The following is a 72,089-nucleotide window of genomic DNA, read 5'->3' as shown; positions in this document are numbered from 1 at the left end:
TGGATGTAAGTTCTAAGATAAACAAGTATGGAATAGGGAAAAAGTCTCTGAGCACAAATATCAAAGACCATTTTTCTCCCCCAGATAGCTTCTGAGAAAAGAAATATCCCATAGTTCTTAGATAATATTTATTTTAAAAGATGAGAAATACATAGCTGGAAAAGTAGTGATATATGTAATATTTCACAGTAGATAGGAAATGTAAAATTACTCAAAATGTCAAAAAACTTATTTATAAATTATTTACTAATTAATTTATTAACATGTCCATTCTTGGGAAAGAATATATATTAAAGTCAGAGAAATATAATTTAAAACAATAAAGTCACTGAGTACTTATTTGAGAAAAAATTATTTTACTTTTTTATTTAATTATTTTTCAAGTACAGTTTTCTGTCTGTTACTCCCATCCCATCCCACCCCCTGAACTCCCCCCCTCCCTCCCATTTCCACCCTTCTCAGTTGTTTTCCATGTATCCTTTATATATGTTCCTCTAAATCCCTCCCCTATTTCCCCTGAAATTCCCTCCCCTCTCCCCTCTGGTCACTGTCCCCCTGTTCTCTATTTCAGCGTCTTTGCTTATATTTTGCTTGCTTGTTTGTTTTGTTGTTTAGATTCCTGTTAAAGGTGAGATCATATGGTATTTGTCTTTCACTGCCTGACTTATTTCACTCAGCATAATGCTTTCCAGTTCCATCCATGCTGTTGCAAAAGGTAGGAGCTCCTTCTTTCTTTCTGCTGCATAGAATTCCATTGTGTATATGTACCATAGTTTTTTGATCCATTCATTTACTGACAGGCACCTAGGTTGCTTCCGACTCTTGGCTATTGTAAATCGTGCTGCTATGAACATAGGGGTGCATAGGTTCTTTGGGATTGGTGTTTTAGGGTTCTTAGGATACAATCCTAGCAGTGGAATTGCTGGGTCAAAAGGCAGGTTCAATTTTAGTTTTCTGAGAAAATTCCATACTGTTTTCCATAATGGTTGTACCAGTCTGCAATGCCACCAACAGTGGACCAGAGTCCTCTTATCCCCACACCCTGTCCAACATTTGTTGTTTGTTGCATTGTTTATGATGGCCATTCTCACCAGTGTAAAGCGGTATCTCATTGTGGTTTTAATTTGCATCTCTCTGATAGCAAGTGATATTGAGCATCTCTTTATGTGTCTCTGAATCCTCTGTATGTCTTCCTTGGAGAAACATCTTACTTATTTGAGAAAAATTTAATAGAGAGCACTTACACTGAGAAGATATGAAAAAGTTGTAAAATTATGTTAGAATAAATACCATTTTAGCAATCATTATGTGCTAATGTAGCATAAGTAGCATTTTTAGCAATCTCATGTTTGGGATTCAAGGGCTTCAGCAGTTATTAAGTGTTTTTTATTTATTTAAAAGATTTACTGTAAATATATTTGACATTGCCAGTGGGAAGCTTTTGAAGCAAGACACACCATATTTACCTAAAAGAAAAAAGTAACAAAGAAACTTCTAGGACAAAGTAACAAATAAAAAGGGAAATCTTGGGAGACAAGGAAAGAATGTTAAGTCTAATGAAAAAATCCTACTTGATCTGGTAGATCTCTAGATCTCTATTCATTGAATTAGGCTATTTGCTGTCTCCTGGAGAAAGACACTCGGTCTTTGCTGGTATAACTCCCAAACTCACAATTAAGCAGTACCTTCAAAGGCTGTTCCATCACTTCATTAAGCCTAAAACTTCTGGGTCGTGTGATATGTACAAAGATAGTGGATGCTGTAACCATGTGCCCACAGCTGTACCACCACTGCTGTAAAGTTTGATGTGATATTTGTAACATCCTGATTTGGTAGATCAATTACTTTTTAAAGACTCAGTTTTCCTGGCTGAAGTCCTGCAAGCAGAGAAGATAATCTCATATAGAATAGTGACTGAATATGGGTCAATTCCAATCATAATGAATTGGTGATTCTTTCAGGGTGAAAGAGGTCCAGTGTCATCACTACACTTGCCACTAAGTGACTGGTTGGTCTCCATGTTTCTGAAAGGTTGGACATTTAGCATCAGTAACAAGAAGAGTGGTAACCTTGGTGTGAGCCCATGCAGTTGGGCCCACACAAAACCTCCAACTCTACTGCCATGTCTATTGCTTACAACATTTGTTCTAGCTCTGGAGGTGACCAATGATAGGTAATGGCTTCTAGTCAAGCCATTGTAATTGGTTGTTTCATGTTACTACCATATTTAATGTTCTCTGGTGGATATTAATTGTAAATATAAACATCTTTACACTTGATCCTCTGCTTTGGGTCAGCTACATGTCTCTTCTCCAGATCTCCTTTTCCCATCCAGCCTCCTGACTAGTTAAGTCTTTCACAACTTCCTAGCACTCTATGTTATATTCTTACTTCAGGTAATTTCTTTTTTTTAGTATAAACTAGATGATCAGGCACACCATTTAAGGCTATAATAAATGGGTGCATTTGCCTTTACAAGAAGTTCCAAATATCAGGTGGATATTCCATTCCTTCACTACTATCTATCAGAGACTTGAGTGGTACTGCAGTGTAGAGGCAGTCCCTTTAAAGGTTGCACTGATGCATGCACAAGTGAAGCTTGACTTGTTCCCTTTTCCTTTTGCTGGTCACAAGAAACCATCCAGTGAAAATAGGTGTGATCTGAAAGGGAAGTAAAGGTATAAGAGTGATAGGGGACCTGAGACACTGGCTTGTTGAGATTACTTGTGTATCTGGCTCTGCTTGTATCTGATACAAGGTATATTATTTCCATCTTACAAAGAACTTGTGAGGGGCCACGTGACTTTGTTGATCTGACAGAATTTGTGGAATAATGGGCAGTCTGGCTGCCCAGTCACATTTTGTTCCATGGTCAGGTGCTCTGTAACTTTGGTACCTGCCAGGGTAAGCAGAATTTTTCTAAAGTTAATTTTTAGATTGTTTCATGTTACACTAATTGCTACTTCACTAAGGATGCTATTTCTTCTTTTCCAGGTCAACTAGAAGTTACATCAAATGAGCCAGAAAATAATATCTGTGTCCAATATAAATGGGAAGGGAGTTTCTCTGCCTTCTTTGCAGAGAACAAAATATCTTCTTAAGACTGCCAATGTCTCATTCTGCTGGGAGGAAACAAAGGAAAACATTCAGTAAAAAATTTCAGGGAGAAGCTGGTAATGAAAAATATCAGGTGGAAACTTTGTTTCCTACTACTTAAAAAAAGATACTAGAAAAACAGAACTAGGATCACAGCAAGAAATATGAGTGAAGCCAGACCACCTGACAAACACTTCCAGCCCATTCTCCACACTGTTCCATTAAATAGCACATTTAATCACAAACCTTTGGTCATTCTGCCAAGAATCTTAAAAGTGCATAGTTTCTGCAGATCTCAATGAAACTTGGTAAATACTATTATTTAAAACTCAGCAATAAACCTGCTGAATGGTATTTGTTTTATTTAATTAAGGTAAGTTTAACATAAATTATCTTTGAGAATTTTTTAACAGCTCTTCATACCCCTTGAGCTACTTGGAGGTGTGCTAGAGTATCATAAAACCAGGGTCACCAGTTATTTCCAAGTTGAACTTATAGCACAAATGACTCACTGTAACTGCCTCATAAAGTGCTTCCCAGACAAGGTAAAGCTAAAGGAGTTCATCAACACCAAGCCCTTATTGTATGAAATGTTAAAAGCACTTATTTAGGAAAAAGATTGAAACTATGAATCTTAAAATGACAACAAATTTACAACTATCAACAGTTGAATCTAAAAACCAAAACCAGAACCAAACTAAGAATAGAACTAGAACAGAAATAGAATTATAGATATGGAGATCATTTGGAGGGTTATCAGCTGGGAGAGGGAAGGGAGAGTATGGGGGAGAAGGTGCAAGGATTAAGAAGCATAATTGGCCCTGGCTGGTGTAGCTCAGGGGATTGAGCGCCAGCCTGTGAACCGCAGGGTCACAGGTTCCATTCTGAGTCAGGGCACATGCTTGCCTTGTAGGCAAGGTCTCCAGTAGGGGGTGCTTGAGAGGCAACCGCATATCAATGTTTCTCTTTCTTCTCCCTTTCCTTTCTCTAAAAATAAATAAATAAAATCTTTTTTTAAAGGAAGCATAATTGGGTAGGTACAAAATAGACAGGGGATGTTAAGAATAGTATAGGCAATGGAGAAGCTAAAGAACTTACCTGCATAATCCATGGACATGAACTAAGAGGGGAGAATGCTGGAGGGAAAGGGGGCATCAGATGGAGGAGGGCAAAGGGGAAAAAATTGAGACCACTGTAATCAATGAACTGTAAGCATAATCAATAAAATATACTTTAGAAAATAAAAAAGAGCTTATTCCCTGACCAAAAAAAAAGTAAAAAATAAAATTCAGCAATATAGAATAAAATATTCCCAGGCTAGATATAATAAGTAGGAAGAATAATATTGTTTCTTGCAGGATGAGGACTACTTCCTGCAGCAGACAATGCCTCACATGTGGGGTTCTTGCTAAGATGTGAACAACAGGGAAAAGGCCATGAACAGAGTTGGAGATGATGGTCCTCAGGAATGCAATCCTGAAGCCCCACTTCCTCTTCTCAGGCTGGCTCCAGTGAGACCCATGAAGACCCAAGGGTGCACTGGCCCAATGAGAAGCGACTTTAGGGTGGGAACATGGAACTCACATTTCTTAAGTCCCTTGCCTCTCATTTCCTATCACCTGTTTGGGAGATGTTTAGTCCCTTGTATGTGCTTGGAACATACTAAAAGCATAACTATGTGTCCTTACTTTCCCCTAACACGAACACTGTTATTTTGCTAAATGTTTAAAAGAAATCTTGGCCAGCAGAGGGCAGCCCACAGCCTGTGAAAAAACAAAGTGCCAGAGCTTAGGTTAACAGCTCAGTAAGTGGCTACTTGGAGAGAAGATCTAGTGTACACTCCCAGGAGATTCAAAACTCATTCACCCCGTTTCCTCCTTTTACTTCATTATAGAGAGTGATGAAGGGCGGAAGCTGCCGGCAGGAGAAAAGGATCTCACAAAGGTGACCACAAAGAAGAGTTCCTGGAGGGAGGGGAGAGAGATGGGTGAAGGAGAGGTGAATACATTCTTAGAATATATTGCCATGATTTGTCCATAAAAAACTTTTATATGCATTATCTAAATCCATCTTCTTTAATTAAGCTCTTGGCTGAACTATTGTGTGATTGGTAGCCTATGTTCCTTACTACTCCAGAATATGCATTGACTTTGATCTAGAAACAATTGAAGATAGTTCTTCGATATTAACTAAAATTCACACAAAGAACTTTACCTACAAGTGTTGGACCATGAACAAAAGGCATCATTTCCTCTTAAATAGGCCTTGTTGACAGCATAAAAATAACTATGAGGATGATTCTGAGAACATGCAAATAGGCTTTTCTAACTGGATTTTCTTATCTTCCTTTGTTCTTTTTCTTCTTTATGTTCACTGGAAAATTTTCATCATTTGTCATCAGAATTAATGAAAATAGACACCTAAACTGTCATATTCTTTTTAGTTTACCCCTCTGGATTCCAATTAAACACTGGTGCTAAACACTTTATTGTAATTCCAAGTTTCAACTTTCCAAGCTCTCAATAAATTAACTCCAATGGGACTAAATCATAAATCATATTTAGGACATTCTAAAAACTGTGTCAAAATTATTTTCTGAGCCCTGGCAGTTGTAGCTCAGTGGATTGAGCACAGGCTGTGAACCAAAGGGTCACCAGTTTGATTCCCAGTCAAGACACATGCCTGTGTTGCAGGCCAGGTCCCCAGTGGGGGCCACATGAGAGGCAGCCACACATTGATGTTTCTCTCTCTTTCTCCCTCCCTTCCCTTCTCTTTAAAAATAAATAAATAAAATATTAAAAAATTATTTTCTCAAATTGCTATGAATATTTCCATCCAACCACTGAGAACACTGAGATGGAAAAGTTATACAACTTGACAAAGATCAACAAGCTTGTGAGCGGTTGTTCTGGGTTTCAAAACTGAGCAGTATGTTTTCAGAGCCAATTGTCTTAAGCACTATCTTTATTGCCTCTCTTATAATTTTAGATATATATTTCATCTTACCCAAGACAATGTGAAATAAAGGATAATAAAATGAGATTAAACAATGAGAAATATGAGCACATGATTAATACTTCTTTTTAAAGGGAGCAGGTGAGGAATCATGTGACAGTCAGCTAAATATAGGCTCATGTAGTTCCTGACACTGAGAACCCACTTGCCAAAAATAAAAAATAAAAAATTTCAAGGGAAAAAATGACATGTCAATGAATGACTACAAATTGAGACAGGTACTTTAGCTACAGGACAGATTGGTAAAATATATTAACCTGGCTTAACCCTAAAACTATTTGAGTCACCAACGAGTAGTGTAGTAGTAATACAATGCTATAATTGTATTATATACCCATAATGACTAATTCTACAGGACATTTCATACAAATATGATTTATTACACTTCAAAAAAGGGAAAAATGGCTAATATCACAGTAAACGGTGGATATAACAATGAATTATGAGGAAATGCCAGAGCAGAATGTTTCTCTGTTTTGTAATATAAGTGTGAAATCATCAAAGAATGGGAGGGAGAGCAATAGATATTTTCAAAGAATCAACTTGAATGACATTGAGGAAGTAGATAAAGGAAAAATGGTAGGGCAATTTTGGCTATCATTAAGTCTTCTGGAAAGGTGTTTGTGGGAAAATATATTTTCAAATATTAGAATGATTCTAGCTAGATAAAGTAAAATAATATGTCACAAGAATTGCTAGGTGACCTGTGGAAGGCAAATAAGGACAGTTTATTCATCTGTGTTTAGAAGACATTTTGTTAGAACCATCTCAATTTCCAAGGTTATAGATTAAAATTCTTTTAATCTTATTGTTCAAGAGATACAGAGATCCCCATTAATTATGTCCTACAAAAGTATGGTAGCTTAGTGAAAGATATAATGGGTCAATAAAAACAGCTCTGATAAAGCTGGTAAGACTAAACAAGATAGTCTGTGTGAGCAAACATAACAAATAAGATCACATAAACTGGAGATATTGCACTATCAGGCAAATCTATTTTTGAGTAAAAAAATTTAGTCAATGCTTATTAATACTTTAAATATTACAATATTTAGGAGTTCAGCCTTCTGCAAAGACGGTTAATGTCTTTTTTTCTATAAATCTTAAGTATGTGTTAAGGAAAAAGGTGTTTTAGAATTTGTGAAAAGTTAAAATCTGGAGGAATCTATTTCTGATCCTCTTGGTTCTTATGCCATAAATCACTGGGTTAACCATAGGTGGAAAAAGGAGGTAGATGTTAGCCACAAAGATGTGAATGTGAGGAGCCACATGGTGTCCAAACCTGTGAGTAAGGAAGGAGGAAAATGCTGGGGTACAGGCCACTGAGATTACACACACATGGGATCCACAGGTGCCCAAGGTCTTGAGCCGAGCAGCCTTGGATGGAAGATGGAAGACAGTGTAAAGGATGGCAATGTAGGAACATAGGGTTAATATAAAATCTAAGCCTCCAGTAAGGAAGGTAGCAGTTAGACTGTATATTCTGTAGATCCTTGTCTCTGCACAAGCAAGCTTGATCAGAGCCATAAATTCACAGTACGTGTGAGGGATGATATTAGTTCTGCAGTAGGGAAGCCATCGAAGCATGAAGGGTTGAGGACTGAAAAGCAAAGCCCCACAGAAGACAACAGTCAGCCCCAAGTTCTTGATGACTGTATGTGTCAGGATAGTAGAATGTCTCAGAGGAATGCAGATGGCTACATAACGGTCAAAGGCCATGGCCAAGATAAACCCTGAGGCCATGCTGCAGAGCGAATGAATGAGAAATACTTGTACAAGGAAAACTTCAAAATAGATCTCCCTATCATGGAACCCAAAAATGCTGAGGATTTTGGGCATAGCAGTAGTGGAGATTATCAAATCAGCCACAGGGAGCATACAGAGGAAGAAATACATGGGCTCGTGCAGGTTGGAATCTGTTCTAATAATAAATAGAATAGATAAATTTCCCAGGACAGCACTTAGGTAGACAAGAAAGAAGGGCATTGATAGACAAGTGTGGAAGGCTTCCATCCCAGGAATACCAAGGAGAAGAAAGGTACTGGGATGTAAACTGGTACTATTTGTTAATAACATGATGAAAACTTCTGGCTGCATTCAGTTGTGGGATAATAAAAATTCTTTCATATCCCTTTGTCCATTTAATTATACCTTTATTTATTAACTTATATGAAATAGTTGATAATATATTGTACCTTAAGGAATAAAAGATAAATAGGGCCCCATATCTCACTTTAGAAATGAACTTTTCTAGTAAGGGAGAAACTGGTGCAAACCAATGATTAAATTTTCATGGGATTAATATAGTGAAGTTATATATGAATAAGTAGTTTTATTACCCATTAGATACGGTTATTTATTCCACTTGTATGAATCAGAGGATTCATAGGTAAGATGCATTCTGAACCTTAAAAATAAAGAGAAAATTGCAAGTTAAATAAGGTTAGAGGAAAACTCTAACCTTAACTTTATCAGCATGATTTAAAATTCCTTTGTCCAGAACTGTTTATGAAATATATTAAAATGGCAATGACATTGTAGAAAGAAGAGAATGGAAGATTGTTTTCTAAATTTCACTTGACTGCCCACTACAACACACTAATTGGCATGCACTGATAAATAATTTTAATTACATGTATTCTAGACTCTTTTTCCAAGAAATAAGAGCTGTAAGAGCGACAGCAAAAGGTTCCAAACCTGGACACGCTTTGCATCTGTCTCCTCAGACTAAGCAGAAATTATGTCACCCTCATCTTGCTGTTAACTATTTTGAAACCAGGCAATAATCACCCTCTTTTAGTTAACATCCCATTCCTTCTCTAAACATCTTTTCTTCTCTACAGCCTTCCATCCAACAAATTTAGACTCCAAAGTTTGAGGGTTACCAAATTTAGCAATATATAACTAAACTGTGCCATGCTCACTGGCCCCACTGTTAACCCTGAGAACAGTTTACAACCAGAGGTATAAACACAATGACAGTGGCACATTGTACTTTTGGAGATGTATAAAACAAAACAAGAAAAAATAGATGAAAATGCAGAAAGCCTTCAAAAATAAAAAAACAGCAGATTCTATCACTATTATTTTTTCACTTACAGTGAACATTCAATGTCATAGTTGTTTCATGTGTACAGCATAGTGGTTAGACATTTATATAATTTACAAAGTGATCCCTCATAAGTCTACTTCCTACTGGCATTTTATATAATTATTACAATATTATAAATTATATTCCCTATGCTTACTTTAATGCGACCAAAGTGGTGATTGCACAGAAAAGCCTGTCTCTGTTAGGAAATATACAGAAGGCACACATCTTCTCAGAAGGTGTTCCTCAACACCTACTCAGGTCAGAGAATTTAAAAGAATTAATAGTCATAAAGCCTAGATGATGGCATGGGAGAAAAAACATATCACCCAATTTTGGAATTCACAACCACTAAGCACAAGGAAAAAAATTCTCATTTGAAAATAAATAAAAGACAAAAAAATCTAAAATTATCTGGTAATGAAATAGGGTGGTAATGAAATAGGTAATGAAATATATATGGTGACACAAGAGAAGCTTTACAGTTGTGAAGATGTGAGAAGCAGAGTTTATTTTTGTATTATTATTGATTAATTATTGTATTATTTTCTATATGAGCAACTGTAAACCTACTTTTGCCACATCCCGTGTAGTTCAAGATTTATTTTGAATATTTTTACTTCAACAAATAAAATAGAAGTTTAGAAACTAGATATTAATATGTAAATGGTAAATGAAGCACACCCATGATTGTGCAATTAAATTTGCTTTTAGAACAACTCTTCAATTTAAATCAAGTTCAAAGCAACATTATAGAATATGAGAACATATGGCTTGTATATGGCATAATTCCAATTCTGAACTTTGTAGTAACTTCATAGGCTGCAGTGCTTTTATTATATGGGTGATAAAAATAAAATAAAGAAACTTTGAATTGAGAATTCTAAAATAACGCCAACAATAATTCCTAAAAAAATTAGGAGAAAGAAAATGATGAAGAAAACAGAAAAAAGTTGTATTGAGTAGAACAGTAAAAAGATAGAGAATATCTCGTTTAAAAGAGGACCAAACCTGATGAAATTTTACCAGTTTTAACAAAAACAATAAAGAAAAATTATGCAATTTTAGAAATGCAAAACAGGAAATGGTGTATTTACTGTAAAGTTTCACATACATTTCATATTATGGAATTACTTGGCCTCTACAGTAAGCCTATTAACTCCTCTGCCAGGAGGATATTCTGTTTTCCAAAGACTTTCCACATTAATAAAACCCTAGACTCACCATTTTGGGGGTCTTCACTTTCTTCTCCAGAATGAGTAACTAAGGCTTGAATTAGAAATTCTGATGTCCTTAGATTTTTGCCATAGGTTGTAGTAAAATGCAGGACTCAAACAGCCTGAATCCTATTTGGGATGCCCTCATTTAGTCTATTTCTTCAGAAGCCACGTGGACAGGATACTTGCTTGGAATTTCTTCCTCTTTGTTCCATTGCCATTACAGGCACGGATTTTTCTTCAGTCTATCACAAAGCTCCAGCTTTTCTCTTCAGCATCAGTAGTAGATACTTCAGAAATAAGGTGAGCAGATAGCACCTCTGAGCATGTAGAATTGGAAAAGAGAGTGAACTCACATGATTCCTCCCCTCCCAGGTGCTTCTTTGTGTCTCACAGCCTAGAGTTCCTTCCTCTCAGCTCCTCAATAAATGTGTTAAGTAACCTGGCCTATCTGTACATGTAAAAACCGCTGCTGTGCACGCCCTTTGCCCTAGGGCTTGACTAAATGGGGTGGGGGGCAAGGGGCTGTTACTTTTTGTATCTCCTCTTTTCACTGGCATTAGTTATCATAGGAAACCTCAACTCTATGACATGACTTTCCTAGAAACAAGATCAGATGGGAAGACTGTAAAGCTACTGGGGAAAAGGGAAATCCTAAAGCAAATTAAAATATGGTGGATAAATTCAGCCCAGACTTCCGCCAAGATGGAGGCATAGGTGGAAACACTGTGCCTTCTCCCACAACCAAGTGTGAATACAACAAAGGTTTGGAGAAACAAAAGGACACAAGACACAATCAAAGGACAGAAAATTGAATTATATGGAAGTCCGACCACATCTAATGGTTCAACGGGGACGGTAAGAGGGGCGGAGCCAGCAGCGAGCAGAGTCGGGCAGGACACGTCCCCTGACCCAGACACGCAGGCAGCCCGGAACCAGTTGGGGTGCAGGGCAGACTGACCGTGGTTGCACATTTGCACACAGTGAGACGGACCACGCAGGCCCCAGGGGGCGAACCCAGTGGTGGAGGACTGACGGCGGTGGCACACTTGCGTGCAATGGAACGAAACACAAGGGCCTGGTGACGGTGGTGGCTGGGACACTGGTGGGGGCCACGGCAGCAGGCGGCAGACGGGAAGCCATTGTCCCTTTTTGACCCCGCCCCCACATACAGTGTCACAACCCAGCGACTTAGTTGCCCTGTTCTAGTGAACACTTTAGGGCTCTGATCCTACTACAGAACAGGCACGAGCAGCCCAAAAGATGGTGTAAGAAGAACTCAAAGTCCCAGAGCCAATAACTCTAAGCGACCGAGAAATTGCCAGCCTCTCAGAAGCACAATTCAAGACACTATTTATCAGGATGCTCACAGAACTGGTAGATTATAGTCACAAATTAGAGGAACATAGTCACAAATTAGAGGAACATATGAAGGCTAAACTAATTGAAATGAAGGGAGATGCACAGGAAACCAATAGTGATGGAAAGGAAACTGGGACTCAAATCAATGGAATGGTCCAGAAGGAAGAACAAAACATCCCACCAGAAAGGAATGAAGAAATGAGAATTCAAAAAAATGAGGAGAGGCTTAGGAACCTCCAGGACATCTTTAAACGTTCCAACATCCGGATTATAGGGGTACCAGAAGGGGGAAAGAAACAGCCACAAGTGGAAAACATATTTGAACAAATAATAAAGGAGAACTTCCCCAGTCTGGCAAAGGAAATAGACTTCCAGGAAATCCAGGAAGCTCAGAGAGTGCCAAAGAAGTTGGACCCAAGAAGGAACACACCAAGGCACATCATAATTACATTAGCCAAGACCAAAATGAAGGAGAGAATCCTAGAAGCATCAAGGGATAAGGGGACAGTCACCTACAAAGGAGTACCTATCAGACTGTCAGTGGATTTCTCAAAAGAGACCTTACAGGCAAGAAGGGGCTGGAAAGAAGTATTCCAAGTCATGAAATCCAAAGACCTACAGCCAAGATTGCTTTATCCAGCAAAACTTTCATTTAGAATGGAAGGACAGATAAAGTGCTTCTCAGATAAGGTCAAGTTCAAGGAGTTCATCATCACCAAGCCCTTATTATATGAAAAGCTAAAGGGACTTATATAAGAAAAAGAAGATGAAAAATATGAACAGTGAAAGGACAGCAAACACACAGTTATTAACAACCACACCTAAAATAAAAGCAAACCAAGAGGACAGCTAGATCAGGAGTGGAACCATAGAAATGAAGAACACATGGAGGGTTAGAAACAGGGGGGTGGGAGGGAGAGAAGGCGGGAGAAGGCACAGAAAATAGCATAGTTGGTAGGTAGAAAATAGATAGGGGGGAGGGCAAGAATAGTGGGGGAAATATAGAATCCAAAGAACTTGAGACACGTGGTTATAAACTAAGGGGGGGGAGAATGGTGGGGGAGGGAGTGTGGGGGTGGAGGGGAATGAAGGAGGGGAATAGAACAACTGTAATGGTATAAGCAATAAAATATATTAAAAAAATAAATAAATAAAAAATAAATAAAATAAAATATGGTGGCTCAAGAAATATCACAAATGATTCAGACCCTGAATTGAAAGAAATAAGTAAAATGATGTTATAAAAATGACTTTATGTTTCTTTTTTAAAACTGATAATCTCCCCCCATCATTTCCTCACCCTCTACTATCCTAGAGCACTCATTTTTGCACTTCCATTGTCATTTTGTTTTCTTTTTTTCTTTTTTAAAGATTTTATTTATTTATCTTTAGAGAGGAAAGGAAGGAGAGAAGGAGAGAAACATCAATGTATGGTTGCCTCTCGTGAGTCCCCTGCTGTGAACTGGTCTGCAACCCAGACATGTGCCCTAACTGGGAATCGAACCGTGATTGTGTGGTTCGTAGGCCCAGTGAGCTACACCAGCTAGGGCGCCATTTTGTTTTCTGATCCCTTTGGCCTTAACGACGTACCCAGGGCCTTCCACTCTGTAACATTAGTGTGAAGGGAGATGCTGAGGTGATTGCATTATTTTTCACCTTACCTGTCTTGCATCATCAGAAGCTCCTGGCCTGTTTCTTATTGTAGTTCAATGCTTTTTCAGATAACCTCAATGACATAAATAGTTCTAGAACAACAGCCTCTCAGGAACCAAGAAAAAAAGTGGTTCAGGTGTGTATGGAGCCCTGTGAAGTTTTTTCCCAGGGGAGCCCAGTATCTGCCAGAGCAGAGACTCTTGAGCAGAAGGTAGTACCAAGTCCTCAGAATTATTCTCTGACATTTTTATTAAGGATCAAAAAGGAGGGGAAAAACAGATAATTTCTTCTCAAAAATCTGTGTCACATAAAATAAAGAACTCCTTTAACTGGGGACATACTTAATTTGTAGATATGCTACTTACATGAAATTATTTCAAATTTATAACCACATTGACTTTACATAATGATTTTTAAAAAGGTTTTATTTATGTATTTATTTATTTTTAGAGAGAGGGGGAGGGAAGGAGAAAGAGAGGGAAAGAAACATCAATGTGTGGTTATCTCCTGCATGGTTCCCACCGGGGACCTGGCCCAAAACTCAGGCGTGTGCCCCTACTGGGAATTGAACTGGTGATCCTGCAGTTTGCAGGCCTGTGCTCAATCCACTGAGCTACACCAGCCGGGCTACAGAGTGATTTTTGACTTAGTCGAATATACATAATTCCTAATTTTCTATGAGAAAATATAATGCAACAGAGACCTTTTCTTTAATGCTATAGTTTTCATAATTTTAATTTAATGTTTTTTAAATATATCACTTATTTTATGTCCTATAATTCTCTTAATCATTCTTCAGTTTTTGGATATGTGTGCTATTTTCAGTGCTCCAGGGATTAGGAGAAACATGAAGACCAATTCTTTACGCAAATGTGATAGGAACATAATAGAGTTAGAAAAAATCTCACAAAGCTATTCACATTTATGGCTCTGAATATCATCCTACAAAAAGTCTTTATGATCTCGTATTATACCACCATGCAGATGGAATTTTTTCACAAGCCTGCATTTACTCATTAAATTAACTTTTTCTATTAACTAGGTAATAGGTAATATCCTTGGAAATGTCACAAAGTGTACAAGTTCTGTAACAGGGATATTTGTTGTAGTGGGAGAAATCAATAATAAGCACATTTAAAAATAATATTTTAGTGATGTGGACCTAGACCTGCGGGGTCTGTGTGTTGTGGCTGTGATGAACAAATTCACACAGACTACAGAAGTGCTGTTGGAAAAAGGGATGGCACGGCCACTCTCTGAGTGAGAGAGAGGGCCCTGACCTCAACAGAGAGGGCCTCTCTCAACTCCAACAGGCTTTTATTGCTTTTCTGGGTACTTTACATAGAGGATGGCCCTCATTTACTATGCACAGGTTCACTGTAGGTGACTACCTTTTACAGATAACAAGGGAAAGAATGTTGCTAATTACTTCAAAGAGAATGATGTTGCAGATTAAGGGGGAAATGGATGAACTGGTTATATTGCATATCTGGGAGGTTTAGCGAGACTTTAGGAAGTTAAAGATATGCAGTAAACATTTTCTCCCTCAATTCAGGGTGAGGGAGTTTTAGCAAAAGCAAGCCTCATAGCAGCCTAGATACAATGCGGGCCCAATTCCCCACGGAAAAACCTATCTGTGGGAGTGGGTCTTGTGTGCTGACCTCGCCCTCTGTCAGTTTTCCAAACTAGGGGCTGGGTTACATTCCCCATGCCACGTGGAACGGTTCCCTAGATTGTAGGATATACAAAAGTCCTTTGTTGGAAACTAAGAGGTTGATGTGACAGAGACTGACTAAAGGTAAGAAGAACTTAGAAAAAAGGTCAGGAAGACCTCTGTGAGGAGACAACATGTGAATTGAGACCTGAAAGAAAAAAACTAAACCAGCCATTCGAAGAAATGAGAAAGAGTCATACAAGCAAAAAAAAAATGATGACAGAACATGATGAAAAGGGCATCTTCTATTCTGGGAGAATATTCTTCCTAAGTATTGAGGAGAAGAAAAGCAGAAAATATGTGGAGCAAAGTAAGCAAAGAAAAAAGAGTGGCCCTTGAGAAAGTTAAAGAAAGGCACAGGCCAGGTTATTTAAGACCTTACAAATCAATGAAAAAAAAAAAGCTATAGCTTTATAGCTTCCAATATTTGTATTGTTCTTAATAAAAAGTAATATGTTTTCACATATCTTATTCTAGCTACTGTAAGGACAGTGCCTCACACAGCTAGTTACCTGTCAGAATAAGCACTAAGCACTGTGCTTGGTGTAAAAGGCACTTATCTATTAATTTTGTATTTTGTTGTATTTTTTCATTACCATTTATCCTTCCTACATCCTCTTCCACCTACAACCCTGTCCTACAATCATCACACTGTTGCCCATGTCCATGAGTTCTTTCTCTGTTTCTCCATTTTTGAAGGTATTAATGGTAAAGAAATAACTGAACAATATTGAAATGAATCACTAAGTAAAGAATGACTAGTTGAGTGTATATATATATATATATATATATATATATATATATATATATATTTAATCTTGGGAGAAAATATTTTACCTGCCATGAGCCCACATTTCATATACTAAAAGAGACTTTACTGGCTTAGGATTATGATTTCAAACTTTAGGCATATGCAGTACATCTAGAATTTCCAAAAGCCTATTTCTTGTCTCTGGGTGTAATTCAAGTATGTTTGTTCTCACCTCTTTATCCTATGTTTTTATTCTACTTCTAATTACCCATCTCTTTTAGCACACTCACATTGATGAAAAAGGTATCAACTAAAAATAAATTAAAATTTGTGACTATTAAAGTAGATAACATTTACTGAATAAATGAGTAATATTAAATTGATAGGAAAAAGAACTTTTGGAGGACAATATGAACATTACCATCAATTACTTGTATGTTGTACGTGTAACATTTAACTACTTACAAACATCTTTAAATAAAACCTTCAAATACAAAATATATATTTTAATGAATGGATATTGAATACACCACTGCTAGTGCTTTTGTTACAAAAAAATGAAAGTTTTATTGATTTTCTTGCTAACAAAAATATATTGAAGCTACTGCATCCTAGGTTTTACATTTCATTTACCAGTACAACTATTTAAATGGCTACCTACATAAATAACCCAACTTTTGAGTTTATAATTTTTATCTACTATGTTAGCTCCTAATATTTATTATTAGAATTACATTAAATACATAAAATATATTTTATCAAAACCATTTAAAAATAATATTCTCAATATTAAGATAATTCTTTCCAGCAAAATACAGTTGATGAGAGGTTAGTAATTAAATCTAGAAATGAATGAACAAGTGAATGAATGAATAAATGATTGGCAAGGTCATATTATGAACTGAGAACAGAGGCATAAGTTTATTTTTGGATCTTTATTGAAGGCTAGAGTCTAGTCTTCTGGCAAGCAGGTAGTGTTCCTAAAACAAGAAGCCCTCTTGTTCCTGCCTACAATTAAAATATGATTGACACATCTGTCTCGTTTGAATATGGGTTTATAAATTAGAAGTTGCTTTTACTCATATTACCTTGTTTGATAAAGTTGTACTTGGTTTCTTTCTTTCTTTCTTTCTTTCTTTCTTTCTTTCTTTCTTTCTTTCTTTCTTTCTTTTTTTTTACCTTCTGAATGTATTCTCTGCCTTCTGGGGAATCTGTAAGATATATGGAAGCTTAAATAATAACTCATTTTTATATTTCAATCTCCTATCATTAAGCAAAATGCAATGCAATTGTTTTCATAATGTCAGCTATCATCTTTTGGATTATGGATTGATCATCTTTATGCTGCAGAAGACCCTTTGTGGCCAAAACATGATGGCAATTAAAAAAAAGTAACTGAGATGGTCACTATCCCCTTCACCAACTGTTTGCCATTTTCTTTTTTTTTAAAATTTTATTTATTTATCCTTAGAAAGGAAGAGAAGGAGAGAAGGAGAGAAATATCAATGTATGGTTGCCTCTCGTGAGTCTCCACCTGGGAACTGACCTGCAAACCAGGCATGCTCCCTGACTGGGAATCGAACCACAATGGTGTGGTTCACAGGCCCGCGCTCAATCCACTGAGCTACACAAGCCAGGGCTGTTTGCCATTTTCTTTTATACAAAGCATTGTTGCAGAATACTTCCATATCACATTTGATCATTCTGTCATTCAATCTAATAACTGAAACAAGAAAATTCTTTAAAAAGTACCACACAGATGACAGCCTTATTACACAAAGAATCTAGAAACAGCAATATGCATTTATAGCAACAATATAAGTATTTTCAAGGCATTCAATCCAATTAATTCAACCACTACATTATGTATATATTTACATCATATTCACATCTGATGCCAGGAAAGTAATTTAGTCCTATTATGAATCAAAAGGAGTAAAGGGATTACATTGCAAGAATTATGCAGATAGGTTTATAGGTGATAAAGTGTATGCCAGGTGCTATGAAATGCAATTAGCAATAATGTTTGGTGTGGGAAGAGCTAAATCAGTAAAATTGAATGTGCTTATGTAAAAGAGTCAAATGAATCCAGTGAACATAATCCTGACCATTTGCCACGACTTCCTCTCTTGAGAGTTTCTCAGATAGAATTTCATGCTCATTTAATCAGTACATTAAGGGACATAACCGATTGATCCAGGTTTAGCAACCTGACCCAATATGAGGTAAATACATATTTCTTGTCCCATGATCATTGCAGCTGGTGCAGAGTAATACCACCAGATCCATTCTGGAAGTCCATGCTTTCCTGCTATTGAGGCCCCACAGCAGTTTGGCTTTAGTTCTTCCTGAGTTATAGACACTCACATTATCTCTGGACATCAAAACATAACGTAGAACCTGATTTTTTGTTTGCTTAATCTAACCAAAGTAAATTTGTATAGTGTGCAACAAAAAGAATCTTTATTACACTAAGATATTACAGGAGATATTTTCTGGAACTTAGAAAATAACTTCTAAGAAGAAATAAAAATATATGCTTTAACTATATATCATATATAATATATAAAAACAAGTCAGGAAGTTTGTTATGCAAAATCATGAGCATTTATTATTTATTAGTTAAGGCTTTTATCTAGTAAAAATATTTATTAATTTTTTTGTATATTCTGGATCCTCTGGTTGTAATGATGAGTTTCAGATCAGAACCAATCCTGAACTTATCAAATTGACATTTGTCCTGCATCAAATTGACACAGAAGAGGGATTATGTTTTATTAAAATAGATAGTCAAATTCCCTATGAGGTTACAGTGACACTCCACTGCTGTAGTACTTCCATGTGCTGAGACATTTCTTCATGGAACTTAGGCAGTTCCTTTAGTTTCCTGTTTACTAGTGCAAGGAAGATGGCACGTGGAAATATGGATAGTTGAAGCTCTATTCAGAAGTTAGGTATTCTGGTGAATGGTCTGTCCAAATTAATTCAGGTGACATTTAAACCTGGTCTTCCATCCTAGACCCTCCTGTTCCTTGTTGCTTTGTAACCACTGATCATTTTGAATAATTACAGAGTTCTAGTAGTTTCATCCTTATCTGTTTTGTCTTTATCCCATAAACAATGGGGTTCATGGTAGGTGGCACCAGCAAGTAGAGGTTTGCCAAGAGAATAAGGGTGTGCCTGGGCACGTGGTTTCCAAAGCGATGGGTAAAAAAGGAAAAGAAAGCCAAAGTGTAGAATATCAAGATGACACATATATGAGCTCCACATGTTCCGAAGGCCTTTGTTCGGGCTTCCCTAGACGGTAGTCTAAAGACTGTCCTCAGGATTACCCAGTAGGACAGGGATATGAGAACAAAATCCAGCCCTGTAGTGAGGAGAGCTGCAGTGAGCCCATAAATACTGTTAAGGGCAAAGCTATTGCAGGCCAGCTTGGCAATGCCCATGTTCTCACAGTAGGTATGGTGGATGATGTTGCTCCGGCAAAAGTGCAGACGGAGAATGAGGAGGACACCAGGGGTGACTACAGCCACACTTCGAACCGTCAGAGCCAGGGCCACCTTGCTCATGAGAGAGCCTGTAAATAAGGTTGCATAATGGAGTGGTGCACAGATCGCCACATAACGATCAAACGCCATGGCCAGTAGAACAGCAGACTCAGAGAGGAACAGAGCGTGAACAAAAAACATCTGTGTGAGACACGCATGAAACGTCGATGGGGAAGGGCCCTGCCAGAAGATAAGAAGCATTTTGGGCACTGTGACGGTACAAAGAAGAACATCATTGAGTGCCAGCATGGCCAGGAAGAAATACATGGGTTCATGGAGGCTCCTGTCCCAGGCCACCACTGCCATAACTAGGCCATTGCCTGTCACAGCCAAAAGGTACATGAAGCTGAAAGGAATGGAGATCCAGATTTGGAAGTCTTCTAATCCTGGGACTCCAGTCAGTAGAAAGGCAATGAGGGGAGTGGATGTATAGTTGGATGTTGTCACAGAGAGGTAGCCAAAGTCTGTTACATGGAAAACAGAGAGAAAAGAATATAAGTAATGCTAGAAAATGAGTATTTCCTCATCCTATTCAAGACCTAACCATTAATTTTGGCATGATGAAACAGGGGAATAAAATGATTTGAGAAAAAATTACTACATAACTAAATGATTACAGGCAAACCATTTTTCTTTTTGGAGATGTCTTGTTCTCCTTGAAAAAATGTCAGAAAAATTGAGAGTTAAATCTTTTATTTTTGTAAAGCTAATTGCTGTGTCCACGTAATTTATGTATATGAGTTTCAAACTTTTAACAGTACTATGTATATTCAAGTAGTTTTTGCCTTTCTAACTTGATAATACATTCTCAAATCCCAAACATAACTTTTTCTCTTTTCATAAAACTGGATAGAGTTAATATTGTATTCTTTGATGGACAGATTTATTGGGAGGAAACAGGTTGGTTGGTAGACTGATATATAACTGGCGCCAGCATGATGGCTCCAGTTCATGTTTCCCTTCCTAAGGGTGTAAAATATGTTTGTGTGCCCTAATTTGTATACAGTAAAGAAAAAGTTTTATTCATCTGTCTTTCATTTGAACTCTTGAAGATAATGGTTGAATTAATGTGTAATTTAAACTGTTATGCAAAAGTTATATTATTCATACCTTAATAAGCATTGACTCTCAAAGATCATGAAATGGAATCAAACAAGACAAAAAATCAGAGTATGGAACATTTTCATTCAGAACAAGAAAGTCACTGAAGAATGTTAAGGCTCATAATTATTCAATAGTTATCAGTGAGAGAGCCTTCTACAGAGTACAGTGACTATAATTTTTATATTCATCAAAAAAAGGATGAGGTCAACTTATAGCAACTTTTAAAAATCTTTATTGTATTTTTCATTACCATTTAGTCTTCTTACACTCCCCTCCCTACATTTAAAGAAAATACAGTAATTCTCACTTTTATATGTCAAAAACTATAAGATGAGAGGAGCTTACCTTAAAAAATGCCTGAAATACAAAATTAATTTTCACCAGTTATAAAACACTAATTTAATTAGTCAAGTTTGTAATCAAATGCTGTACTTTTGGCAAAGGCATCGTGTATGTTTATGAAGACTTTCTGACTACAAATCTTAAGAAGTTTCAAAGTTATATTATATAGTAAATGTGTTCATCTAAAAAGGGGTTCCAAAATCTGGAATCTGCATGGCTCTAATTTTCATGTAGAATTGATACACTATCAAGTAGATGGAAAACTACACTGCATTCAAGATCTCTATCATTTCTTGAATTAACTGAAATCCTTTTCAAATATCCCAGACCTTAGTGAGAAAGTAGGACCCATTATCACATTATCAACAAAAAATTTATTCTATTTCCTACCATGCTGTCCTCCCTCACCCCCCTCTCTTTCTCTATCTCTGACAATGCAGATAAAGAAAAAATAAAAACAAAAAATTCTCATCAAAAGACAAACATACAGAAGACATGACACGTATTTCAAAGAAACTCCAAGAGAAAAATTCCTTGAATGGTTATTTTGTTAACAAAATGGAGTATAACTAGCCTTGTAAGATTTAGCTTTTGCTTCATTTTCAATGTCTGTCTTTGCTGTGTAACCACCACACAGAAAATTCAGCATATTTAAATAGGAGACATATCATATATCAGCACAAGAATGGACAATATAGCAGTAATGGTTTAAATAATAATTACAAATATTTATCAAAGTTTACAAGGCTAAACAATTTCCTAAAACCTGTTCTAACCACTCGACATGGATTATCCAATCTGATTGATGGTCACCACTACTATATGAAGTAGCCATTGTTAGTGCCCCAATTTTACACAGAAGGGAACTCAGTCACTGAAGGACTTTCCCTAGGTCGCATCACTAGTAAATACATAAAGCTTGTTCTAAAATCCAGAGACCTTAATTGCAGAACCCACAGTTTTAACTACTAAAGTATTCTAATTTACCTTTTAGATGCATGGTTTTTCTAAATCCTTGGAAACATAAATAAGCAGATATTGGATTTCCCTTAGGTCTGAAGTCTTAGGTCTTATGAGCTAGATAATCATGTCTAGCTTATAAGAATTCAGAGAAGATATATATATGTGTGTGTGTGTGTGTGCATATATATTTGTATACATAAATACATATATATATAGTCATCTGTGTTGTACATCAATATTTATAAAAACAACTCAAGGAATACCTCTGGGCCAAGAAGTCTTTTGGGTATTTTACATGCTGAATAATTGCTTTAGCATCTGAGACCTGCAGTCAGTATTTGGATTAATTGACTAGACTTAACTTTTATAATTACAGTTCATGTATATGGACACACTACTGTGACTAGGAGAAGAGTATATAAGCTATGGTTATAAATCCTGCTTTTTGGTGGAGATTATACATGATAAGATTAAGGAAAAAATACAAACCCATTATTAGTTAAAAGAAATTTGCAGATGTATATTTACTTGAGGAGAAAACAAAAATTGACTCTAACTGTATAGCCAGAGAAGTGAGGCAAGTTTATTGCCAAGGTTAGATAATATTCATTAAAGTAAGAAGATTCCTTTAGTGGAAAGAAATAATTATGATGCTATTCAGTATTTGGAGATATAAATCAATGCTAGCTGTCTTCATATATAATTTTATTTTCAAAATTAATTATACTTTTATTCTTGAACTCTGAAATTTCATGCCCTCTTAGTTCAGAGTAATCTAGCAAATCACCTATTTTAATTTACCAATCTGCATTCATCATGGAATTCTTCTGTTGACACCCATAACCTCCATCACCAGTGTTGGGAAATTTAATATAAGGCAGAAAGCACTAAATAATATAAAACTGTGCTTCCTATTTCACTTATGAACATTCAAGATAGGGTTCTTGAAAATGGTATTCTTTTAGATTTTTCCTACATGACAAAATACAAGTTTTAGCCTCATCTTTGTAAGTAGGTCTCAAAAGTTGGTGTCTAATCATAAACATCCAAGTTGCTCCAAAACAAAATCACTTTCTCAATTGGTTTTCTTTAATGTTTATATGAGTTTTGTAGTTTTTTTGGCATAGTTTATGGCTTTTATTCTTTTTTGTCTACTTTGTGGTTTATGTCTCAAATAATTTGTGACCATTCATTTACATCTTTATTCTTTCAATGCATATTTTGTAGGTCACATGCATTACTTTGTTCTTGTTAGTATAAATACATCAGTGAAAAGAGTAGACATGTTCCTTGTCTTAAGTAAAAAAATACTATCCAGTGGAAAAATTATTTTTTCCAGATAAGGGATTGAGTTCTAAAAAAAAGTTTTGGAATGATATTAAATATGAGAAAGATAAATGAAAAACTAAACATAACAATTTCATAAAACATCCTTCTGTTTTTCAGAGGATCTGCACTCAAGGTGGAGTAGGCTGGCAATAGATTGTTTAGAAACACAAACCAGGTAATGTCTAGTGAGTCAAAGTTACCAAAAGTAGTTTCCCAGAATACACAGAAATAATATGGCTATTTTCTTCTATCACTTTATGAGGCATAAACAAATCTTACTTTTGTACTATTATCCATAATATTTTTCTCTTTAAACTAGGGTTGTAATCTATATGACTAACAAGAAATTTTATGCAATTAATGTCTTGGTTCTGTGGACGGTATCTTATTAGCTACATAGACATTTTTTATTATACTACTAATTCTAGAACACATGAACAAGAGTTTTGCTTTTTTAAAATATGTTAACCTATTTTTTTACTATATCTGTGTTTTATGGTTGGGAGGAGGGTAGTTTGATTTTATAAGAAAGAAAAAAGAGAGAAAGAAAGAAAAGAGAAAAAAAGGAAAGGAAAGGAAAGGAAAATAAATAAAAGAAAAGAAGGCCAGTCTTGGCTGGTGTGGCTCAGTTGGTTGCAGTGTTGTCCCATAAATCAGCCAAAAGGTCACGGGGTTCGATTTCTGGTCAGGGAATCACATCTCTCTCTCTCTCTCTCTCTCTCTCCCCCTCTCTCTCCCTCTCTCTCCCACCCTACTCCTGCTCTCTCTCTAAAATCAATAAGAATGTCCTCGGATGAAGATTTAAAAAGCCATAAAGTTATGTATAGTAATGCTGAGTAAGGTTGATACTGCCCTGACTATATTACATTAATTTAGGAACACTGCATTATGAAGGGGCACTTCAAATAAACGTAATTACCTTCTAAAGGTGGGCCCCTTGTAGTACAACCTTCCCAAGCTAGGTGAACATTCTAGGAACCCATCTAAGTCAATGTATCAACTGGCATTGTTGTTAGAGGCTGAATTCGGCTTCAGTTTTTTTAAGAACCTTTCAATGTCATTGCCCATTTCATGATGGGTAAGGTATGAGTGTACCTGCCCACCGCTATGCTGAGTGTTCAGCATTTTTTGACAAAAAATGTCATGACAAAAAATGTCACGTCTCACCCTCCTTATTCACCAGATCTAGGTTTGAGAGACTATTTTTTTGTTTTGTTTTGTTTTCCCAGGATGAAAAAAGCCCTCAAGGGGAAACACTTTGTTGATGTGGAAGAGGTAAAACAAAAAACAGCAGAAGCAGTAAAAGGCATCAAAATTGAAAAGTTCAAAACTGTTTTGAGCAGTGGGAAAAACATCTCGGTAGGTGTATTGCATCATATGGAGAGTACTTTGAAAGTGACTGAAGTTTAAGCAAGTAAGAATAAATACACATTTTCTGTAAATAAATTTCAGGTTTTTTGAGTCTACCTAATCCTTCAAAAATTTAAATACTATGTCGATGGACTGAAAATGCAAATACCTGAACTGATGCAGTTAATAATAATGGTGACAGTGTTGATGATGATTATGATAATCATAGTGACAATACTGATTATGTTATGTTGGCCAACAAAATCCTTGACAAGAGTTTAATTTCTGTTTCCTTCTTTCTGTGTCTGTATTATAACATAAGGCAGGAACATATGTGCTGCTGCACATGGAAAATGCTGACTATTGCACTCAAGAAAGGAAGGAGGAAAACTTAGAGAATGAATAGTAATTGTTGCAGTGACTGACTGCATGTAATCAGGAAATGCCCAAAGAAGAAAATTCCTTAAAAATGTTAAGCAACTTTATATATTATTAGATAAATAAGTAATTAGAGTGGGCATTAGCCCCTGCATTAATAAAATAATCAATATTAACTGCAGTACTTAGAAGCATTAAAAGTAAAGTGGTCACGGGAGATACTGTCTTGGAAGAAATTTCAAATATAAAATGGGTCACTTAAAAAAATTTAGTCAAATAAACCTGCATTTTTAAAATGCCTTACATATCATTTGATTAGAAAAGTGTAATAATCATCCTCACATTACTTCCTGACTTACAGTCTTCACTAATTGATATACTTTACAAATTGTATCAATTGCCTAATAGTTACAAAATTTAAAAGTTTCCTACTGAGCCCTGGCTGGTGTGGCTCAGTGGAATGAGTGCGGGCCTGCGAACGACACGATCGTGGTTCGATTCCCGGTCAGGGCACATGCCTGGGTTGCGGGCCAGTTCCCAGCAGGGGACTCCTGAGAGGCAACCATACATTGATGTTTCTTTCCCTCTCTTCTTAAAATAAAAAAAAAATAAATTAAATTTAAAAAAAAGTTTCCTACTGAGAAGTCCAAGATGGCACTGTTACTATATCTATGAATTAGATAAGACACAGACTAGCGAATATTTTTATTGGACTAATTAGTACTTTTAAAAATGACTTTTCTGTTTGAGGGTCTTGGAGTATTCAGGCTAACATGCAAATTATGTGTGTTCTGGATATCTGGATAACTATCTCTGCAGAGGGAAGCATGCCATCCATACTTCACTGTTTTTGGGTACATCTGAACATGGACTCCTCTGATGTTGTCCAATCCAGTTCAGTATATGAGTACAAGTAGGAGATCATTGGGAGAAAGATGACAATTCTCAGGGGAGATTTTTACTTTTTGTTATGTGACTATTAGGAAATGGTTATTTGGCAGGAATATTTATCTTTGGGATGTATGTAAATATAGTGATGCAACAGCCCTGGCTGGTGTAGCTCAGTGGATTGAGCACGGGCCTGCGAACCAGAGGATCGCAGTTCGATTCCCAGTCAGGGCACATGCCTGGGTTGCAGGCCAGTTCCCGGCCAGGGGACACACGATACATTGTGTGTCCTCGGCAGAGGCAACCATACACTGATATTTCTCTCCCTCTCTCCTTCCCTTCCCCTCTAAAGATAAATAAATAAAATATTTAAAAAATATACTGATGTAACAATAATAAACACCAACAAAAGAAAATACAAATAAAAACAGAGATGGAGAAGGAGGGAGGAAGAGAGTCAGAGAGAGACAGACAGAAAGAGAAAATAACGGAAAGAGAGGGAGGGAGAGTAAAAAGGAAGGAAGGAAGGAAGGAAGGAAGAAAAGAAGGAAGGAATGCAGAAAGAGGTTCACTTGACAAGAACCATGAGAAGAGATTTATGTGCTTGGATGAACTACTTATGGTCAGCCAAGGCCCAGATTTTGTTAATAATAAGAGCCTAGTGGCTATTTGTTGACAGAAACTTCTCACATACTCGCACCTGAAAAACCTCAGACTGAAATCCAGGCTTCCCATACTGTGTTCACTTGTTTATACCATCTGAAGTGAACAACTGCAGGGAAACCCTGGTTTCCTTTTTCGACTAGCCTGCCCTGTTCAATTAGATCTGCACAATTTAGGTAACTAATTTACACAAAATGGTCCTAATTGGGAGCCTGTGTGAAAACTTTCATTATAAAAGGCAGCCTTCCCTTTTGTCTTGGTGGAAACACAATCCAGGTTGCTACCTGAATCTGTGTCTCCCAGGGCTGCAGCTCTTTTTTGCTCAAATCAATGCCTTTTTCTTCTTCATTAGTCTGAAATTAATTTCGGTTTTTGGAAGAAAGGAAGGATTCTAAATCACTCTTTAGCTACTTCAATCTTTATGTTCTACCCTCAGTGGCCAAAATCTCAAAATATTTATCTACACCAATTTTACGTACTCATTCAAATTTCCTTCATGAATTTTTAAAACACTGAATCCTTTCCCACCACTCTGCAAATATGGGTCATGATAAGTTTTCCATCGTTTTTCTAAACCTAATGGATGCTTTTCAGTAACCAATTTAAGTCACTGTTCTGCAATTTTGACGTACTCATTCTGCTGTTTAAAACACTTTTTCATTTGGATTCATTGACATCATGCTCTCCTAACATTTATATTGCTTCCTTTTCAGACTATTTTTAGTGATTCAACTGCACCCTATTGTAACGATCAAGTTTTTCAGTATACTCATACTGTTTCCTTGGTCAAATCGTCCACTCCCATGATGTCAAATACCATGTTTATGAACATCACTTCTAAATTCATTATCCAAGACACTGTTTTCATCAGAGCTCTGATATGTATATCAAACTCAAATAGAGAAAGTATCAAAATAGAGAAAGTATCAAATAGAGAAAGTTTAAAAAATAATATCTCTAAAACAAATCCTACTCACCCACACATTTCTTATATTGGTATATAACATCATCTCTTGTAGTTCTTATTCTGAAAATCTAAATATGATTGGTACCTCCTTTTCTCTTTCCCTTCATAGCCAATTAATTGTGAAATCTTGCAATTGCTTGCTTATCATTACTATATCCTGTTATTACGACTCTCTTATCTACTTTTCTGCTGTCAACTGTTGCCTCACTCATTTATTCAATAATGGGACTAATGTTCTTACACACGTTTGATCATTTCACCATTGTAATTGTAATTCACTAGTAGTTGCATATTTTTCTGAGAATTAAAACTAAATTAAAATCTCATCTTTCATTACCCTATTTTTGTCTAATTTTCAAATATTTACACTTGAAATTTCACAGTCACTTATTCACCTGTTTTTCATATGGTCCTACTTGTTCTCAACTTTTCCTTTTCCCTCTTCTCTCTGCCAAAAATTTCTTCTCTTTTATATTCCTCAGGTTATTTACCCTTAATCTTCCAACCTCAACTACATACTACTTGCTCAGTAAAGTTATTACATTCTCTTTGCTCAAGTAGAGTCTCTCATTATGCTGTCATTGTACTTGTCATTCCTTAATAAAGGCAATTATAATAATTGTAAATGTAGATAAATCCTTAATAATTTTTATTTTTATCATAGGGGAAAAGGGGAGGGACTCACATGAATAAGTATAAAGGACACATAGACAATAATTAAGGTGGCGGGTGGAAATGGGAGGGAGGTGGGGAGCACTGAGGGGCAGGGCAGGGAATATAAAACAGAAAACTGTACTTGAATAAGAATTAAATAAATTTTTAAAAATGAAGGTAAAAAAATAAAAAAATAAAAAGCTTCTAAAAATAACTTTTATTTTTATCACCTGTCATACTGAAGGAAAAGTACTCTTTTGTTTTCTACTGTTTTCTTGTACTTAAGTAGTGTCTAATACTGCATCTGACACTATGAGAGTACTTAATAATTTTAATGGATTTTTATAAATGTTCTGTGATTACTTCAAACTTAGTGTGTTCAAAAAGGGTTCCACTAACAATATTCATTCTTTGTCACTATTCCATTGAATGACAAGACATCAACTTGACTTCACAAGCCTGAAACTTGTGAAAAGCATCAACTATGAAACCACTCTCTGTTCACCAACCCACAATCAGTTATTAAGGTGTGTTTATATATCCTAAATATTCATCCCTGTTATGTTTTATTCCCTCAACCACTAAAAAATCTATGCTCAATTATGCTTTGGAAATAATATCTAAACTTTTTCTTCAGACTTTATGAACAACTTAAAATGCCATGAATAGATCTTAATGATAAAATATGAACAAAAAAGTGTAATGAAAAATGTATATGCAATAAGACCTTATGTTCCTAACATAAAAAGAAGTTAAGGGGAAAAAGTTAATCACAGTTAATCTTTGAGATAGAGAGATTATGACTCTTTCTATTTCAAAAGTCCTTTAATGTACTTGCATTAAGCCACTAAGGGGAAAAAAGGAATATAGTGGAGAGAAGGCTCAGAATCATAGTTTCAGCATAATAGTTACTTATCTAACTTCTATGAATAAGGAAAGTTCAATTTCACTGCATCATCCATTCTGACATCAACACTATTTTTTAAAAGTCTAAACAATAGATATGCTACTTAAGATCTAAACAACAGATTTTAAGTAGAAATGTTTCTAGATTTAAATGAAAAATATTGGATGACTAAGGTTAATACAATTTTCACATGACAACCATGCTGCCAATGTCACTGAAATGCAAAGGACTAAGTCAATAAAAGGCAAAGACACTCAATTGTCATGTCTGTAATATCTCCCAACAAACTTTCAGAAATCTTTCCTGGAATGTGTATTAGGAAAACTCAGTTCTATCACTTCTCCTGTATCAGTGAGACACTTAAGTTTTTTTAATACTTGAGTTTTTATAAAAGAACAAAATTTTTAGAAAATATTACACAGATATACATAAGTTATTGAACACATGGGAACTATCATTATTTTTTACCTTAATAGACAACAGAGTGGAGACTGACTGAGGGAGTGGGGGAGGAGGGTGGGCAGGGCAGGGGAGAGTCAGAAGGGGAAAACTGGGACAACTGTAACTGAACAACAATAAAAAAACATTTTACTGAATAAAATTCAAGGGTTCCATTATATTTTCAATGAAAACCACTTGTTCACCCTGCTTCAGATCTGCTGGGTCTTTACACTATACATGATTCCATTCATTAGGGGTGGAAATAGAATATAAATGATTCCCATAAGAATATGAACCAAGGGGGAGAGGTGCTTTCCAAAGCAGTGTACCGTGGTGAGACCAGTGATGGGAATATAGAAAACCAGGACAGCAGAGACATGGGAAACACAGGTCTGCAAAGACTTGAGCCTCTCTTCCTGAGATGCAACTGCCAGCACTGTGTACAAGATGAAAACATAAGAGATGAGAATAAGGACAGCATCTAAACAAGGCAAAAATCACCAGAACCAGGGCATATGAGCTGTTGAAGTGGATGTCAGAGCAGGCCAGCCGGAGTAGGTCCTGGTGCAGGCAGAAAGAGTGGGAGAGCACGTGGGAGCGGCAGTAATGGAAGAACTTCAAGCAGATGATGACAGGAAGAGTGGACACAGAACTTCTCATCACAATGGCCACCATGAAATGAATGATTCTACTATTAGTCAGGATGGATGTGTATCTCAGAGGATTGCCGATTGCAGTAAAGTGATCAAAAACCATGGCAAGGAGGACTCCAGACTCTGTGCTAGAGAGACCATGGACAAAATAAGTCTGCGATGCAGGCATCCAGGCTGATTTCCTGGCTGACCCCCCACAGGATCACCAGAACTATGTGCACTGTGGACAGCCCCATGCACAGGTCAGTGAAGGCCAGCATGGCCAAGAAGTAGAACATGGGCTGATGCAGGCTTGGCACAGTTTGGATCACGTGCAGCACCAGGCAGTTTCCCAGAAAAACCGTAACACAGATGGAGGAAAAAGGAATTGAAAACCAGAGAGAGTCCTGGTCTAGGCCAGGGAACCTTATAAGAATGAATATCAAGGAATTGCTAGAAGAAGCCAAGGAAGAAGGCATGAATATTTGAAGGCAGTTTTCAAAGTATGATAAATATTTATTCACAGTTTAGTTTAAACTGTCTATTGTCATTGAGAATGATCAAATACAACACAGCCACTCAGAATACAGCACAGGTAAAAGCAGGTGTAGAATTCCTGGGCCCCTCAAGTCTTTGGAAGAAGGCACAGGACAAGATAATTTCATAGGAATCTCCTTAGTATTACATCTCAGAGGTTGCAGAAGTAAGGCACTGTCCAACAATTTTAGGAAGATCAGATCACTAACTTCATTGACTTTCAGTCTCTCTGAGCAACTGTCACCACACAAAGCAAGTGATAGTGACACCTCAGGTGCTGCTGCTCTGCTGCTCTTCTGCTCTTGAGTCAGCCTAAGGAATGCTCTCTTCCTTACCAGTCCTTACCGTACAGGGAGACAGGAGGTTCAGATTTATGAAGAGTGAAGAGCATTGTGAAGCAGGTAATCCCAGGCTCCTGGGAGACCACTATTCCCTCATGGTCCAAGATACAAGTGAAAGATTCTGCCAAGAATTTTTTTCAGCAGTGATGATAGAAAACTTGCTTATTAGATGAGAAAAATATGATTCTAAGAGTCACAATGCATCTTCAACCCTGTATACCAATGATAGCTACAACTATAACATGTATATTTACATGGTCAAATTAAATTATATAAACAAAGTTTAACCCAGTGACAAGGCAATTTGGGGTGTTGCTTATTCATTTATTCAGTCATTCACTTATTCATAAGCCCTGTATTCAGTATCTGCATAGCAGCAATGGACAATTTACAGTGGTTCTGTTCTTTTGGAGCCTACAATCAAGTATGGACAGTATGGAATATAATAAAAATAAATACACATTTTCATATAGGTATCCTAACAGTGAAGATAATGCAATAACAATGAAAATTTTGAAAGGCTAGTAATAGTATAGTTCAATGACAAAATTAGAATATTATATATCTGATTCAAGAAGTAGCACAAATAAGACTTGAATGAAAAGTGTTGGAGAAATATCTGGGGGATTTAAAATATTACAATTCAGGAAAGGTATGTTTTTTCTACCACCACTAGAACTACATTGAAAATATTTGAACAAATTCAACCTTGAACACATCTATCTCTAGGCAACCCACTTTATTGTATTTGATTTTTTTACAGCCAGTTTTGACCTATCTGCAGTAATGTTCAGGAGGCATATCTCTTTTGGATGCATATCTCTTTTGGATGCCCATTTTGTTTAAGCTCTTGGTGTCCAGAATTGAGCATGGTAACTGTCAAGTAGTTGTTGAAAAATAAATGAATGTTTCTCTAGAATTCATACAGCAGAGATGCAAATGTCCCTTCTTATAGTTTTAAAATAATTTTCAAGATATTTTGCTACTTTGAAATACTAAATACGTTTATTATATTAAACATTTAGCATGAATATCTTTGGTGATATGTTATAAAAATACATGACTTTAAGTTTATACTTCCCTTAAATACTGGGGGGAATGTTAGCAATTTTACTATGTCCTACTTTTCATTGTTTAATGATATTCCAGAGTCTATCAGAGTATGGGACTACTAGACTATTTTACTGTTCCATCTTTATTTTTACTTTTTAAGAATTATTGTGTTTTTTAAATTAAACCTAATTTATTTTGCAAAACTCAACAAATGTTCAGATATGGTTTGTCTTCAATCCCCATTTTTTTAGCAAACATGAAAATTAATTTGGCGTTAGAAACATCTTCTTTCTCTTTAGCTCTCTTTGAAAATTTGTTTTTTGTAACACAAAAGAGAATACAAATATTGTCCAAAAACTATTTATATTTTCACCTTCCAAAATTACTAACATAATATATATTGAGAGGCAAGAATAACTGCAATGTTTTTTCTTAGTCACTCATGGGTGATTCAGCAGTATAATTAAAAACATAATGCTCTTAAGATAAATACTTTGAAAGAAATTTAATAAATCTTATTTTTGCTCTGCAAAAGAGCCACTATATCAATGCATTTAACTGGAACTATTGAGTTCATGCTTGTAGAATATTAATTTTAGCCTATTATTAGCTTTTCCTTTTGTAGCTTAGTGTTATGCCCTTTTACTGAGTGAAAGCACAGAAGAAAAAAAAGCAATTTCTTTTGTCCTCCCCACAGCCAACATCATGGAAAACAAGACATCACAAGTCACAGCATCTGAATTTGGTTTAATTGTATTTTGTCTGTTATACTTAAAATTATTTTGTATTATAATACTTATTGAGTATTTCAAATCAACATTTTTTCATTTTTAATTTATTTTTATTTTTTTATTTTGTAAACATATTTTATTGATTATGCTATTACAGTTGTTCCATTTTTCCCCCTTCATTCCCCTCCATCCTGCACACCCCCTCCCACCCACATTTCTCTGCTTTATTTCATGTCTATGAGTCATCCATATAAGTTTTTTAGCTTCTACATTTCCCATACTATCCTTACCCTCCCCCTGTCTATTTTCTACCTACCATCTTTGCTACTTATTCTCTTAACCTTTTCCCCCTCTCCCCTCCTCCCACTCCCCTGTTGCTAACCTTCCATGTGATCTCCATTTCTGTGGTTCTCTTCCTGTCCTAGTTGTTTGCTTAGTTTGTTTTTGTTTTAGGTGTGGTTGTTAATAATTGTGAGTTTGCTGCCATTTTACTGTACATGTTTTTTATCTTCTTTTTCTTAGATAAGTCCCTTTAACAGTTCATATAATAAGGACTTGGTGATGATGAACTCCTTGAACTTGACCTTATCTGAGAAGCATTTTATCTGCCCTTCCATTCTAAATGAAAGCTTTGCTAGAAAGAGCAATCTTGGATGTAGGTCCTTGCCTTTCATGACTTGAATACTTCTTTCTTTCCAGCCCCTTCTTGCCTACAAGGTCTCTTTTGAGAAATCAGCTGACAGTCTGATGGGAACTCCTTTGTAGGTGACTATCCCCTTATCTCTTGCTGCTTCTAGGATTCTCTCCTTCATTTTAATCTTGGGTAATGTAGTTATGACGTGCCTTGGTGTGTTCCTCCTTGGGTCCAACTTCTTGGGACTCTCTAAGCTTCCTGGACTTCCTGGAAGTCTATTTCCTTTACTAGATTGGGGAAGTTCTCCTTTATTGTTTGTTCAAATAAGTTTTCCACTTTTTGCTCTTCCTCTTCCCCTTCTGGTACCCCTGTATTTCAGATGTTGAAATGTTTAAAGATGTCCTGGAGGTTCCTAAGCCTCTCCTCATTTTTTTTTTTTTTTGAATTTTTGTTTCTGCATTCTTTTCTGTTTGGTCATTTTTTTCTTCCTCTGGTTCACTCCATTGATTTGAGTCCAGGTTTCCTTCCCATCATTATTGGTTCCCTGTACATTTGCCTTTATTTCATTTAGTGTAGCCTTCATTTTTTTTTTCATCTAATTTGCTACCAATTTCAACCAATTCTGTGAGCATCCTGATTACCAGAGCTTTGAACTGCGCATCTGATAGGTTGGCTACCTCTTCATCATTCAGTTGTATTTTTTCTGGAGCTTTGACCTGTTGTTTCATTTGGGCCTTTTTTTTGGGGGGGGGGGTCTTGACACAGCTGTTATGTAGTGAGGGGTGGAGCCTTAGGTGTTCATCAGGGTGGGGCAACACACCTTGCTGGGTTGTGACGCTATATGTGGGGGAGGGCTCAGAGAGGGAACAATGGCGCTTGCTCCACCCTCTGCTGGATTTCAGTTTCTTCCACTCCTTCCCCCAAGCAAACTGGGCCCTTCCGGTGCTGATTCTCTGGTGGGTGAATTTGTGTACGTTCTAGGATCCTGCAGGTCTCTCCATTGAACTCTCCTATGAGGGTGGAAGTGTCTCCTGCTGCTGCAATCCCCCACAGGTGTTTTCAATTGGTGTTTTGAGGCTTTATTTTCCTGCACTGGGACCCCAGGTTGTGCAGTCTATCTCACTCTCCAGTTTCACACGGTTTATCTGTGCGTGAATGTGTGACCACCAGGTCTGCCAGCCACCACTTTTCTTGCTGCGACCCCTCTCCACCTGGTGCCCAACTCTGCCCCTCCTGCAGGTCTGGATGAATGTGTCTACTTTAACTCCTTGGTTGTTGGACTTCCATACAGTTCAATTTTCTGTCAATACTGGTTGTTTTGTTTGTTTGTTTGTTTCTAAATTTTTGTTGTACTTATTTTGGTTATATGAGAAGTCATAGCCAAAATGTTAAAATTAATGATGTTAATTTACATTATTACCTAAGTTGTTATAAGTTTTAAGTTGTTATAAATTTTAAGTTGTTAAATTGTTAGACTTTAAGAGGCATTTGAAAGAATTCATGAACCATGTCTGAAAGGAGGTAATTGCCTCCAGCCTATTCTTTTGCACTTGAAGTAAAAGCATTTTAGGTATCAGTAACTTAGCGAAACACAATACTTTAAATACCCATATAATTTACTCACATCTTTATATTACAAATAAGAATATGATACTTTTGACAGTAGCCTATGGACAAATTTTTAAATATATTTCCTCTAGCACAGCATAAGTATCAAGAGAGCATTTTATACATGATTCTGTTAGGTCTCTTATGAGCCTCCTTTCCAGAAAAATATTATATGAAATTTTATGATTTAAAAATAAAATCTAAAGTTTTAGATTTAAGTTGAGAAAATATGGTATGTGGGTTAGGGTCATTGTATTATCTACGGTCTGATATACAGTGTAATATGAACAAAAGAATCTAAAAAAAAAACCTATCTCAAATTTCAAGAGAGGTGTTAAGAGTGAATAGAGAAGTGAGAGTCTTTTTGGTCAGACAATGAAAGAAGACACAGTATTCACCTAACACAACAAGTTGTGAGCAGCATAGACATATGAAATGCCAATTCACAGAATGCAAACAAAATCAATTCAAAGGTTTACTGTGATAGCCACACGTTTTGGAGAAAAAGTTCCCACCCCAGGTAGATGTAGACTCGAATAAAAACATAGGTAGTATACACCGCCATTAACAAAAATGATTAGTAAGATGATGTTGAATCTGGATGGCTCCCATGGATCCATGACAGCACAGCTGCCAATGATTTGGTATTGGTAGTAGAGCCAGAAGAAATAGTCCTTCACATGCCTGAAATCCATGGCTGGCTCTTTCAAGGTGCAGAAAGTCCATCCTGCCTGGGTGGAGGGCAGGGTTCAGATTTGGATTCTCATCCTTGCTCCTCCACAGAATGATCCTGGGTTACTTCACTGAGTTGCTGTTTCTTCATCTCCTGGTTGGGTGTTTCTCCCTGCAACTTAGATAAGCATCTGCGCTTTGGGATTTCTCTAGATACTGTGAGCTTCCATTTGTCTGGGAGCCTCTCAGCATCCCAGAGTTGGGTATTTGGTCCAGCCATCTGCACTACTGCCAAACTCCAATTCTGCCAGAGTGATTATAGAGATTAATTATTGACAAAAGGAAAACATGCCCATGCAAACTTGAGTCCAACTGCACTGCTCCAGTGAATTCTTCCAGAAGAGTAAGCCAACGGCACTACTCATTGTGTTTTTATCTTCCATGAATATCATTATAGCTATCAAGCAACTATTTTGGCCCACATCTAAGCTACTTCTTGTAAATGATTATAAATAAAGAAGACAAATAGCAAGTTTTTTGACAAAAATTATCGTTATTCTTAATGACAGTAATAATAAAAATGTACATATTTTATTCTGAAAATAATTATTTCATTTGCTGTTAGTATTGAGTTGCATTTAGGATGCATAAGTTGTTAGAAGTTTGGGTTCCAACTAATGGTGAATTAACATAGATTTTTTTCATTCTTGTGATTTTTTTCTTACTTGGTGATTCTGGCCTGTTTAATCCTTAATCTCAGATCACCTCAATTCTCAGACAGGGGAAAATAAGATTTTATTATGCCTGCTTTCCGGGTTAATAAATAGATATAGAACCTTAGAAAAAATACTGATTTTTTTCTAAGGAAAAATACATTGAAAAACCTAAAATTAAGAAGGGAATAGAGAACAAGGAAAAATAGCTTCTCATATCTATAGCTAGAACAAACACAATCCAATTACTAGTCACAGTAACACAATCTTTACATTAAAGACACGTGTACCTATTTGCTGCCCTGGCTGGTGTGGGTCAGTGTATTGCATGCCAGCTTGCAAACCAAAGGGTCATTGTTCAATTCCCAGTCAGGGCACATGCCTGGGTTTCGGGCCAGGTCCCCAGTAGTGGGCGTACAAGAGGCAACCACACATTAATGTTTCTCTCCCTCTCTTTTTACTTTCCTTTCCCTATCTGTAAAAATAAATGAATAAAATCTTTTTAAAAAAGGCACATATACCTACTTTTCATTGCCCAAACATACCTTAATTTGAACAAAAGTCACAAAATGTGTAAAAAGGAAAATAAAAGCATGCTCCAAAGAGACAAAGCAACTCATCATAAAAAGAATCTGAAGGATATGTAATATCAAATGAAGACTTTAAATATCTATGAATAATGTAATAAGCGTCCTAATGGAAATAGTAAATGTGAAAATAACTTGTGGCAATGTAAGTAGAAAGGCATAAACTCTAAGGAAGAATCAAGAGAACATGCTAGAAATAGAGAACATTGTAATAAAAATGAACAGTTCCTTTGGTGAACTAATTGGTAGGCTAAAAAATAATACAAATGAATCAACTCCAATCTCGGTCAATAGAAATTTTCCAACTGAAATGCAGAGGAAAAAAATAGAAATATGAAAGAGAAGATCCAAGAACTATGAAACAACATGGAAGGGTGTAATATACATGTAATTTGAATACTAGAAGAAAAAAGGGGAACAAAGCAGAGAAAATATATGAAGTAATAATGACTGAGAACTTTCATAATTAATGACTGAAACCAAACTATAGATCCAGGAATCCCATCCAACATCAAGAAGGAATAATACGAAATAGATGCATCTAGTTACATCTCATTAAACTGAAGAAACCAAAGACTAGAAAATAAATCTTGAAATAATCCATTGTCGTGGAGGGAACACTTAGCAGTAGAGGAACAAGGGTAAGAACTAGAACATAATCCTCCTCAAACCCAAGGCAAGCAAGAGAAGAGTAGAATAAATATTTTAAATATTTAAAGGAAGAAAATCTCTAACCTAGAATTTCATATCCAGGGAAAATATTCTTCAGATTTTAAGGGATATGTGCAGATGCAGATTTTATCAAACCAAGAAAGAAAAAATAATAATAAAGAAATTCATGCAAGCATACATGTAAGCCAGCTGATTTGCCCAGAACAAAATGTTAAAGAGTCTTTCAGACAATAGACACATTATATGTCAGAACGTTGGTTCTCTACTAAGAAAGGTACTGTGTCAAAGAAGGAATGAATAAACATAAAATACCATCTTATTTCTTTAAATCTTAATTGATCTATAAAAACCCCTTTTAGTTAAAGCAATAAAAGAAACAATGTTCTGGGTGATTATAGCATATGAATAAGTGAAAGTAGTCACATCACTAGGGAAATGAGGGGAGAATTGGGGGTACTTTGTGTCAGATACTTGCAGTACATATGAATGGTCTAGAGATATTTGAAAGTAGATTTAGAGTAGTTCAAAACGTATAATGTAAACTCAAGGGTAGCCAGTGATAAGCAAAATATGTAGTTGATAACCTGAAGGAGATAAAATAAAATCATACAAAATTCTCAATTAAAATCAGAGACTGCAGAAAAATAGGGTGAAATACTCTAGAAGTCAGATGAAGAAGTCCTCACAAGCTTGATTCTCATATACCCAGAATTACACGAACATCTAACCTGGCCAGAAGTGTTTCTCAAAAATGTAACCTATTCATTCATTCATTCATTCTTTTTTTAAAAATATATTTTATTGATTATACCATTACAGTTGTTCTATTCCCCCCTTCATTCCCTTCCCCCCCACACACTCCCTCCCCCACCATTCTCCCCCCTTAGTTTATAACCACGTGTCTCAAGTTCTTTGGATTCTATATTTCCCCCACTATTCTTGCCCTCCCCCCTATCTGTTTTCTACCTACTGTCTATGCTATTTTCTGTGCCTTCTCCCCCCTTCTCCTCCTCCCACTCCCCTGTTGCTAACCCTCCATGTGTTCTTCATTTCTATGGTTCCACTCCTGATCTAGCTGTCCTCTTGGTTCACTTTTGTTTTAGGCGTAGTTGTTGATAACTGTGAGTTTGCTGTCCTTTCACTGTTCATATTTTTATCTTCTTTTTCTTATATAAGGCCCTTTAGCATTTCATATAATAAGGGCTTGGTGATGATGAACTCCTTGAACTTGACCTTATCTGAGAAGCACTTTATCTGTCCTTCCATTCTAAATGAAAGTTTTGCTGGATAGAGCAATCTTGGCTGTAGGTCTTTGGATTTCATGACTTGGAATACTTCATTCATTCTTTCATTCAGCAAATACAAATCAAATACCTAATATATGGAAAGTGCTAGAAAGTGCTTTAGAAAGTGCTTTAGAAAGTACACTTTAGAAAGTGCACTTTAGAAAGTGCACTTCTGTAGGCAGTTGAACAAACTGTATTGGAGAAAGTGCTTTCTAAAGTACATTTAGAAAACAGAATGAAGTAGTTAACAAGAGGTAAAGAATATCTTTCCTCATGGGGATTACACTTAGTGGGAATTTTTCAAAAATACTTTTAATACCACTAAATTCCAAATATGCCCACCATCCCATTTTCCAGTAATTTTTTCTCCTACACTCTCAGGCAAAGCATTATGGGCATCTTCATACCTTTGTAAAGTTTCTAGTTATTCTTTAGGTTTCTTTTACATTTAGATAGTAGTTCTCTTCTTGAGCTTTAAATAATATGAGACTTTTCTCTAACCCAGAGGCTGTGTCTCAGTTATATTTCTTTCTCCAGGGTTTGCAACAGTGTATTTAGCATGTGAGGTATTAAACAAAACTTTGTTCAAGAAAAAAATTTATAAACAAGAATATGGTTATTTCTTCTCATGAATGAGAACTTCATGTGGAAGATGGTACTGTCTCTGACATTCCTCTCCTGACTATGGGACTCACTTTATGCTCAGTGGCTCATAAAGCAACTAGGACTAAAGGTTCTTCTGCCTTCCCTCTCTAGAAAAGACTTAATTATCCCGAGAATCTCTGATGCCAGCGCCACCCAACCGGAAGAGGCGCAGCATCCTCAGGCGGATCTGCTTGGTCTTAATGGTGTAAACCACGGGATTAAGCACTGGAGGAGTGAGAAAGTGCAGATAGGAGAGCAGTACACGGCTGCATGGGGAAGCCCACCTCCCAAATCTATGAATCATGGATAGGCCAATCATAGGTGTGTAGAAGAGCAGCACAGCACAGAGGTGGGAGACACAGGTGTTGAGGGCTTTGAGGCGTTCTGCCTTGGAGGCAATGGACAGCACCGTGTACAGGATCAGCCCGTAGGAGAGGACAATGAGCACTGCGTCCACACCCAGGGTGGAGAGCACCACAAAGAGACCATAGGCGCTGTTGATGTGGGTGTCAGCACAGGCCAGCTTCATGACATCGGGGTGCAGGCAGTAGGAGTGGGAAAGCAGGCGATTGCGGCAGTAAGGCAGCTTCTTCAGCATGATGGGAGCCGGGATGTGGAGACCCACACTGCGCAGCATGATGGCCAGGCCCAAGGTGGCAATCCGGGGACTCGTGAGGATAGTGCCATAGCGCAGGGGGTTGCTGATGGCCACAACACGGTCAAAGGCCATGGTCAGCAGCACAGAGGACTCCATGATGGAGAAGGTGTGGATGAAGAAGAGCTGGGCCAGGCACAGGTCCACTGCCACCTCCCTGAGACCCAGCATGTAGATGGTGAGCATGGTGGGCAGTGTGGAGGCAGACAGGCCCAGGTCAGTCACTGCCAGCATGGACAGAAAGTAGTACATGGGCTGGTGCAGGGAGGGCTCTGACCTCACCACCCAGAGGATCAGGCTGTTCCCTGCCAGAGATGCCAGATACATGGCACATAGAGGGATGGAGAGCCAGGTGTACACAGCCTCAAGGCCTGGGAGGCCTGTTAGGAAGAAGGAGGTGCCAGTGTTGTTGCAGTCTGACATGATGACCTGGATGGACAGAACTCCAAGCAGATGTGCATTCACAGGGCCTATGATCAAAAGAGTTGCTAAGTCAGAGCCTGTTCTGTGAACCACGACATTTCAAAAGCTCCCCAGAATGCTTCTCTTATAACCGTGGCCTTGTAATCTACCCAAGTATTTTCCCTAGTTCATACATAGGGAGTTCTTTTCTTTTTTTAGTGTTGTTCAACTACAATTGTCTCCATTTTCTCCCCACCATTCCCCCACTGTCTCACCCGTTCCTGCCTCCCACCCTGGATCCTACCCCCATTTGGCTTTGTTCATGGGTCCTTTATACATGTTCCTTGACTACTCTTCCCTTATTTTCCCCCATTATCCGTTTGCCCCTTCCCCTCTGGTTACTATCAGTTTGTTCTTTATGTTCAAGTCTCTGGTTCTATTATGCTGACTTGTTTGTTTTGTTGATTAGGTTCCACTTATAGGTGAGATCATATGGTATTTGAAGAGTTGCTGTGTCAGAGCCTGTTCTGTGAACCATGACACTGCAGAGGGTCCCCAGAATGCTTCTCTGATAACCATGGCCTTATAATCTATCCAAGTATTTTCCCCAGTTCATGCATAGGGAGTTCTTTAAACAGGTGTGTCTGAATTATTTGAAGAAATCTTGCATACATGCGAACCTGTCTCAGGAGCAACACAACATAATTTACCCCAAAATCAGAGTTCGAAATACAGCTCTTAAAAGGAACTTAGAATCTTCCAAGTCTACATTATACATTTTGAGAAATGAACTGTAGCTTTCAATGTAGTTAGTGTGTCTGATTTGGAACCAGAATCAAAGTTCCTCACTTCCTGAAGTTTCTTTTTCAACCTGTGTTTCAATAGGTGTTCTCCAGTATGTGATTGAGAGAATTTGCACAGAGACATCTTTTATAGTGAAACAACACAAAGTAATTTCTCATTTCATGTCAACCTCTTACATGAACACAAAAAATTCTTATCACACATACAATTTAAAATACAAAGCTATGGCAATAATTTTAGATATTTATATAAATGCAATTCATTCTCCAATATAACTGTTCATGTGAAACAATAAATAGAATGATTCTTAACTTACAGAATATTGAACAGCTACCTTAAAACTTATCCATTACTATTTAGCATTATTCTAATGAGACTATAGAAACTAGGAAAAAAAGGCATGTATTTGCCAAGAAATCAGGATTTTGATACATTTTTAAAGTGTATTATATTTCTGTAGAAATACAATAATCTGGTTATAAATCTCCTGTCTGTCCTGTGGTCTGTCCCTTGAACTTTGGCTACTATTTTACAGCCTGTGGAATAACTACCTTCTTGTATTTAATCCATTTGAGTTTCATTTTTTTTCTTTTAGAACACAAGAAAGAGAACTCAGTTTAAAAGCTTTAAACTTTTCTTCCTAATTATAAAGGAAGAAGAGCCTTAGAATTTTCCAGAAATACAAAACATTAAAGAACAGTAATCACTAATAAGTTATTTTTGAGGAATCTTGTTTAGTCATATATTTGAAGGGGTTTTTTTGGTTAATATTGATTTTCTCATTATTTTGTCACATTTCCTTTCCTATGTCTTATGGAATATAACCCAGTATTCTCTCTTTGAAAAGGAGGCTGACCTGGCTGGTGTAGCTCAGTGGATTGAGCATGGGCTTGCAAACCAAAGGATCACGGTTCGATTCCCAGTCAGGGCACATGCCTGGGTTGCAGGCCAGTTCCCAGCAGGGGACACATGAGAGGCAACCATACATTGATGTTTCTTTCCCTCTTTCCTTCCCTTCCCCTCTAAAGATAAGTAAATAAAATTTAAAAAAAGAAAAGAAGGTTGATATAATAATGAATTCTGTCATTTTTACTTTTGCAGGTAAAAATGTGCACATATAATTTATTAACATTGTATTTCATTTAAAGCACTTCACAAACCATTTTCACATATCATTTAAAAGCACCTCAATTCTCAGAGATGGAAGGTCTGTTTTGCCAGACTAAAAAAAATCATTTGTTAAGAACTCAAGTGTACAACTTTGCTGAAGTTTCATGGATCATAAAAGGAAGTACCAAGACTGGAAATAATTCTCCTGGACTCAGTAATTATTATTCTGGACATTATTGTTTGTAACTTAAGGCAAATATCAGCTATTTACCAACAGACTCAGGACACTCACAAGCCTTAGCCTTAAATTGAAGTAAATTATAAACTCCCATAAATTTTTATTTCTGAAATTTTTATGATTGCCACCTTTAATTTGCCTTTCACCCTCTATCACTTCCAGAATTAAATAACTTCCTGTCCTAGGCACTGTTCTATATTCCAGAATTATAACTATTAAAAATTTAACAGTCAGGTCACCACATTAAGGAGACATGAGTCAATATTATTTGAAATATGTTAAAAATTCATTGTAGAAAGAAAAGGAGGTGTTATTTTAGATTAAGAGTTTAGGTAATAGCTTTTGGAGGAGAGGGTAATTGGAGAAAAAGCAAACAGGAAGAAGGAGCAAGGCAGTTGGAGATCTGTGGGTACATAGGTGAGTGATTGAGTGATTGGTAGAAAATGTAAAGAGATGCATTAGGAATAACCTTAGGTTACCAGCATACAAGATAACTAGGAGATATGTATCTTTAATAGCTGGAACCATAATAGAAATAGAAGGGTTAAGAGAACAGAGACAACCTTCTAGAGCCAACACAATCACTTAAGAAAACTACTTTGTACTTGACTAGGAGTTGGGGGAATTTTCTTCTGTGTTGGCTGTATATCTAATGGCTCTGAAAGTGGACTCTGGACATTAGCAATGGCATGAGCAGCACAGAATAACTTGCAGTAAATAAAAGCCATCATCCCTCCCTGCCACGCACCCCAGTCTATTGAATTAGGATTTTTTGGATTGAAGCCCAGCATTTGGTAGTTTAACAAACCCTCCAGGTGATTCTAATGCAAACAAAGTTCTGAGAATCACTGCAGTGCATAGGTAAGTATAGTATTGCTCTATAAACTGAAGTGAGCAATGCTGTTTAAGACCAGCTAAAGCAAGGAAGTGGAAGAGAAGCAATGGTAATAAATTAAGAAGAAAGAAACACCCTTGGACAAAACAAACAAAAAAAAAACTTGCTCCTCAGTGCTAAACTCTGAGACAGGGCCCCAAAGATGCTGAGTCACAAACACAAGATCTTTCCATTGGGATTTCCCAAATGATCTTACTGTATGAAAGACCAAGAAGCATATGGTGATTATAATCAATAAGGATACTATGTTTTTTCCTTTTAATTTGGTGTGCAAAATAAAAAATGTTATAATGTAATCTGGATGTTGGCTAAATTCTGCTGCTGTAGGCAGTTGAACAAACTGTATTATCCCTTCTAAATACAGATTTATGACTTTCTACTCAGCTACTGACAGATGGCACAAATGTGAAAAAAGGTGAGGAAATGCTTAAAGCCACTGACTGGGAAGGACCATGCATTCAAATTAAGTGTCTAAATGTTTTCTGTGGAGTCCCCATCCTATGTTCACCCTATGCTATCATTGCCTTTTTATTTAATTAGAGAAAAAAAATGAACATTTCTTTAACAACTCAAAGGTCTTTCATTTTGCTTATCATTTTCAAATGCATAGATACAAGCCCAATGAATATCCATAGTGTAAACAGACTCAGAATTCCTCTATTTCACTTACTTATCATTTGAGAAAATGGACCTGTAAAAAATGCACCCCAGAGATGTTCACATACGTATACAAAGAATGTCGTTTTTTACTATTTCACTAAGTTGACTACCTGAAGGAGGAAGTTTTGTGAGTTTGTGTGCGTGTGTGTGCGTGCGTGTGTGATGGTTTTTCTTGTCTTAGTTTTGAAGAAATACTTGTTGAGTGAATGGATTTAGTGTTAAGAAGCAGAAGAATATAGTTGAAAATGCAAGGCTTCTCTGTGGTCCTGGCTTCAGTATGAAAACACTGAAAGAAAAAATATGTAGACAAAATTTGGGCTTAAGCAAAAGCTATTTTTCCGAAGTGTCAAGAACACTATGAGCTTCTTCCTTACAGGAACTATTTCTCTTGGCTTATCCACAGAATTTCGATCAGATAGAAACCTGTGGCATTACGAGGCAAGCAAATTGGGTTGCCTTGCTGGATTTCCCCACACCAGGGTCTGCTTCCTTTGGCAACCACATTAGGAGTCAAAAAACAGCCTTAAAAGCCAATATTCTATCCTGATAGTAATATAAAATAAGAAAATGGATTTTATGTTTACAAAGGATTTGCCTTTTGAACTATATATATATATATATATATATATATATATATATACACATAAACCATGCTGATTTGTTTTCCCATTCATTAAAAAATAAATATGGGTAAATTATACTAATTTTTATAGCATACCAATTTCATAGGTTTAATTGATGATAAAATAAAATAGAGAATGAAAGAATTGAAGAGTTCCACATATCAAGTAAAGTACTTAGAATGGTGAGGGGAAAACAGAGAAAACTGTACTTGAATAATAATAATAAATAAATAAATAAATAAATAAATAATTTTTAGTATTTGTTCTTTAATTTTTTCTTAAATTTACTCACCATGATCAAAATGCAAGGCGTTTTCTCAGAGATGATTCTTTGAAGATTTAGAAAGATTTGCAACTAATCTTGATTACCTTAGGCTTATTAATTTACATCATCATTTCATTACCTTGTATCTTACAAGAAGAAATCGACTGTCTTTTCAAACTATCTTTATAAATGAGCAACTCCTCATACCATACTGTTCCTCAAAATTTTCCTCATCTTAGCTTATCTCCCTTTGAGGGGCATATACAACTGCTTAGAGCTTCAAGTGCACCTCTGTCTGGCTGTATTTAAGGCAAAGAGAACTTTTGCTACTAAGTTACCAGCTCATGTCCTAATTGCCCTTTTAATTGGTTTTATTTATTATGAGAGCACATTTGGGGAATTCTTTAGAAAACTCATCCAATAGCTCTGAAGATAAAGAGCCTTTTTTCTTCCTCTAAATCTTTAATATACTGTACTCTTTCAGGGTCTTACCTCAGAATGTATTATTAACACTGTTCTTAAATGAGTACTAACAAGGAGCAAATGGCTTTATGCCTTTCCTCTCCAAACCCCATGTTGTTGACTTACCCACAAGGAGCCGAGGGCTGAAAACATGTCTCACCCTCCTGCAGGTTATGATGGAAGGGAGTTCACAAGGCAGAGCAGTTTGACAACACACCAGGCAATTCCAGGACATTGTCCCTTGATGAACACGACAGGCACCATGTGCTGTGGGGCCACAACTACCTTTAACCGTATCACTGCCAAACAAGTTTTGCAACGGGCTATGAAAAGACTTCACTATTTTTGGAAATCTTTTAGCCCTATCCAAGTCTGTCCCAGTTACTGAGTAGCACTGCACTGTAATTAAAAGTAATTGGCTATTTGAGGCCCTGGCTGGTATAGCTCAGTGGATTGAGTGCAGGCCTGCGAACCACAGGATCACAGTTCAATTCCCAGTCAGGGCACATGCCTGGGTTGCAGGCCAGTTCCCAGCAGGGGATTCACGAGAGGCAACCATACATTGATGTTTCTCTCTTTCTCTCCTTCCCTTCCTCTCTAAAGATAAATAAATAAAATCTTAAAAAAAAGTAATTGGCTATTTGAGACTGCAAGCTCCAACACCAGGAAGACCTGAATTGTAGGTGGTCTCCACTGATAACTAATAAGTTGCGCAAGCTCTTTGAGCCTCATTTTTCATGTCTGTGAAATGTAATAGCACCATCAGTGGGAGGTGATAGATGTATGATGAACAACAAATGGCCCTATGGTTAAACCATGTGGGTTCGCATTTCAGCTCTTTCACTTAATAGCTCCAGTATTTGGCATGCTATTTAACCTCTTATTGATGTAGTTTCCTCATCTGTGAAGTGGGCAGTGTGAGAGAAACTAATGAGCATCATTGTTGTGAGAATTAAATAGGGTACTCCATTAAAAATCTTATGCCAGCTTGTCAATACTCAAATAAGAATTATTCATAGTATTATTTCGTAATAATTTATTTAGTGTTATATATATGCAAATATATCATTTCTAAAAAGTTACATATAAAACATTTAATATATTTTGCTATTATTATTATGTTCATATAAATGAAGCAAAGAAACTTTTATGTTGCAACAGAAATCATAAAAGTTCAGTAAAATGAAAGACTTTCCAACTTTGAAGACATATATTTGTAGTTCAAGAGAAATCACAAAGTTAGCCACAGCATTGGAAACAAACACAGGTAGTTTATCCCTGCAAAAATAATGTTTTGCAGAATTTTCTGTTTCACAGTATAAATAGAAATCAAAACAAAACTAAACCCCTGTGTGTTATACTTATTTGTCAAACCCCTGAGATTGAATGCAAGAAAACAGGGAGTTCCCAAGAGTTTTCCGGTGTAATATGCCATAAAGAAGTAATGGATATAGACCCATTCCAACAAATAAACAGTTCTAACTCTAGGAAAAACATATAAAATAAATCAGGCAGTGTAGAGCTCTGACTCCTTGTGATAAAGGAAATAAGAGGTGAACTTCATATTCTTTCTGCCTGAGTGTACTTTATAGGCTCAGACAGTAAAGTTGGCTGCAGATTGAATGAGCCCCCTCATCACTGGAGGGAGGGAACAGAGAATTAATTTTAGGTAGTCTATTATGGATCAAAAGTTGGGGTACCTATGGAATAGGAAGAAGTTGCAGAATGAAGGAGTCCTAGAAATCTGCTTAGGTGACCACTTGAGTTTTTCACCAGGCACTAAGTTGAAAATTCACAGGACTGGACTCCAGAAAGCTCAGAAGGAAACATCTGTGAGGGAAGAGGCAAGCTGTAAGTTGAAAGGAGAGTCTAGAATTCATACACTCCTGGCACACATTGGAATTCCAACCAGAGGGAGTGGAAAGTTTCCTTTGAGTACTGTGGACATTAATTTCAAACCAAGGAAGGTCACACCACAAGAATAGGAGGATGTGGTGTAAGGCTTAAAATTAAGATTCAATATCATGTGCTACTTTGTCATCTGAAACCTGGAGGCATCAAAAAGCCTAACCATGAATTTCTCTGCTCTCACCAGATATGCCTCACACCCGGCAAAAATAGTTTCCCAAACAATCAGACCAACGCACTCGAACTAACATGTTTCACTTCCCTGCCAGCCCATGAAATTATTAAAACAAGCTAATCAAATAATAAGAGGTAACCTTACCTCCTTGTTACTACAGAGCCTGCCTCCAGCAGTTCCTGCTTGTTCACTCACTCAGTTCCCAAGTTCAACCCCATTGTGTGTCCCTTGTTTGAAATACAGTGTCCTCCTTCCCAGCCTGTGAGTACCGACGACTAATAAACTGCTGTCAAACTTATCTTTCCCATGTCAAGTACCATGCTTTTGTCCATTCCCATAGCCCTAGAATAGGAACCTCTCCCTCACCAACAGAGTGAATAGGAGGTGATTCTAGGAGAACTGTAACCCAAGAGGAAGGGATGATATGTATCCCCCTAATAAAGCCTAAGATCAGGATGCAAAAACATCAACACGATCCTGTGGTACATGACTGACTGTCTGCTATATCAAATCAAACTCTCTTTTTATAAGATAATATGGCCCAAATTCTCAATGATATAATATCTACAGTGTCCATGGATACATAAAAATGGACAAATGAAAACACAGAAAAGTAGAAGACTGCCAACAGGTGATAGAATGAGATCCAGGATAAATGGAGATTCTGAAATTAGAAGAAAAAAGTCTAAAAACAGTTATGAAAAATACCTTTAGACACTTAAAGACAATATGAACATAAACAGCCCAGTATATATAGTGAAATATACATGGTCTGATGCATATAATGCTCCTTTTTTATTATAAAATCATAAGCTTGTAATTCTGTAACATAACAATACCACGTTCAAGCACACCATATGATATTTTAGGTGAGACATTCAATTGCTGTCCATCTGTGAAAGACATTCATGTACCTTACCAACCACAGTTAGTGGCATTATTTCTCCCAGACCCTGTATATTGTAAAGTAAAAAACAATATTTAAAAGTGGCATAAGAAAAAAATCATTTCAATTTATAATTCTAATCTACTCAGTTTTTTCATAATTAAAAAATATATGAAGAAATTTCAGGTGATCAAAATTGCACTAGAAAAGAATGTTAATGTTTTCCAGGCTAAAAGAAAATGATAGCAGATATAAATTTGTACTTATGCTAAGGAATATAAAGTACTACATGCAGAAAATATGAAAGAAAATATAATTTTTGGATTTTAATACTTTATTTACATGGCTCTTTACCATGTCATGTGAGTTGTGGTATAGCTATAAAGTGAAACATTATTCATCAATAAAAAAGGAATAATGTATGAATCACATGAATGGCTGTCAATATAATCATGCTGAGAGAAGAAGCCAGACCAAAGTTAAAAAAAAAAGCATATACTTTTCAAATAAATTTACGTAAGATCTTAAAAAGTTGGCAAACTAACCTGAAGTAACAAAGTGATGTCAGTGTTTGAGAGAAGTTAGGTGGAGGAAGGTACCTGGGAAAGTATAAAAGAGCAACAAAAAACTTGGGGCAAAGAATCTGCACATTATCATGAGTGTGGTGATGATTTGATAAATATATGCATATGTCAAATTTATCAAATTGTACACTCTAAATTTGTTCAACTTTTTAATATTTTAGTTAAATCTCAATAAAACTGTTAAAATGTTAGTAAACTACACATGTATGAGATATTGTAGGATCATGAGGAGGGTTACCTAAGCTGATAGGAAACTTGGTAGGAGGGTAACAAAGGGCATCTTCAGTGCCTTGACAATAGATCTGTATGTATGAGGTGAGGAGGGTACGGTACAAGGCTATCAAAGGGGGAAGCACATTGGGCATTGCAGAGTTACAGGATGAAGAATGGTCAGACCTCAGAAACCACAAAGTGTTTATGCGGCACTTCATTATGTTTGCGTTTCTTGAATGCAGGGTCTCTAAAAAGATTAGGTGAGATCAAGTGATGAAGGAGGTCATGAAGAAGATGTGACCACTGATTTACTCACAAGCTGGACATGGGCAAACACTGGCTCCTCACCCCTTACTCTGTCCTTGAAGAGTATGCTCTACCCACTATTCCCACCATGGGATGCAGATTTCAGGGACACACCCTTGAGAGAGCGATGTATTGTTGAGACCATCTGGATGGAATATGTGACTGACCCCTGTTTGGGATTCTATATAAACTTTTAAATTGTGGTGGACAAGTGCTGAGATCTACTCATCTTATAGCCACCCAAGACATTCTTCAAGCATTAAGTTCCTCTGCTTTTTAAACCTGTCATCTGGAAGGTCTGCCTCTTTCTTGGGTTTCCCATTGCACTCTGTGAAAGGGGACCATTTATGAACCAATATCAACAGGGCTAATTTGCCCTTGCTTAAACATTTCATCTTTCCAGTCTCCACTTAAAACTCATCACTTCAAAGAAGTATCTCTTGAAATCCTACTGATTAAATGGATTCACCTTCCTTTGGGTCCTTCCTCTAAGCTGTGTTGTCAGCCATTAAAGCACCTGTGAATTACTGGTGAATTATATGTTTAAGGGCTATTTCCCCTAAATATTTAAGTTACCCACACTAAAGTAACAATATTCTATTTTGTTCTCTGTACACTTTAAATAGGAGGTGGCCCAGCAGAGATAAATAAATATAATCCAAATGAATGACTTTGTAAGAGATAAATTAAATATTGGTAATATTTTTTGGAGAAAAAAATTGAGCTGTATATGGCATCTACTACAGTAGATTCAAGAACTACAGTATCTCAGTGTGTTTTTGAGAACTCAGAACATCTAATTTATCTATTAGAAAGTAAGGAGAAGGACTTTAACTTCATTCAAAGAGGTAGATATGGTTAATATACAAATCAGAAGAAAAACATATCTTGATTCCACCTATTTGCCTAGTACAACCAAGTGAGGCCCTTTTGAGCTTAATTTTGTGGTATTCTAGGATTTTAGTTGAGAGTTTAAAGCTCATTAATTCCTATCCTTCTAATCTGTTTACTTTTACATGTAAATGATACTCTCTTCAGAGGCTGTTAGTTTCCCCTGTAACAACCCAAGGTTTTTCAGGTTGACACTGATATTTGCAGAATAAGAAACTTGTTTTTTCCCTTTAGACGGGGACTGTTCTAATAGCATGGGAAGCCCCAAAATGTATTCAGTCAGTGTTTTTTTAATATTTAATGATCAGTTGAAAGGAACAATACACTTCCTCTCAGGAATGTCTTCAATCAGCAGGCTGACTATCACAATGAGTATTTTGTCCCTGGGACTCAGAACATTTTGGGGTGGAGCATCTTTAGAATGTGTACCCGAATCTCTTTGGTTTTAACACTATAGACAATTGGGTTGAGCATTGGAGGTACAAGAAAGTGCAGATAGGAGAGAAGCATATATACCTGAGCTGGTAGTTTCTTCTTCCCAAAGCGATGGATTACGGACAGGCTGACTAGTGGGGTATAAAATAGTAGTACAGCACAGATGTGGGAAATGCAGGTGTTGAAGGCTTTGAGCCTGTCAGCATTGGAAGCAATACTCAATACTGTCTTCAAGATCAGTACATAAGAAAGGAGAATGAGTACAGCATCTGTCCCCAAAGTGGAAAGCATGACAAAGAGCCCAAAGCCACTGTTCACGAGAGTGCTGGAACTGGCCAGCCTTAGAACATCAGGGTGAACACAATAAGAATGAGACAGAGCATTCACAGGCTGAAATTGTAGTCTTCCAAGGAGTACAGGCAGGGGCAGATGAAGGGCAGCACTACGGGTCACAATGGCCAGCCCGATGGAGCCAATGCGCTTGGTTGTGAGAATGGTGGCATAGCGTAAGGGCTCTCGAATAGCCACGCAGCGGTCAAAAGCCATGGCCAAAAGCACAGCTGACTCAATGACTGAGAAAGTGTGAATGAAGAAGAGTTGCGTAAAACAGGTTGCAGCTCCCACCTTCCTCTGGCCTGCAAGAAAGACTGCTGCCATTGAAGGCAGTGTAGAAACTGAGAGGCCCAAGTCAGCCATTGAAAGCATGGAAAGGAAGAGGTACATGGGTGTGTGAAGGCTGGGCACAGACTTAACAATGTACATTATGATAATGTTGCCTAGCAAAGACAGACCATAGATAAGGCAGATAGGAATAGCTGTCCAGCAATGAGCAGTCTCCAGTCCTGGGAGATCCATCAGTATGAAGCAGAAGCTGCTGGTATTGTGGCTTGGAACTGCCATAACTCTGAGGAGGACTTGCCTGGAAGAATTATCGAGAAAGCAAATGGTTATCTGTTAGCACATTTCATTATCATCTCATCCTATTGGGGCTCATAGCTCTTGCTTCCAGAATAATATTGCTCTTCTTCCTCTTCTCATCTCATAGTACCAAATTCCTTTCTTTAGACATTGGCAGAAGGGAGGAGTGTGACCTATTGTCTTGTGGTTTGCCTTAGTTTTCAGAATCATATTTGGGTCATTCAGATTAAAAAATTCCTTCCTCATTTGAATATGTTTCAAGATTTGAAAAATGCAAACTACAACTGTGTTGAGAACACTTAGTTCAAGTGCATAAACTAGATTAGTTTTAATACCAGAATGTAGGGGACCAGTTTGGCTTGGCCTGGCAAATGTGACTCAGCTCTGTATGGAAAACCTACAGATGTGAAGTGGTGGGCAGGAGCCAGACCTTCAAACTGAGTTTTCCTGTGGGAATCAGGCCTAGAAAATGCTTACAGATTGTTATGGCTTGCTCTTGCTAAAACTCCATCACCCTGGTCTAAAGCAACAAATATGTATTGTCTATCTTCAAGGTAATATCCAAAGCCTATGTGAGTTCTCCCAAGGACAGAACTAATGAGCTCATTGTCATTCCCCTTTGCATGTTATTTTTATTTCCTTGATTGTACCTAGAATGTAGACAATAATATTCTACATGATAGATAATAAATCTTTCTATGATGTAAAACCCCAGGAAAACAACAAAAGCCTGTCTAGGCAAGGGTCGGGGCACTCCCCTCTTGAGCGAGTGGCTGAGGCACCATAGGCAGTCTCCCCTTGAGAGAGTAGTTGTGTCTGTTCCCTCTCTCCACAAAGGATTGTTGTCGCATGTGCTTTGATTCTCATCGTCAACCACAACAGGTGGACTCTGCTGGACAGGGTCTGCAACACCAGAATATAAAGTTCTAGATAGCTTAGATAAGGGTAATTGTATTAAAGGCTACTTGGAAGTTAGAAAATAAAGTATAAGAATGTTAATGCTGACTCTGAACTGCTGATATTACCTGATATATCTTATAATATGTATATGCATATTTGTCTATATCTATATCTATCTATAATTTAGGTGTTTGTTTGGAAAGAGATTCAGATTATTCAAGTAATTTCATGACAAGAAGGTATCAGAAGGAGTTTGGCTTGATGTGAATGTTACTGGATTTGAATCCCTTCTCAATCTTTGTGTACAGGATGCTCTCTCGAAATGTTTGAACAGCTGGTATGTATATGTGAGAGGAAGAAGCTGAAGACTCGATAATATTTGTAGTTGTAAACACAATATAATTTTATGGTGTCACCCATTTTCTGATCTCCTGCTACGTACTCAATCAATGTAAGATAATGAAAGAATATAAAGCTTCTGCCTTCGAAACTCCAGTAACCCACTGGTCAGTATAGATATCTCCATAAACTAGTTCATGAAGACATTAACCATGAGTCAGATAAAAGGTCTCAAAAGTGTGAATTCACACTCTCCTTTCTATGACTTACCTTTTAAAGAATGATCCCAGGTATCTTCAAGAACAATTATTAAATAAAAAGATATAATGTGAAATCTGAGCACACAGAGTTCAAAGAAAACTTTGGTTACATATCTAAAGTCCACTTGAATGATAATTTTCTCTCTCAGCATCTTAGGAAAATTTTCTCGGCAATGAAGACCTCAAAGTTCTTGGGCAGTCATTCCTGTGGCAGCTGTGACCAGTAGAACAGTCTGCATTATATTCTAATTTTCCTCTACAAACTAATTACAATGATGCTCTGTAAAGTCATGAAGAACACCTACAATCCCCACGCCACATACCAACCCTTAGTCTAAGAAAAACCCAGAGAAGAAGTTCTATGAAGAGTGAACAATGGTGTCAAAATTAAAACAAACATGGTAATTGAAGAGCAAACAAATGTTGGCAGAAATTACAGCACGCGTCACAGAGGGATAATAATGATAGTAATGGCAAAAAATCCCGTTCATAGTAAAATCAAAAAGCAGAGGAAGGCCTATTGGATTTGAGAAAAGATTTGTAATAGAAAAAGGAGAACTCAGTTTTTGTGTGGCTATGCCTATGGAGATGTGAGACTGGGTGAGTAGTAGGAGTCATCTCTGATGCTCTAATTAAAACTCCCTCTGAATTTTGATTACAGAGGGAACAGTAGGCAATAAATAGAATTCATATCCACCAACCTGCCTCTGAAAAGTTTTACTTATAGGCTGTTAATCACAGTGTGTTTTCAAAAGAAAAAAAAAGCATTACCCCCCAAAATGTAATACGCTGAAATTCTCATAAATGTAGAAAACTTATCATCATTAATAAAATAAAAATGTCTGAGAATCAGAATTAATATTTCTTGGGGTATATTTAATAAACTGATACAAATAAGATAGCATCTCTACTCCTGAAGCATGGCAACAATAGGAAAGAAGATAGTTTTATATTCAGAAGATATATGACAAGGTGATATGTGACAAGCAGGTGATAAATTCACAAATGGTACATGTCTGGGAGGCTACTTGGAAGTCTTCATTTTGATTCCACCTTCTAAGAATGTCAGAAAAGAGAAGCTACTACTCTCAGACTTTTAAACTTAGACACAGGCACAGATTCAGGCAATGTGCCTGAGTATGTCCAGGGAAAAGTCTTAAGCTGTATGAGGACTGAGCCACATCACAAGTGTGAGTTGCCTTCTTCCCAAGGAGAATAGATCCTTACAAAATATGAGGGTGGGTGGGAAGAATTAGGGACACTAGGAATATGGGGAATTACCTGAGACAGGAAAACAAAGGAGATAAAGTAGTAGTGAGCACTGCATTTCTTGAATAGTACCAACTAATGCTTTCTGCATAATTCAATGATTATTAAGGGTCAACCACAATACTGGACTTTCCAGAGAGGTAATGGTATTATTTAAAGCAAAATTCTGATAATATGTTTATCAAAAGTACAGCGTTTTACCCAAGCTACCTGTGGTGATAAATCATGAGAAGAGAAAGGAATATTCCTTGGAGGCCCCGTCATAGTTCTCAGTGTTTAAGAACTAAATAGAGAAAATCAAGCAGAGGTTAGAAGTATGTATTTCCCTGCTTATTTCTTTTCATGCCGTCCACGAATGAGTGTAAGCTGATGTATGAATTGCCCCTTTTATAGGAAACTTTGGCATGTTTCCTGACACAAAAGGAGCAACAAAAATCCTATCTTCTTTATTTGAATTTTGCCAGAAAAAATTATAGACAAAATTTTCATATTTTCAAAGTCCCCTTGTCCAGATTTTGCTACAATGACTCTGCAACATCTCTGAAAAGAATGTGAAACTCTGTGTCTCAGAAGTCTTTTTTAAAACCCGTGTAATTTTCTGAGAAACATTATCTGATACATGTCATACATAAACATAGACTGACTTTAAGAGCAAGAACTGAGTGATTAAAAAGAGGTTCCAGGGATCATTTTCCAAAACTATAGAACATACCATCTAAGAAGATCAGAAGTGCTGTGTACATATAAAAAGTGCCCTTCCTGCCTCAGAAATCCTTGCACAGAATTTGAAACCATATATCTAAGGTAACTCATGACTTCTCTCAGTCCCTTTCCTAGTACACACCCAACACGATTTGAGCTAGTGTAGGCTGAGATGTTTTTCCCACTCACCAGACCCCAGGACAGAGACACAAGTTCTGTGAATTGTGAGGCAGCTGGGGCCTCTTGAGGCTCCCTTGCTTGAGTATGGCACCCAGTGAGCAGGTTTATAGAACACTGGCTCTGCCTCTCCCTGGAGGCTCACGCCAAATATAGGCTTTCAGAGAAGCATCAGATGGGTGTGTGCCACGTAGAGCTCTCTTGCTAATCCCTGTGGATCTTTCCCAGTCCTGCAGATGTCATATGATATAAGCTTAGAACATGCAGCCAGTTCCGCCTCAGGCTTCCTTTCTTCTCTTCCCAGCTTAGGACCTTTTAGGTTCTTTAGAGATAGAAGCCATAATGTAGACCATCACTATTGTGGTCTCAGGATCATCTCGCATCATATTTGTATCTTTCGGGTATAAAATCTTTTACATCTTCCTACCCCCTTCCTCTAAATTCACCCTTTTTTCTTCACTTATAAATATCTTTAGGGGTGGGTAAGAGTGAAATATCTAGAACACTGTTTCCATGAGTGATGATATTAATAGATTTCCTCCAGGATAAATTCATTTTACACTAATTGGTCTTTGGTATAACAACACACGGCTGCCTTTTAACTGCTGTTGCCTTTCTCCCTCCTCCCTCTTTTATCAAAGTGAATTCTTCATATTCACTCATAGAATGATTGTAAGTGGTGGAGAAGATTTAAAATGATTCACCAGGAGCATATAAAATGGGCCTGGATTTTGTTTTTAAGCTGAGGAAGAATTATATAGAACTTTTGGTTGCAATAGGTATCGAGCTGGGCAGGAATAGCCTGGGAATGCGAGATGGGAGCCAAGGTGAGAATGAGGTAAAGAAGCTATCTCAGGTGTACCCAACCAGTCTTTTGTTCAATGATTCAACTGAAACACTCAAACAGCTCAAAGTAAAATTATACTCATAGATGAGATTTGGTATAGCAAAGGACACTGTGAAAGAACAGTAGAAAAAATATACATAGGTAAAGGCCAGAGAGGTGACATAGGAATCTGAACATTTCTTCTCTGAAAGGGTTCCTTTAGCTGCAGTCCTCAGAGACACATGAGAGATATCTGTGCAGGGAAGACTACTTGGGTTTCAGAGTCCAGAGATCTTAACTGGAGCTGGTTACATATTTCTGTATCTTCAAAATATCAACATAGTATATTCACTTCTTTCTGAGTTCCCGCCTTCCTCCTAAGAGAGCCTTGTGACAGCATGAGGCTCACTCAGGAAATTCAGGAAATTCTTCCCATGTTGAGATCTCCTTCACTTAATCACACCTACAAAATTCCTATTTGTATGTGAGGTAATATAATCACAAGATAAGATGTGGAACTATTTGGTGGGCCAATAATTAAGCCTCCCACAAGAAATAAAGATATAAGAAGAGTGAGGAAAATAATGGGTTGAAAGAGCAGAATATAGATGAAAAGAAATTTTATGTAGCTATACAGGGATTAAAATCAAGAGGTAAGATGAAAGTCTCATATGAATGGGGATAGAAGATGTAATAAAATTATTCCAGAAGCTCTCAGGCAGAGATTAAGACTAGCGGTGTTATAGAGATGGGAAGAATACGCAGAGTTCTAGGTATATCTTCAGTCCTATTAATGGTAATGTACAGTGTACAATGAGAGGCAAGGCCAACTGGAGAACAGATCTCTGAAGTGCTTATGAAGCTGAACATCAGAGATATGTTTACAACAGTGAAAATGAATATAGTCAGGCTACATGTAAGAATATGGGTTAATCTAAAAAATATACCCTGTAACTCAAAATGTTTTTTAAAATATTTTATTTATTTATTTTAAGAAAGAGGGGAAGCGAGGGAGAAAGAAGGGGAGAAAAACACTGATGTGAGAGAGAGCCATTGATCGGTTTCCTCTCACATGTGCCCCAACCAGGGACTGAGCAGCAACCCAGTCGTGCGTCCTGACCCAGAAATCTGTCCAGCATCCCTTTGCTCTGTGGAACAATGCCCACCCAACAAAGCCACAGTGGTGAGAGAAAAATAGAATTGATTTTTGAAAGAAATCACTAAAAGCAATTCTATACAATTTATATATGCTTATTATATATGCTGATGCATATGCTTATTATATACACACATACATTTAAGATAATAAAACAGGGAAGAGAGAGATAAATGACGAAGTCAAATTTGTGTGGTTTCTTTTGGGGATTAAGGTTGAAGTTTATGATTCAGCAAGATATAAAGAAATTCTTGCCTTTAGTATATATAACTTGTTGTACTTAATAAACTTAAACTAAACTGTGGCAAAATATTATAATTAAATAAAATTAAGTGAAAACATAGATGCATTTGTTGTGTTATTTTCTTCATATTTTGGATACTTGGAACATTTTTAATAATAATAATAATATAATATATCCATGAAAGAGGAAAAGAGAATGAGTAGAAAGCAAATTGAACATTTCAGATGATATTAAAATAAATTAATTCAAAGGTGAAAATAGTTTTATCTTCTTTGAATAAAGGAGGATACGATTCCTTTTCTGATTTGAGGGAGAATTTTATGGCATATCTACAAATAAATTCTTTTATGCTTATAAAAGAGAAGACAGTGTATGATGTGAAGTGCAAATGACTGGGAGATAGTCATAAATATGTGAAATTGCAGCTTTGGATTGTGGAAAAAGCTACCCAAAGTAGAAAATATAAAGTTATTTCAACTGATTTCAAAATTAAATTTAGAGTTGAAAAGTACAAAAAACAAGAAAGAATGAATATTGATGGAGATCTCCCTGGAGTATTACGGTCCACAGTATGAGAGACAATGAAATAACAATGTTGTCATAGAGGTAGACAAGGGGAAAGTTTAAAGGACCAGGACTAGAGATCTCAAGGCCAAAGTTCACAGACTCTGAAGTTAAAGTGTGAGAATGCTTGAAAGACAAAACATTATGCTAGAGATTTAGAGTCTGGCGATAGAAATTTTGATGCAAATTTAGGTGGAGAGTGCTGATATTGTAATTTTCATTGCCTAATAGTTGTTTTTAACATTAGATATTTACTCGTTTGTTTTTCCCTCTTGTCTCCTACTTTGACAATATCATCAAGAAAACAAACAACTATGAAGACAAAAACTTCATTTAATTCAGTTATCTCCATCTCCTCAAAAAGTCAGAAAGAAAGAAGCTATCTACTAAATAACTATCACTCTATCAAGTATGGTAGGTATACAGGTGATAACAAGTAGTACTTTATTCATCTTTGCAAGATGAACTATAGGACTACACATTTCTCTGACCAAAGTATATGAACCATTGTACAAAGAAATAATGAAGATAGTTCATTATTTCAAATTTTTAATTTACTGAATAATTTTTATTATTCAAAATGTTCTCATTTAAATTATAGAATAGAAATAGTTATCCAACCTATATCTTATATTATTCAGAAGATTCAGTGGTCAAACAGGGTGTCTGTGGTCATTTGAAATATTAGCAAGCTCTTCGTTTCACGAAGCATTCTTTCTCTGTTAGGATAGTGCTCATTCATGTTACAAATGTAACTTGGGATGTTACTGATCGTTTTTTGGTGAAGAATTTCAGAATTTTATCTCGTATTTGTGTGGCTTTTACCACGTACACAATGGGGTTCATCACAGGAGGAATGAGAAAATGCATGTTGGCCATGGTCACATAAATATGTGAGGGAAGTTTTGGGCCAAAGCGATGTAATACAGACAGGCATATCATGGGTGTGAAGAAGAGGATCACAGCACACAGGTGGGAAATACAGGTGTTGAGAGCCTTGAGTCTGCCACGGTGGGATGCAATGCTTAGCACAGTTTTCAGTATCAGAATATATGAAAAAAAGATAAGGAGAAAATCAAGCCCCATAGTAGACAGTAGCACAAATAGTCCAAAGATGCTATTGATCCTGGTGTTGGAGCAGGAGAGCTTTAAGATATCAGGATGCAGGCAGTAGGAATGAGAGAGTATGTTGGAGCGACAGAAGCACAGCCTCCTCAAGAGGATAGGTAGGGGTACCTGTACAGTTAAGGTTCGCACTACAATGGCCAGACCTATCTTGACAATTACACTACCAGTAAGGATGGAGGAATAGTGCAATGGACGAGATATGGCCACAAAACGGTCAAAGGCCATTGCCAGTATGACAGCTGACTCAAAATCCTGGAAGGTGTGGATAAAAAACATTTGCGTGAAGCAAGCTGAGAAGGTGACCTCCCGAGCATCCAGCCAGAAGATTCTCAGCATTGTGGGGAAGGTGAAGAGGGACAGACCTAGATCAGAGGCAGCTAGCATGGCCAAGAAGAGGTACATAGGCATGTGGAGGGTCTGTTCTTGCCAGATAATTGCAATGATGGTCATGTTGCCCACCAAAATGATGAAGAACATGGCGGCGAATGGTGTGGAGATCCAGATGTGCACAGCCTCCAGACCAGGAATTCCTGTCACCAGGAAGGTGGAGAATGTGGAGTTCGTACTGACATAACACATGATGCCAGGGTAGCATGCCTCTCCTAAAATAAATTCATTGTTCAAAAACAAATATTATTTATACCTTGGTAATAAATAATTACCAACCTTATGAAAGCTTTAATGTTATACTGGTCCTGACTATTTGTGTAATACTTATATGTAAAATATAAGTCTAACTAGGAAATACTTGTCCTATTGATTAAATTCATCAGATATGTTAGCTAATTGAAAGGAAAAAAGTCTGTCTACTTCTATGTGTTTGACTATTTTTATTCCTCATGTAAGTTATATCATGTAGTATTTGTCCTTCTGCATATGGCTTATTTTACCTAGCTTAATGACCCCTAGGTTCACCCATGTTGGTGCAAATGGCAGGATTCAGTTCATTTTAAATGAATAATATTCCACTATGTGCATATGCCATATTTTCTTTCTTTTTAAAAAAATTTAATTAATTTATTTTTAGACAGAGGGGAAAGAAGGAAGAAAGAGGGAGAGAAACATCAAAGTGTGGCTCCCTCTCATGCACCCCCACTGGGGACCTGTACTTCAACCCAGGCACCTGCCCTGACCAGGAATCACATCAGTGACCCTTTGGTTCATAGGCTGGTGCTCAATACACTGAACAACACCAGCCAGGGCATATGCCATATTTTCTTTATCCATTCATGTATCAATGGGCATTTAGTTTGTAGTTTACCTAAGTCATACAATTGATGTAATGGTATTTTAACTTAAATACTGAAATCCTCAGTAGAATAATGTAAATTCACTCCTTGCCTTGTTATTACAGTAACATACTGCCCTGTGAAATGCCTCGGTCAACAGTAAAACATGTTAGGCTAGTGATTAAAGCATGCTTTGATCTGCTTTGTATGCAAAGAGATTAATATAGAAATTGAAAATAATAATTTAGAAAACTTCATATACATTGACATAATTCTGTTTCTTTAATAATAAAATTTAGGCTTTTTATTTTGGATGCACTTTTATTATTTTGTACCATTTCATTTTTACTTACGTTTGACAGTGAACTCTTCATCTCCATGTGACATCATCCCCACTCACAATAAACTCTTGCTAGAACTAATCACCATGATTTCTCACTATCTTCATTCACTAATGTCATTGCTACTTTTTTGGGGGGGGGTTGGTGGGCCTTATGAAATGTGCACTTCAAAATCTTCATCACCTTCATGAGACATATGGACTCTATCTGAAATAGTCTAAGCCTTTCCCAGATGCTTTAATTAAACTTTTACTTGAGTCCAATTCTTAGCAATGGCAGAGTACGAGAGAAAACAATAAAAATGTAAACGACTCTTCCTAAAGGTCTCACATTTCTTGTCCACCTATTAAAAATGAGAAGCATAGGATCCTGCCCACTCTTTTGGCTTTAATTTGGAATACTACTTAATTTGTCAAAATCTTAATGTGGATCATTTTGGTTAAAATTTTCAGAAGTTATCAGAATGATTAATATCCTCCATGTAATCTGAAACTAAGAAATACCTAATAAAATTAAAATAAAAATATTTTTAAATTTAGAATTATGCTGGGACAGGGAAGATGGATGAAATCCAGTCTGATTTCATAAGAGCACATTCTGCCTATTCCGATCTGAGGCCAGATTTCTTTTCAATGCCTTTCCTCATTTATGAGTTTTTTAGCATTTTCAGAATATCTCGGGGATGAGCAAAATCTCATGTTCAATGTTCTTCTCATGAGCATGGATAGTTCCCCACTTATTCAATTCAAGAATACTTGAAGCACACTTTCTCAGTGCCATTATCCAAACATCTCAGAGTTTAAAAAAATTAAGACTACTTTCACAGAAAAAAACATTCTTCAAACAGTGATTTCTTCCTTTGCGGGCTACAGTTTCTCTACTCACTAATTTACCCCAAGTCTCTGACATTTGTTCCATTTCAAACTCAACTCAGATAAATCATGTTACTACTCTCACCTGGCATCTTAAGGCAGCCTGGTTGCTAAAGTCCTGAGAAGGCAGCTTTCTCATCCATGTCCAAGATTGAAACTGTCAGTGACTTGATTTGCTTTGCTTTATTGTTCATGCAGATTTCCCCTGAAAATAAGAGTCTTCTGGGACTCCATCTCTGCTAGATCTGAGAGTTCTCATTAATTCTTTTTACTTCCTAGGAATACTCCCAAAATGGCCCATGTCCTGGGGATTTTTTTGCATCAGATTAATTCAAAATAAAACCAATTAACACAGTTTCACAAAGTGTTGGCATGAATTTAATTCTGTTCCAAATCTATTTAAAAATTATTTGTATGCATGCTGGTATCATTCATATTTTTGTAATGTAATTTGGGTAGTCTAAAAATGTATTTCATCAAAGGCTCTTCATTTAATTTTAATATAAGTTTAATGTATGTATGTTTTAGGCATGAAACATTATTCACTGTATGTGGAGATTACCTTAGTATTCAGAAATAATAAACAATATTTGCTTGTCTTTCATTGCCCTTCCTCCTTCAAACACATAACTACCTTACACAATCACATAAATATAAGGCAAGGGTCCATCTCCCCCTTCCTCCAGGCTCCGGCCACCAGCATTCTATTCTCTGCTTAGAGTCTGACTATTTTAGATAACTCATATAAGTGGAATCATTGAGTACTTGTCCTATGATTGGACTATTTCACTTACTATAATGTTCTCCAGGTTTATCCATGTTGTTGCAAATGGCAGAGTTAGCTTCTTTTTAAAGGCCGAATAATATTTCATTATATGAATATACAACATATTTTATCTGCCAATGAACATTTGGGTTGTTTTAGTGTCTTGGTTGGAGTAAATAATGCTGCAATAAATACGAGAGGACAGATATCTCTTTAAATCTCTCCAATTCAGAACAGGTGGCCATATATTTTTTTCCTCCAGAAGTGGGCCTTGCTGAATCATATGGTAGTTTTAGTTTTTTTTTTTAGAAACCTCCATAATTTTTCCCATAATTTTGCACCATTTACATTCCCACCAACAGTGCACAAAGCTTCACATTTCTCCACATGCGTGACAACACTTGCTATCTTTGGTAATAGCCATCTTAACAAGTATGAGGTGATATCTCATTGTGGTGTTAATTTGCATTTCCCCAGTGATGTACCTTCACATACACCTACTGGCCACTTGTATGTCTTCTTTGGAAAAACATCTATTTAAGTGTGCCTTAATCCATCAGGCTGCTGTAATAGAATACCACAGAGTGATTTATAAACAACAGAAATTCATCACCTCAGGCAATTCAAAATCAAAACACTTTATTCTAATGATTTTTAACATACCACACCCTTCACCCTACCCCTTAGAGAAACGTGTTTGTAGTGCAGAAACTTGAATCCTCCAAGACATCACTAAATAACTCAAATAATGAATATTATAATGCCCAGAATGATCTGAGGTTCATTTTTGTCCCTCCTGTGACTGGTAGTTTGCACAAGGAATGCAAGTTGATATTTTTTTCAGGATAGTACAGAGCTGGAGAGTTGAACATGTATCTGTAGCAAAGTAATATTTATAAATAACTACATGTTGCTTCTCAGGTACCTACAGTCCTATCTTTAAAGTTCAAATAATTTAAAGGTTTTGACTTTTGTCTCCTAATATTGAATCCTAAAAATAAATAAAATATAAACCTTTAATTATGCCTCAATTAAAAAAAATTAAAAAACTTAGGATACCTGTACTTTAAACAATCTTTGAAATTACCTAGAAAGTCACTAAAAATTTTGAGGACTCAGAAACATAAGGATAAAGATAAAGCACAAGTTCTAAGGACAGAAAACATAAGCAAGGATCCTATTCACTTTTCCTACATTCATTTGGCAGGCTAGTCAATTTTTCAAAATCTCAATCTAAATTAATTTGCCAGACTTTAGAAACGATAACTAAAATTTTATGCAAATCTTAAAGATTTTAAAAATTGGAATTAGCTTCAGAAGCTTCATTACCATTTTTATAAATCTTGAATTTTGTTGTGAAGGATAGAGAAGATGGGAAGTGGTCTAGGAAACTCACTCTTTGTTAAATAAGAGCACATTCTTCTCAGACTAATCATTGTGTCCTCTGATGTTAAAGATCTGGTGCCAGCTTTCTTCTCCATGCCTTTTTGATCCATGGGGATTAAAGCATTTTCTTTATCTATATTCTTTTAGTCTCACAAAAGATATTCATGTTTAGGGATGAGGCTAGACTCACAGGTTTCCTGCTGCAGGGCACAGGAGAGGCAACCACACATTGATGCTTCTCTCTCTCTCTCTCCCTTCCTTCCCTTCTGTCTAAAAATAAATAAATAAAGTCTTTTAAAAAGATTAAATTTTAAAAATATTTAAAAAATTTTAAAAGCTCCTGGGTATGATCTCAGGGGAAGAAAGAAAGAAAATATATATGATGAGTTATAAAAACAGCCAATATAAATTATTTTATCATTGAATGCACCATATTACCTGTAGGAGTTTTATAAATAATTCATGCACATTTAAGGTTTTACTAAATGTGAACATTTTTGCCAATTCTTAAATAACCAAACATTATTTTGAGAATAGTCTCTGGAAAGATGATGGATACTTAAGGTAAATTTGAAGAGAAAAGGAATGAAAAAAGGAAAAGGGGACGAAGAGAGGGAGGGAGGAAGGAGAGGGAGAGAGAAGCAGACAATAGAGCATGCGGCAACCAGGAAAAAAATTGTTCATGTTCCTGAATTTCATTTCACCATCCTCACTAGCACTTTAAGCCCAGTTGATGACATCTTTCTCCCTCTTCAGTAGACCCATTTCTCAATTACATCATGTATTTTTTCTTTGAAAAACAATAGAGTAGTATTACCAACTTCAAAATGTTATTTTTAGAATTACATGAATTATTGAAAGTGGCAGTATGTTATACAGAAAAATATAGTGTTAAATGATGTATCAAATTATACTTACTTGCTTATAATATAATAAATTATTGTGAAAATGAAAAAAATAATGTCTACTTTTCATTGCTTCCTAGAAGTGCTACAGAAATGGTCCAATATGGCTACTGTTTTGAATCAAGTGAATTGAAAATCACTCATTAATGTAGGTGACAATCTTGGTGTCACCTACATTCACTTTGAAGTTATTTTTTTTATGCAATATGTACATTTTAGGGTTATCATGTTTTTCATAATGCATTTTGGGGTTCTCAGAAGTTAGTTGTATCACAGGCATCTCTTTGAACTCTACTATTGTTCAATGTATAGTATGTTTTGGATATGAAATCTTGTTTAATGTACATAGAAATTACTTTTGAACTCCAAAGTGATAAATTATTTATGCTTCTCTGTCACCTTTCCACATCCTTCCCATACACACACCACTCACTTTACCAAAACACATACATATAACTGCATGTCAAGGGACTTTTTTGTGATGTAGTTACTAATAAAATCATGAACATGTCTTTCAGGCTGGTAAAAGCCACAGATTAATGAGAGTTACAAGAGTGGTCAGATTTCCACAAATTCACCTAGAAGTATTGTGACTAGCAGTAAACCCTTCTTATGATGTAATGTTTGGGAATTTATTTATTTTTAAAATATTTATTTATTTATCTTTAGAGGGGAAGGGAAGGAGAGAGGAAGAGAAATATCAATGTATGGTTGCTTCTCGTGCATCCCCTGCTGGGAACTGGCCCCTGCCGGGAACTGGCCTGCAACCCAGGTATGTGCCCTGACTGGGAATCGAACCCCAATTGTCTGGTTCGCAGGCCCGCACTCAATCCACTGAGCTACACCAGCCAGGGCGATGTTTGGGAATTTATAAAGCACTTATATACCATGTAGTGTTTATTTTTTCACATATAAAATTACATTTTTTCTCATATCAACTCAGTAAATCATTATCTTTGAAGAGACACATTCAAATAAATTAATTTATTGGCTCTATATTAGACAATTAATATGTAGTCAAAGTAGAATTCAAAGGTCATTCATGGTCCAGAGCATACACTCCCTCTATCAGATATATATCAAAATAATATCAAAGTTGTGTTTGTATAGTTCTGACTTTTACTGGTAAAGGCTCTGGTCTGAAGCAAAGCATTTTTCTCTTCTGTGAAGGAGAAACAATCATATGGAAATCACTTAAATGCAAATGCAGGTTACTCAGCTATCTATCCTGATTCTTCTCAACCTGAGGCTTTCTATAACCATAATAATGCTGTGAAATTGAAGCCACTAATGTATGTAAAATAAAGTACCTCAGGGAAGGGTGTAATCACTAAAAATAGCTTGCCATTTTTATGCATGTTTCTGTATTTTTGTTTGTTTAATTAAAGGTAGCCATATTGAAATATGCATTATACTAATATATCTGAACTCATTAAATTTTCTTTGTAACTTAGATTAAAATAGGCAGTCACTTTCTACTCAAATCTGTGAAGACTCATGACCTTTGGGGAAGTATGAATTAAATGAGGGACCAAGAACAAGACAAAGATGTCCCCATATAAGTGTCTCTTAAAATGTGGGAGCAGATTATTAATGTGTTCAAATTTACAAAGTTTGATTAATTTTAGAAAAAGGAGTATTTCTTATGCTTATTTTTATTCTGTTGATTTATCAGATACATCAAATCCTAACATAGATGAAATTTAAAAATATTATATTAATATTTAAAAATTCAGCAACATATATTTATTCAAAATATTTATTGAAAAAATATGTGTATTAATGTATTAATGACTGTGTCTGTGAGATATTCTAGGGGTCAATGACTACACAAAATGGCATTACAGAATTCATCAAGTTGAAATAAATTTAAACTCTTGGAAGCACTTGAGAATAACTTAAAGTATATGATTTCAGAGTTGTACTAGACAATATACACCATCCAACTCCAGCTTGACCAAATATAAAAAGTCATTCTATTTCTATCATTAAAATGATAAAGTCATTCTTATATCACACTTGGATACATCTGGATCCACATACAGTATATCCAGACTATAAACTGAGGATACTTTTATGAACTACCTTATTTTTTCAAGAAAATTCTTACACAAGAAGTTAAAGACATATAGCAACAAATAAGTTCAGCATTGTCTCATTAAATTCCTGAAAATAAATTTATTCAAAAAATTAAAAGTTTCTCTGGGGAAGTGGAACTTATCTGAGAATAAAAGAATGCTCACATAGAAAAGCAGCTTAGGTCACTTAGCAAACAACAGTTTAATTATCAAGACTACCTTCACTTCCCACATCACATTGTGCCCATCAAGTCTAAAGAATTGTGACAAACTTTATCAATTTTTATTCAGTTTCTGCCTTCAAGAGATTTTACAGATCTTCAGTCCAGATCCCAAAATCCCGTAAATAGTCAAATCTGACCACATTTTTCTGAACTACTACCAACACTATGTCAAAGTAGTGTTCTCTCGGTGTAATGAGTAAATTGTACATCTAGTTTATACTTACCCTCCCACCACCATTCAAGACCTATACCTCTTGAATCTTCTGGTTAGTCATCTTCACAATGCAACATCGAGGTAACTATCATGTTGTGACTGAGCTTCAATTTTTTTACATTGAATTCCCAAATACTGAGATTATTTGCTTTACATTGAATGAGAAACACTTGTTTTTAAGTAATCTTTTTATATTTGGTTAAATTAGAAAAGCTTTTACTTGGTGCAGATTTGCTTCCCTAATAAGCTTGTCTTTATGTCTGTTGTTACTGTAAATGTTTGTGAGTATATAAGAGTTTTATGTGGATGAAAGCAGACATAAGACTAGTAAGTACGTCCTTGAGATATTTTTAAGGACTGATGAATACAGATATCTATAGCACAGAAGAATTAAAGGACAAATTTTGCCTTGAGAAACCTACTGAAAGTCTTATGAGAACTTGTTTCATAAAACAATAAAAATATCTGCAAATGTAGAACACAATTGAAGTAACACAAACTTTATTCTCAATAAAAAATTAAGATAATAGATTTACATCAATAATGGAAAGATATATGTAAACTCCCTCTGATACTTTAAACAATACATTTTTGAATAAACAATTGAGCAAACAGGAAGTCATGAGGGAAATTAAAAACATAGGTAAACTATGTTTTTAGGAACAGTTACATCATTCAATTCTAATATTTGAGAAGAATGATCAGAAATAGTAACAAATATCAAAACATGAAATGTACGAATCTATGAAAGATGAACAATGCTAAATCAACATATACTAATCTGGAATATAGAGGACTAAAAAATATTTTCCAACACACTTTAGGAAGTCAGCTTATGAATAAAATCTCACAACTCAATAATTAGAAAATAAACAATACCATAAAAACACAAAACATATTTAATATTTTACCAAACAAAAGGTCCTGAGAGGAAATGTGATGTGAAAAGATATTTGATGTCATTTGACATTAAGGAGATAGAAATTAAACTGATAATCCTATACCCCTACATAGCTTTTAGAGTATCTAAAATTAGAATCTCACAAGAACTTGGAACAACTCTCAGACTTATATGTTGATTATGAGAATTCAACATGGTATGTTAGATATAGCATCTTACTCATAGGTATTTTTTATTGTTTATGCTATCACAATTGTTATTGCTTTTTCTCTTTCTCCCCACCTCCACCCAGCCCCACCCTCTCCCTTCACTATGTCAATCCACATCCATTGTCTATGTCCATGGGTTACCCATAAATGTTCTTTGGTTAATCCCTTCACCATCTTTCATCCAGTCCCTTCTCCCCTCTGGCAGCTGTCAGTCTGTTCTATGCTCCCTATGCTTCTGTTTCTATTTTGTTAGTTAGTTTATAGTGCTCATTAGATTCCACATATAAGTAAGATCATGTGGTATTTGTCTTTCACTGACTGGGTTATTTTGCTTGCATAATAGTTTTCAGATAAATTCATGCTGTTGCAAATGTAAGAGTTTTTTCTTTTTTCAATATGCCATTGTGTAAATGTACCACAGCTTCTGTATTATACCATGTCATGGACTAGAAGAATTAACATCATTAAAATGTTGATACTACCCAAAGCAATCTAAGCATTCAAAACAATTCCTATTAAAATACCAATGACATATTCACAAAATTAGAACAAATATTCCAAAAATCTATATGAAACCAAAAAATACCCCAAATAGCCACAGCAATCTTTCAAAAGAAGAACAAAGCTGGAGGTATCACAACTCCTGATATCTAATTATATATAATATGAGGCCACTGCAATAAAGACAGCTTGGTATAGGCAAAAGAACAGACACTTAAATCAATGGAATAGAACAGAGAGTCCAGTAATAAACACACAACTTTATGATCAACTGTTTGACAAAGGTGGCAAAGGCATACAGTGGGGCAAAGAGAGTCTCTTCAATAAATGGTGTTGGGAAAACTGGGCTGGTACAGGCAAAAAAATGAAGCTAGACTCCCAACTTACATCATACACAAGAATAAGTGCAAAATGGATGAAAGACTTAAACTCACGAAACCATAAAAATCCTAAAAGAAAACATAAACAATGAAATCTCACATATCTCATAAAGAAATATTTTTGCCCACATATCTCCTAGGGCAAGGGAAATGAGGGAGAAAATAGACAAATGTGACTACGTCAAATTAAAAAGCTTCTGCATGGAAAAAAAACTACTCACAGGTATTTAAAATCGTGCCCACAGCTATGCCTGTTACCTGAATGTTTGTCCTAACTTCATAATTGCTACAAAGTAGAAACAACAGGAACATACTTCCCATGGTGAACTGATTTAAAAAGTCATGGTTTCATGGTTGTAGCTACATACTATAATGGAATTTGATAATAAAACTCAATAAATTTTCTACACATGCTACACGCAGATGAATGTCTAGAGCTAAGTGAAGAAAGTAAAGCAAAATAGCTATGTACAAACTGTATAATTCCATTTTTATGACATTGTTTAAAAATAAAACTATGGAGTTAGACATTTTTAAAATGGTTTCCAGGGCCTAGTGTTGGTGGGGAAAGAGTTCCTCAAAGCAGCTCATGAGACATTTTGGGAGTAATTAAATTGTGTACGTTTGGACCTTAGTGATGTTTACATGAAGGTATGCATATTTGTTAAAACTCAGAACAGTGCATCTAAAGATTGTGTAAATTACTATGTTTAAGTTATACCCCCCTCCCCAAAGCAGAGATACAGAAAACAGACTGATGGTGGTCAGATGGGTTGGGGATATGATCTTAAACTAATGAAGGTTAAGGGCAAATTAATACTTACCCAACAATAGCAACAGCAAAAGAAAAACAGATAAGTAACTATGAACTATGACTCCTACCATCTAGTAGCCTCGAGAGTAATCTCAGATGCAATATTTTGTCAAAATGGAGGCAAAATCAGAACATAGATGTAAATAGTGTTAAGGGCTCCTGCAAAGGTGATAGGAGACTTAAGAGTTGGAAAATTTTAGTTTAAGGTAAATAGTTATAAGCTTAGTAAGTAATGTATATGTTAAAGCTTTTGTTTCAGGTCCTACAGATGAGGCCCTTCCTGGCTCCTGGGAAATTAGTCGACCTCCTAGGGCACTGCTAAAGATTACCACCTGGGAACAAGTGGAGGCATCTAGACCTTTGTGTTCCAGGGAGAGACAGACAACCACCCACCCACCCACCCCAGGGAATAGCTAACTGCCCAGGGCAAGAATACTGCAGTTTTTTAAAATCCAATTTTCTCTGAATTTCAAACCTCCTCACTGCACTTTGTTCTCTGTTATAAAAATGCTGGCTTTGAAAGAAAATGTAAGATGGTTTGTTAGGGCATGAACCCTCCATCTTCTCAGATCACACTGGCCATCTAAATAAAGCGCACATAAAGATTCAATCTGTCTCTGCTTATGAGGTTTGGTAGTGACAGGCAGCCTGACGCCAGTGTCTTTTCCAGTTTCAGGGGGAGCACTGGTTTAGAAGTTTCAATTTAAGTGTGCCCCAGTGGAGTGCCTACATGGACTCAAATTTTCTGAAAAATAATTGGCTTGCCCTCTATTTTATAATAGTTAAACCTGAGTAAAGACTTTCTCAGAAGTATTCACTTGGCATAATAGTTTTTTCTCCTCCCCACCTCCACCCAGCCCCACCCTCTCCCTTCACTATGTCAATCCACATCCATTGTCTGTGTCCATGGGTTACGACACATAAACATTCTTTGGTTGATCCCTTCATCATCTTTCATTCAGTCCCCTCTCCCCTCTGGCAGCTTCCAATCTATTCTATGTACCTATGTTTCTGCTTCCATTTCGTTAGTTTATTGTGCTCATTAGATTCCACATATAAGGAAGAAGTTTAAATACTTTGAAATGACTAGTCGGCAATTTATAAAAGAATTTGTACAAACGTCCAACAATACATGAAAAATATTCTTATGTCTATTAATAATAAAACAATGTATATTAAAGGAATAACAAGGTTTTGTCTAGCATGATAGAAACTAAGAGATTGGTAAGTGTGAAAGAAAAGCTGACATATTGTTACATCTCTGTGGAGGTAAGTTTATGTGACAGCAATTTAAGTCCATAAAATTAATATACTTTGGACTACCAATTTAAGTTGAAGATCTCTCCATAGAAATGCATACACAAACACACAAAATGATATGTAGTAAGATAGTATAATTTTTGATATTTGGGAAATATCAATAATCTAAAAATCAGAGATACAGTTAATGTATCATATTACATTCCTATTATGCAATATTAAGTATCTGTTTTAGAACACAGACATATTGGGGTTTGTCATAGACATATACCTTTGATAAATTCATGAGAGAAAAACACAAGGTATAGAAGTATACAGGTTGATGTCATCTACTAAATTACTTTAATGTATTTTATTTTCTATTCAAAAAGATAAATTCAGTTTTGTTTTGTTATCACCAGGGGGAAAGAATTGGTTTCTTTGACCCTGATTACAGGGAGCATTTTTGTGAATTTGAAATTTTGACATTA

The 72,089-nt window shown here is 36.4% G+C and overlaps 5 protein-coding genes and 2 pseudogenes across 5 annotated transcripts; all 7 read right to left on the bottom strand.

Annotated features, from left to right (window-relative positions):
- Window positions 1-7,242: 7,242 nt before the first annotated feature.
- Window positions 7,243-8,187, bottom strand: LOC118982878 (olfactory receptor 52D1-like). Its single transcript, XM_037040031.1, has one exon. It carries the CDS (start codon window positions 8,185-8,187, stop codon window positions 7,243-7,245), a length of 945 nt encoding a protein of 314 aa, XP_036895926.1.
- Window positions 8,188-18,952: 10,765 nt separating this feature from the next.
- Window positions 18,953-21,893, bottom strand: LOC118982877 (olfactory receptor 52Z1-like). Its single transcript, XM_037040030.1, has 2 exons — window positions 21,881-21,893; window positions 18,953-19,911 (listed from the first exon to the last, which is right to left on the bottom strand). The coding sequence occupies exons 1-2, from the start codon at window positions 21,891-21,893 to the stop codon at window positions 18,953-18,955; spliced, it is 972 nt and encodes a 323-aa protein (XP_036895925.1).
- Window positions 21,894-29,642: 7,749 nt separating this feature from the next.
- LOC118982876 (olfactory receptor 51V1-like) lies at window positions 29,643-30,544 on the bottom strand (annotated as a pseudogene).
- Window positions 30,545-35,431: 4,887 nt separating this feature from the next.
- LOC118982903 (serine palmitoyltransferase small subunit B-like) lies at window positions 35,432-35,664 on the bottom strand (annotated as a pseudogene).
- A 3,998-nt stretch (window positions 35,665-39,662) lies between these two features.
- On the bottom strand, window positions 39,663-40,622 carry LOC118982875 (olfactory receptor 51G2-like). Its single transcript, XM_037040029.1, has one exon. The coding sequence runs from the start codon at window positions 40,620-40,622 to the stop codon at window positions 39,663-39,665; it is 960 nt and encodes a 319-aa protein (XP_036895924.1).
- Window positions 40,623-51,011: 10,389 nt separating this feature from the next.
- LOC118982874 (olfactory receptor 51G2-like) lies at window positions 51,012-51,956 on the bottom strand. Its single transcript, XM_037040028.1, has one exon. The coding sequence runs from the start codon at window positions 51,954-51,956 to the stop codon at window positions 51,012-51,014; it is 945 nt and encodes a 314-aa protein (XP_036895923.1).
- Window positions 51,957-59,149: 7,193 nt separating this feature from the next.
- On the bottom strand, window positions 59,150-60,118 carry LOC118982902 (olfactory receptor 51G2-like). The gene has a single exon (XM_037040051.1). The coding sequence runs from the start codon at window positions 60,116-60,118 to the stop codon at window positions 59,150-59,152; it is 969 nt and encodes a 322-aa protein (XP_036895946.1).
- Between the last annotated feature and the right edge of the window lie 11,971 nt (window positions 60,119-72,089).

The sequence above is a fragment of the Sturnira hondurensis genome, unplaced genomic scaffold (genome assembly GCF_014824575.4).
Source record: "Sturnira hondurensis isolate 20B ecotype Veracruz unplaced genomic scaffold, ASM1482457v3 Scaffold0002532, whole genome shotgun sequence".
Lineage (NCBI taxonomy): Eukaryota > Metazoa > Chordata > Mammalia > Chiroptera > Phyllostomidae > Sturnira > Sturnira hondurensis.
Note: the sequence above shows the minus strand (reverse complement) of the source record. Positions and strands in the feature narration are given on the sequence as shown.

What these genes read in the sequence shown, in the direction of transcription:
- LOC118982902 (XM_037040051.1), bottom strand. Translation starts at nt 60,118, where the DNA reads ATGTGTTATGTCAGTACGAACTCCACATTCTCCACCTTCCTGGTGACA.
- LOC118982878 (XM_037040031.1), bottom strand. Translation starts at nt 8,187, where the DNA reads ATGTTATTAACAAATAGTACCAGTTTACATCCCAGTACCTTTCTTCTC.
- LOC118982875 (XM_037040029.1), bottom strand. Translation starts at nt 40,622, where the DNA reads ATGTCAGACTGCAACAACACTGGCACCTCCTTCTTCCTAACAGGCCTC.
- LOC118982874 (XM_037040028.1), bottom strand. Translation starts at nt 51,956, where the DNA reads ATGGCAGTTCCAAGCCACAATACCAGCAGCTTCTGCTTCATACTGATG.